This window comes from Poeciliopsis prolifica, unplaced genomic scaffold, assembly GCF_027474105.1.
Source record: "Poeciliopsis prolifica strain line A6 unplaced genomic scaffold, Auburn_PproV2 SCAFFOLD265, whole genome shotgun sequence".
NCBI classification, from domain to species: Eukaryota; Metazoa; Chordata; class Actinopteri; order Cyprinodontiformes; family Poeciliidae; genus Poeciliopsis; species Poeciliopsis prolifica.
Window position 1 is genome coordinate 18,239 of NW_026562640.1, and position 65,788 is coordinate 84,026.

General features: G+C 39.1%; 1 protein-coding gene, 1 long non-coding RNA gene and 2 pseudogenes across 2 annotated transcripts; all 4 read right to left on the minus strand.

The window, feature by feature from the left end:
* Nucleotides 1-3,696: 3,696 nt before the first annotated feature.
* LOC129357620 (NLR family CARD domain-containing protein 3-like) lies at nt 3,697-6,504 on the minus strand (annotated as a pseudogene).
* A 10,052-nt stretch (nt 6,505-16,556) lies between these two features.
* Nucleotides 16,557-17,359, minus strand: LOC129357621 (uncharacterized). Its single transcript, XR_008605533.1, has 2 exons — nt 17,319-17,359; nt 16,557-16,854 (listed from the first exon to the last, which is right to left on the minus strand). It is a non-coding gene; the product is annotated as an uncharacterized LOC129357621 (long non-coding RNA).
* A 2,532-nt stretch (nt 17,360-19,891) lies between these two features.
* LOC129357622 (NLR family CARD domain-containing protein 3-like) lies at nt 19,892-36,820 on the minus strand (annotated as a pseudogene).
* A 10,580-nt stretch (nt 36,821-47,400) lies between these two features.
* On the minus strand, nt 47,401-58,886 carry LOC129357618 (NLR family CARD domain-containing protein 3-like). Its single transcript, XM_055026712.1, has 6 exons — nt 58,740-58,886; nt 58,144-58,286; nt 53,929-55,729; nt 52,021-52,197; nt 47,919-47,941; nt 47,401-47,762 (listed from the first exon to the last, which is right to left on the minus strand). The coding sequence occupies exons 1-6, from the start codon at nt 58,865-58,867 to the stop codon at nt 47,401-47,403; spliced, it is 2,634 nt and encodes an 877-aa protein (XP_054882687.1). The 5' UTR covers nt 58,868-58,886.
* Nucleotides 58,887-65,788: the final 6,902 nt, after the last annotated feature.

Here is a 65,788-nt window from a genome sequence, read left to right on the forward strand (position 1 = left end):
GCCCAGTTCTGTCAGATGGGTCGGGTTGGACTTCAGAGCTGAGAACACAGACGTCCAGCTGGTCTCTGATAAACTGCAGAAAATCAATCTGAATAAAGAATAAAAGATGTGAACCAACAGGATGCAGTTAAAACTGAAATATGAACAAATAAATAATAAAATGTATAAATTAATTTCCCTGAATGTAAAAGAAACATGATGAAGTGATTCTAACATCTGATCCAGTCAAACTGGTTTAAAGAGTCCAAACCAGCAGAACCAGAACATTTGATCAACAAAGAAACTCAAAGTTTGTCTCAAAGTTTCTGAGGATCTTAAACTCAGTGGATGTTTTCTCTCCATGTTTCCTTCCAGGCTCTGGATTCTCCGACTGCTCTGTCCATCATTGATCTGCTGATATTTTATGGCTCCAGTTTTTCTTCATTAATCTATTAATGATGTTTTTCTTGCTGCTTGTATTTGAACTGCAGCTCATTGCTCAGTATGACAGATGGAAACGAGTTGATTTCAATCCTTTTATAATATCATCACATTCTGAAAGTTGATCATTTTGTGCTGATTCAGTTTCTGAACCATCAACTAGAAAATATTGATCCTTTTCTCTGTGAGGTCATTGTGGGTCATTTGGTTCTGGTTCTGAATCGTTCATCAGAGACGCTGCAGAAATGAGAATATTGATCACGATATCAGCATCTTTAATCTGGTCTAGTTAAAGCACTGCAACACCTGGACTCTGTGAACCTGGACTGGATCATCATCAACTAATAGCAGAAGATTTAAAGCTAATGTGGGATTTATGGATCTTCAATAAAGGGACATTTCATGTTGACCTTTGACCTGCTTGACCTGAGGGGGATTTCTACACACTGGGGTCCGAATGCTGTCCTGTTCTGACCTCAGATCAGCAGGTCCAACTCAGTTACACAGAGAAACTAAATTAACTCTGGATCCAGGAACAAACTCAGAAAATATTGATTAGATCAGAAGAAATGAACTTTGATTTATGATCAATTATATAGAATTATTCACAGAAATATTAATAATTATATAATTAAAATACCTCAATCTCTCCAGTCTGCAGCCTTCAGTCTGTAGAAAACCACAGAGATCCTTCAGTCCAGAACCTTCCAGGTTGGTTCTGCTCAGGTCCAGTTCTGTCAGATGGGTCGGGTTGGACTTCAGAGCTGAGAACAGAGACGTCCAGCTGGTCTCTGATAAACTGCATTGATCCAATCTGAATAAAGAATAAAAGATGTGAACCAACAGGATGCAGTTAAAACTGAAATATGAACAAATAAATAATAAAATGTATAAATTAATTTCCCTGAATGTAAAAGAAACATGATGAAGTGATTCTAACATCTGATCCAGTCAAACTGGTTTAAAGAGTCCAAACCAGCAGAACCAGAACATTTGTTCAACAAAGAATCTCAAAGTTTTCTATCAGTCTGGATGAGTTGAGCTATTTCTGCTGGTTCCTGATCATCAGACCCGACTTGGTAACTGGATCAGAACCAGTCAGGTTCTTCATTAATGGCCTTTGGGTTCCTATTAAAGCTGCTGAAAGCCAATGGAGGCCATTATTTCCTCAGGAGACGGTTCCTCTCTGACCCGGCCCAACAGAACCACAGCCTCAGGACAAAGCTGAGGAACCTGCTGCTGCTGCAAACCTCACTTTCATTCATTGCATCTAGATTTGCTTTTCTACAATCAGTGGTTTCTTAGACGTTCATTAATGAGGATTTGAACTCGTCAGTGTTTGTGGCTCTGGAGGATCAACATTTCATTCTGATGTAAAGAATCAGAAATAAAAGCATCTGAATCTTTACCAAACTGAAACATCTCCATCATTCATTCACAGCATTTCAATTATTTTACTCATTTTGTTCATCAAAAACATTTTAAAGTGAAAAACTGAAAAACAAAGTTCAATAATCTCAAAGTCTGAAATAAGAAAATAATTAATAATGTCAAAAGTTGTAGAGATTTTATTCTGACAATTAAACAGGTTTTTAAAATAATATATTAACATTAAATTGATTAACTATTGATTAAAGTATCAAAAAATGATTTTATTGTATAAATAGAAAAAACAAACCTCAGTTTCTTCACTCTACTGACTGAATTCTCCAGGATCTCAACCAGATGCTTCATATCAGAGTCTCCACCTTTTTCTATGTCGATCTGATTTATTACCAGTTCAGTCAGATCTGGGTTGGACTTCAGAATCGAGGCCAAAACTTCACATTCATCCTTTCGGAGCGAACAGCCACCAAGTCTGTGATTAGAGAAGAAATAAATTCAGTTCTAATGAAATCAATCTGGATCATAAACAGACTAAAATATGATAACAGTGATGTCATCATCTGATCAATATCTGATCTTCAATCTACTGAGTTTGACCCCACAGAGAATCTGTGCAGTTCCTGGTTAGAGTCCAGGTTCTGGTTCTGGTTCTGGTCCAGGCTTCATGTCCTCAGACCTTCAGCTGCAGTCAGATGTTGAAGATCTTCTATCATCAGTGAAGGAAAGTTCAGTTTCTCTGCAGCAGCTGATGAAGAGGCTGACTGAGCTGAATGAAGGAAACGACTGGAGATGATGGAGAGGAGGAGGAACTGCTCACAGCTCTGACTTGGACTAGACCGTTTAGATCTTCCACCAAGCAGGAAGTGAGTTATAAATGAAGTGAGCAGAACAGGAAGTCCAGCTGCTGTGGACCTCTGGCATCTCTGGGTTTGTTGAGCCAATATCTGCTGCATCATCATGAATAATAGTAATATATTGTATAGAAACATGTTTCCCAGCAGCAGGTTATTAAATGCTGCCACAGAGGAAACTGGGAGCAGAACAAACACATGATGCTCCAGTTCTGTCTCCGTTCATCTGCTGGATTTGATGCTTTAACAAAGTAGAAAGTGGACAGTCGTCAACCTGCTGCAGCTAAAAGCTTCACGTTGTTCTGGTCGTCCTGCAGAGCAGCAGCAGAACCGGTCCTGCTGCTCCTTCGGGTCAGAACCGTCCTCTCAGACTGTCGATCTGAGAGGAACTGGGACAAACTGGTTGGAAGAGGGACACATGTCTCTGCAGTGGTCTGTCCATTGTCTCAGAGGAACAAAGGTTTGGATGTCAGGAGAAATTGTTGCTAAACTCCTAAAGAGCTGAAGAGCAAAACCCCTGGAGGAGACGGAGCGTTTGGGTCCAGCAGCATTTCATCGTGAAGCAGTGAAAGTTCTCCAGTAACTAGAAGAGGCTGGATGTCTCCAGAGTTGAAGCTCATGTCTCTGCAGGTCTTCATGGAGGACAGCTAACAGCTTCAACAAAGGCTGCAGATGAAGAGATCCTAAAATGTGAATGATGGAGCAGCGGCTCAATGAGTGAAGAGTTTAAAGTTTAAAAGTTTCTCTGGCTGATTGGATCTTAGAGAAAATAGATTTTCTAGAGTTCAGGGTTTTCTATTCATTTCATCCTGAAAACTGATAAAAAGTTAAATATTTTTTAAATGATCAAAACGTCTAAAACCAGAAGCTGCATCTGTCCTGGATGAGCTGAATGTTTAGATGTTTGATTGGCTGAAATAATCCAGAGGATGAAGGAAGTAGATAAAGAGCAAAACCATCCAGAATCAACTTGAAGACAGAAGAAGAAACAGGAGGACAATAGAGCTGAATCAGCATCACACAATGAAAACATCTGGACTCACCGAGCCTTTCTGCAGTTCCTCACAGCTGGAAGCAGTCTCAGTCGTCCTGATTCTGATGTGTTTGTACTTCTCCAGGTCCAACTCATCCAGAACCTCTGACATCTGCAGCATGAAGGCCAGAGCTGAACAGTCAGACTCTGAGAGATACTTCCCTGAATCCAGCAGCCGTTGGATCTCCTGATAAAATGAGACGTCGTTCATCTCCACCAGACAGTAGAAGATGTTGATTTTTCTGTCAGGAGAGATTCTATCAGTGTTCTTCTCCTTCAGGTTGGTGATGATTCTCTGGATGGTTTCTGGTCTGGTCTCTGTCTGACCCAGCAGATCTTCTAAGAGTCTCTGGTTGGACTCCACAGTGAGACCATGAAGGAAGCGGACAAACAGGTCCAGGTGGCCATTTTGACTGCTGAGGGATTCCTTCATGACTTTCTTCATGAACTCATCTAGAGATGTTTCTCTGTATTCGTCTCCCAGGAACGTCTTGATCTCCTCTGACTTCCTGCTGGTGAAGCAGTGGAGCATGTAGACTGCAGCCAGAAACTCCTGGATGCTCAGATGAACAAAGCAGTAGACTGATTTCTGGAAGATCACACTCTCTCTTTTGAAGATCTCTGTACAAACTCCTGAGTACACTGAGGCCTCTGTGACATCCAGACCACACTGCTCCAGGTCTTCTTGGTAGAACATGATGTTTCCTTGCTCCAGATGTTCAAACGCCAGCCTCCCCAGCTTCAGAAGAACTTCCCTGTCAGCCTCCATCAGCTCCTGTGGACTTGTCTCATGTCCTCCATGGTACTTGTTGTTCTTCCTCTTTGTCTGGACCAGCAGGAAGTGAGAGTACATGTCAGTCATGGTCTTGGGCAGCTCTCCTCTCTGCTCTGAGGTCACCATGTTCTCCAGAACTGTAGCAGTGATCCAGCAGAAGACTGGGATTCCACACATGATGTGGAGGCTCCTGCAGGTCTTGATGTGGGAGATGATTCTGCTGGACAGCTCTTCATCACTGAACCTCCTTCTGAAGTACTCCTCCTTCTGGGCATCGGTGAAGCCTCGTACTTCTGTTGCCCTGGTAACACATGAAGGAGGGATCTGATTGGCCGCTGCAGGTCTGGAAGTTATCCAGATGAGAGCCGAGGGAAGCAGGTTCCCCTTGATGAGGTTTGTCAGCAGAACATTAACCGATGATTTCTGTGTGACGTCAGAAACCAGATGACTCTTGTTGAAGTCCAATGAAAGTCTGTTTTCATCCAGACCATCAAGGATGAAGAGGAGTTTGCATTTAGCCAGTTGCTCTGCTGGGAGCTTCTGGAGTGTTGGATGGAAAACATGGAGCACAGAGAGAAGACTGTGCTGCTGATCTCTGATCAAGTTCAGCTCCCTGAACGAAAGCAGAACCACCACACTGACATCTTGGTTCTCCAAGCCCTCAGCCCAGTCCAGAGTGAACTTCTGCACTGAGAAGGTTTTTCCAACACCAGCAACGCCGTTGGTCAGAACCACTCTGATGGGTCCATGTTGATCAGGGAAGGCTTTAAAAAGGTCGTGGACCCTGATTGCAGAATCATGGAGGTTCTGGAACTTGGAAGCTCTCTCCAGCTGCTTCACCATGCTGGGTGTTAACCTCGTCACTCTGTCCCTCTGTGATGAAGAGATTAGTGTAGATCCTATTGAGGAGGGTTCTACTTCCTGTTTCATCACTTCCTTCAGTCACACGTTCACATCTTCTCCTCAGACTGATCTTATGTTCCTCTAGAACCTCCTGCAGACCAACATCTGCTGAAACACAGAAGACAACTGTAGTAAAAAAAGATTCAGTGATAAAGTTGGAACAAAACCATCAGAGTCATTGAATGCAGGAGTTTTCAGTAACATCAACTCTTCTGCATCATGTCATCATTGAACTTATAGAAACAGAAAAATGTTTCCTCCCTTCATTTTCAGTCTTTATGAAAGAAATCTGGAGAGAAAAACTTTAATCTACCAAAGAAATGAGTCATTACATCAGTAATGTTCACATTACAAAGCAAAATAAATTCATAAATTTGAATCTTAGTTCAAATTTACTGAGATATTTGCAGTCAAAACTACACAAAATACTTGGAATGAGAATCACAAAAATAGACATTAATATAACAAACAACAACATAGACCCAGGTATCAAATTATACTCTTTGATGGCGTCTGAGGCTGCTGCTATTTTAGCACCAAATTATGGCCAAATCATATTAATTCTGATGTAAATAACATCCAGCAGGGGCACAGCTCCTGTTAGTTCAGGTTTTAGGGCGATCTGAGTTGTGATTCACCATCTTACTTCTCATTCATGGAATCAAACTCAGGAAACAGTTTGGATTTTACAGAGCTGAAGTTGGCTTCAGATTGAGCTTCCAATTCAGAATAAAAGGCCGCCTTTACCTTTGAGCATTTTCAATCTGCTTGAGTTTAAGAGCTGCAATACTTGCACTCTTAAAATATGGGCTACATTATTCTACAATAATAGCAGAATACTTTAAATTGTAGATTGTGATTAGGGAAAATATTTCCATAAATCCAGGTAAAAGCCAGGATCTGGCAGACAGGGGACAAGTCACTAGTTGTCTCTCTGAGTTTTAATCTTCACTATAGCATGTAGTTATTGTTTCTAGTAATCTTTCTCTAGTTCACCTCTTGTGATTTCTGTGCTCCATGGTTTAAGGAGCCTTGTTGGTCCCCAGATTGTCCTCCACTCCTCTGTTGTCTGCTGCAGCTCTGCTGTCCTCACATTCATCTGCCTGATTCTTCTCCAACAACGTTTGGATCACAAACTATTCACTTCCTGAAGAAGCTTTTCTGTAACATAACTCCTTATTATATTCTACATTTACCATCATCTGCCAGGCTACCTTGAACCAGGAGCTTTTCAGAGACTTCAGTGAGGTTGAGGTTGCTCAAAATCACTTTCTAATGGGCAGGAAGTGATTTAAACTCCGTGGCAGAGTTTAAATAATTTTCTCCCAAGTGTCCTTTAATCACTTCCCAAATTGAAAGCTATAATTGTAAACTCCAATTTTCCAGCAGAACCTTAACGGCCTGGTGAAATAACCAAAAATAGAACAAAAATCCTTTACAGCAGATCAGATTCACCATTTTAATTTGCTGAGCTAGAATTTTGTCACCTCTTTTTATGTTGTTTTATTTTCACTTTATTTCTGTTATTCTAAACATAACATTAATATCAACCAATACCTGATTGCTGCTCTCTTTGCCATCCTTTCTGCTATTTCATTCTCCTTAACCTCATCATAAAATTATCTGTAAGAATCATCAAAGTGATTCTATGAAGTGTTTGTTTTATTTAGAGCTAATGACATGTTATGCTGTAACATGACCCTTCAGAGAGTAAGAGTCTTCACTTATAATTTTAAAAACAAACAAAATAAAAAGTCAATTTGTACATTTATCTTGTGGCCAATTTTTTGAGCAGGGTCAAATTAAATGAGGACTTTATGAAGCCGAGTTACCGATACATAAATTTCCGCCAGATGGAAAAAGACAGATTCAGTTGAAACAACTGATCACAAAAAGACTTTTAAACCTCAAATGTCAAATCTCAACTAAAGACGTGGATCTGGAAGGAAGAAGCTCTGATTGGAGATGTTCAGTCTCACCTGGAGCACGCTGCTCTGATTGGCTGTCGGTCCAGATCCTGTTCTGGGTTGTTTCCCACACTGGGGGCAGCTGGTCCAGCCCGGATCCATCAGAACATTCTGACCCAAAGCACAGCACAACTCCTCCTCATAAAGCTGCTCCTGTGAAGACATTTCTTCATCACTGAAATATTCACTAGCAACAGGCTGGAGCTGAACATGTTCATGAAGGTCCACAAAGAACCAGGACCAGAAACGGGTCAGAACAGAACCTCAGAACATTGATGATTTCTGGTTTTAAGTACTTCATTGAATTATATTTGGTATGATGACTGATGCCAGTGTTCCCAGTCTGGAAGATGCTGGTTTCACTGCTTCAGTGGGTTTACAGACAATCTGAATTGTTGCTCCTCACATGTTTTTGTTTTCATGCAACATTTTAATCCATATTAATTCATTCAAACTGATTTACTGACCAACATCCTTCATGTATAACTTTAAATTAATAAGTAAGAAAATTAAGTTACTGTTTATTAAAACATTGAAATCAACCAGTGAATTTATATGTTATCTCTATAGATTCACATGAATCAGTTAGAAACTGGTTTCTTACTTTCTGTCTGAGGGTCCAGGTTCAGACTGAAGTCTAGAGGTTCTGGTTTGGACCAGCCACTCCTCATAGATGGACTGATGAATCCTGGAGGTTCTTTTAGATCCAGATCTTCCATCTTCTGGACCTTTTGAGAGAGAAACCAGAACCAGTCAGTCCCAGTGATCCAGTTCCAGTAACTGGAAGCAGAAAGCTGGTTCCCATCATGTGTTCAGAGGATCAGAGTGAATCAGGTGAATGAAGGAGTGAACATTTGACTCTACTGTAAATCTGTATGGAGGGAGTCAGTGTGCAGGAGGTTCTGAGGGAGCAGCAGCTCAGGTCGGGTCCACAGCTCTCCTCCAGACAGAACCGGGTCCAGCTGGGATCTCAGCAACATGTCAGCCTCTGTGTGCAACTCAGCAGGATTTCCTCTCAGCTAAAGAGTCACAAAGCAGCTTTCAGGGACCACGGCATCCAGCTGAGGTATCAGCTGGACCCGCTGCAGGAATTATGGGTAAATACCATCTGGACCGCCTGCAAGGAATCATGGGTAAATACCAGCTGGACCCACTGCAAGGAATCATGGGTAAACAGGTGCTTCTATAGGGGGATGAAGCCCCCCTCATTCAGCGAGGCCTGAAACATATTTAGTCAATTGATCCGTCTCAGAAGAGAAATTCAATATCAAGAGGCACATTAATGCAACATTTTTAGCTAGAAACTGAAATGTAAATAGTTTCTTACAACTGATACAAAATGTGTTTAAATTATTAATATTGCTCCATTTAAAGGAATTATAAAGTATTTAGGGATGCACCGATTGCAGTTTTCAGGCCGATCACTGAACTTTAAAAAGCCTGAACTCCTGATTTTGATTTTAGCCTAAACAATTTCATTGTGAGTTGGCAACTGGTTCTGGATCAGTCAGTCTGGATCTGGATACAGTTTTCCAGCAGAGCTTTGAAAGACAAAGAGTTTCTACTTGCTGTAAGAAGCAACAAGAGGAAAACCTGGAAAAAGACGAAACTCAGTGAAGAGGAAGAGAGAAAATCTGTGGACTGCATAAAGCCGGTTCTGATCCGCAGATAAGAAAAACATGTTTCTGTTGAACCTCAGACTGCTGAGGGACGGAGTGATGTGATTCACTTTCTGCTGATTTCAACAAGCAGAGAAACTAGTTCACAATGTTTTTGTTCTATTTTTTTAAGGTTAAAACACCAGAGGTTTTACAGTGAGAATTCCTGCATCAAGAACACTGATGCACTGTAAAAAGTTACTTTAAGTTCTCAATTTATTTAGGTAAATTTGAAAAGGTCATTATTGCACACTCTACACAAACCGTATATATATACATGAAGAACTGTCTGATGAGATGATGCCACCAGATCAGACTGAAGCCTCACCTGAACAGAAGTTGGACAGTTTTTCAGATGCAGCCGAACATGAAGAGGCTTCAGATTAATTATTACTGATAAAAGCCTCTGAAGACAAGAGAACATTTCAAAATCCTCCTGGATCAGAACCAGGACTGATTTGAACCCAATGGAAGTAACTTTATCTAGAATAGTTTTTCACCCCCATATCTCAGCTGGTCACAACTGGTGAAGACCTACTGGTCCCAGTTTGACTCTACAGTGTATTAAACTGAGCTTCTTGGGTAGTAATACTTAGTTACTCTGTTACTTGAGTTACTTTTTGAAAATAGCATTTCAGGAGTATTTTTACGATGCTGTACTTTGTACTTTTATTAGAAGTATCTGATGTTGAAGTAGTGCGACTCTAGAGAATCATTTCTGGCTGATCTATCCACCTGTGCCGTTCATTTCATTTCTCCAGTCTGAAAACAACCAGAAAACACTGACTGAGTTCAGAGCTACAGAACCAGGACCAACGAGTCGGTCCAGATTACTGCAACATAACAAATGTTTACCTGCTGCTCTAAAGGGGCGGGCTTAAAACAGGTTCTGAGCTGCAGTCCTGATGAGGAAGTTGGCAGACATGAATCATAATCAGAGACCCAGTGGTGTCCCAGTCTGTTTACTGGGAGAGTCTGAGATGAGGCCTCTGTGATGTCATCAGAGGCTCGTTATGAAACAACTGAACAGAAACACGGAGCAGGACGTGTTGCTCTGCAGGAGACAAACTAGAATTTATTCACAAAGCTGAGCCAGAATCTACAATTTCATCCTGGAAACCAGTTTTTGATGATTCAGCTCAATTCTTCCTCTAAAACCAGATGTGAGTCTCTGAGGTCGGCGTTTTCTGACATCAAGAGAAGAGCAGCAGAACCAGTAAAGATACTGGAACCAGTTCAGCTCAGCAACAGGAAACTTTAAAAGAGTTTGTTTGTTCTGATCAACAGGAAACGTGAAGAAGCAGCGTTCAGCTTCTATGCACCACAAATCTGGAACAAACTTCCAGAAAACATCAAAACAGCTGAAATCAAGACTAAAAGCTTTCGCCTGTTGAGAGTTGCCTTTGAAACATAATAACTAGAAATAAAGTAACTCTTTTCTGTATGACAACTTTTTTAACTTTTCTTTATTTTTCCACTATAGATGTAAAGTTACTTTTTGTTTATTAGTAAAACTTTAAACTGCCCTGTTGCTATAATGTCTAATGTGTAATGTACTAATTAACTTGATAACTTTGAGTCATGCACTCCTCCATGATGCTGTTTTCTGCTCTGAACTGGATCCTGAAACTGGATCTTGAACTGGATCCTGAACTGGATCCTGAACTGATCCTGAATTGGATCTTGAACTGGATCCTGAATTGGATCCTGAACTGGATCTGAACTGGATCCTGCTCCAGGTCTGTAGAAACCTCCAGACTGAGGTCAGAGTATGAATGAAGGAGTGAACGTTTCCTATGAAGCAGTGAAGTGTTGGTCCTGAACTCAGCGGCTTGTTGCCATGTTGGAGCGGCTCCTGTAGAGAGCAGCGGTTCTGGAACCGTTCAGGTCCAGATGGTTTTGAGGAAGGTGTTCTGCTTGGAGTCAGAGAAGCAGTAAAAAACGTTCAGGCTGAACATCAGCATCACCTGAGGAGCAGACCAGCAGCTGGTACCATGGTAACAGCAGCATGATTTCACAGCAGAACCTCAGAGTACAGAAACTGGACCAGTTAACCCAGAACCAGCAGCACTTAGGCAGGTCCATTAAAACCTGCAGTTTGTATCTGAGAGACTGGAGCTGCTGTTTCTGGAACGTTCTAACTTCTCACCTTCAGATGGACGGAGGACTTCACTCGGGTTCAGATCCAAACATCGGGTCAGAGGAGGCAGGATGAAGAACCGTCTGATCAGAGAGAAAGAACCAAAACAAGAGAATGAAGAACTGAAAAGAAAACATAAGGTTCTGCAGCTCCTGAGCTTCCATTTTTAATCCAAACATCTGGATCAGAACACAGACTTCTCCTTAATTATCAGATTATTGTTGACTTTATTATTATTTCTGCTCTGTTCTGTTCCTGATCACTGACCTCCATCGTGTGTTTCCAGAGAGTCTGGGAGGATCAGGGAGTGGTCACTGAGCTCAGAGCTGAAGAATCAGGACCATCAGGTCCATCCAGATTCCAGCGGACAGAACAAACATTTACCTTTCTGCTTTTCTGTCAGTCACTAAATATTTCTGGAAAGGTATTTGTTGTTTATCTGATCACCTTCCTCCAGAATCTGCAGCATAAAATGAACTGATTCAACATCAACGACATTCATGTTTGTTTTCCTCCTGCTTTGTTTGGTGGAATCAGAAATTTTGCTGGAAACACAATCCAACATGGCTACACATCGTTCTAGAACGGGGAAATTAAAAACCTGTTAAGTTGTTGGTTATTGTTTACTGCCACAATGTTATCTGAGGTTTTGACTAATATACGAGTCGTCTAGAAATAATTCAACATTAAAAAGAGCAACAAGAATCATCCTTGATGCTGGGCTCAGAAATCAGATAAATCCACTGTTTTTAAAAACCAAAATACTCCAAATGTAGACATTTAGTTGACTTCAAAACTCTACAAATATTAAATAAAGCAAAACAAAGTTTACAACTGGAAAACATTCAGTGAAAGAAAAAGAGGAACAATTTAAGAGGAAAATGAATCTAAGAAACAAATATCTGTAGCTGAAATGAAACAAATGTTTGTTAGAAAGTGAAGCAGATTATTTTTACATCAATTTTTTAAAAAAACTAAAACTCAACACATTTAAACAATATGCTGTCTCATAACTTGTACACCTAAATATATTGCAACAGAATAAATTCTTTTTAGAATAATTTACTGTATTTTTCACAAATTATTTGTAAGAAAGGAAAGTTTTACTACAGTCTGCTCCCTCAGAGCAACTTTTCTTCTTTATTGATTCATTGATTCATGTGCCTGTGTGTTTATATGTCTATATGTACATATACATGAAGAACTGTCTGATGAGATGATGCCACCAGCTCAGACTGACAGCCTCACTGGACAGAAGTTGGACAGTTTTCAGATGCAGCCGAACATGAAGAGGCATCAAATTAATTATTTACTGATAAAAGCCTCTGAAGAAAAGAGAAACATTTAAAAATCCTCCTGGATCAGAACCAGGACTGATTTGAATCCAATGGGAGTAACCTTATCTAGAAATAGTTTTCACCCCCGTCTTCTGACACCTCATATCTCAGCTGGTCACAACTGGTGAAGACCTACTGGTCCCAGTTTAACTCTACAGTGTATTAAACGAGCTATTGCTTGAGTTACTTTTTTGAAAATAGCATTTCAGGAGTATTTTTATGATGCTGTACTTTGTACTTTTATTTACAAGCATCTGATGTTGAAGTAGTGCGACTCTAGAGAATCATTTCTGGCTGATCTGCCCACCTGTGCCGTTCATTTTATTTCTCCAGTCTGAAAACAACCAGAAACACTGAATGAGTTCAGAGCTACAGAACCAGGACCAATGGGTCGGTCCAGATTCCTGCGACAGAACAAGTGTTTACCTTCTGCTGTAAAGGGGTGGGGCTTAAACAACTGATGAGGATTTTGCAGACATGAATGATAATCAGAGACCCACTGGTGTCCCAGTCTGTTTACTGGGAGAGTCTGAGATGAGGCCTCTTGTGATGTCATCAGAGGCTCGTTATGAAACAACTGAACAGAAACACGGAGCAGGACGTGTTGCTCTGCAGGAGACAGACTAGAATTTATTCACAGTTCAGCTCAGCAACAGGAAACTGCAGCTTTAAGAGAGTTTGTTGGTTCTGATTAACAGGAAACCAGAATCCGACCAGAACCACAGCTCCATGAAGCCAGCAACTTGGTTCTGAAGGAGAACCGGGCCGAGTTCTGGTCCTCCACAGAAAGAAAACCCAGAGAGAAAAATAAGAAAATGTGAAAACTCACCTGATCCAGACTCTGCTCTGCTGCGAAATGGAGTCTGAACCAGTTAGTCCTGATCCTGATCCTTACCTGAGGCTCCGCCCCCTTCAAGGTGACTTTAAGCATCTGGAAGCATCTTAGACTCCTCCACCTTTCAGGTGACAATTAACACTTTTACTTTCATGTTTCTCTTTGTATCACCAGTGAGTTGAGCTGTAAAACTTTAGGTCACATTTGAACTTTTTAGGTTTTTCTCAGTTTTCAGCTCTTTTCCAGCCAACATTTTATTGCAGGAAATCATTTCAAGAAGAAACTAGAAGATTCAAGATTCAGTTTTATCAAGAAAAAAAAATCAATTTACTATGTTGTTAAATCAGAGTCACTACAGGATTCATAACTGAATATATAACTAAACTTTAATAAAAATCTCTCAAAAAGATGAACTGTGGGAAATTTTGAGAATCACGGCCTGAAAATATAATTATTAATATATATATGTCAAACATTAAAACAATTTTTATAATAAAACACTCGGAAAGGTAATAAAATACCCTAATTGTTTGAAGCAGGTTAAAGAAGAAGCCTAGAGAAAAACATAACAGTATTTATCATTTAAATGGTTCTTATGTGTTTTATTTAAACATCTTCAGTCTGAATAACATAAAAACAAACTTTTGCCTTTATTAGAAGCTTAAAAATCTCAGATTAATTTAACAGGATGTTTCTGTTTTAACAAGCTGTCACACTAAAACTGAAAAAAAAAAGTTCTGTTGAACATTTTATAAAACTTTATTGAATTATCATTAAACACAGAGGAACCCAAATTATATTAGAAGAATTATAAAAAAAAACAAAACAATCATGACCCAATCAGCACATTATCCCAGTGATTCTCCGAGGTCTCAGTAAATCTCAGTAAAGAGTCTGATGAGACACATCGAGTCCTAAAACTCAAATATAAAATATGGGGTTAAAAAAGTAAAAACCACAATAAACTGAGAAAAATTAAATCTGAGAATCAATGATGATGCAAAACTTCATTATTTAGATTTTAGAATGAACATAAAAAGAAAAAAAAAACATGTAAAATCTTTTTTCTCAAATAAAATGATGGATGGTCAGAGATGGAACCGGGTCAGAGATAGATCTGGGTCAGAGATGGGGCTGCTGTTAATGTTATTTAAATACTTTTCTGAACTGAAAATAATTTCAGTTTGAAATGAGTACAATTTAATTTGCTGCTCTTGAATAACAGTTTATTGTTTCAGAGAGAAAAATTTATTATTTCAAATGAAAGCTAACAGAGGAATTCGTTTCTATGGCTTTACTGTGAAAGTACAGCGGAATGGTAACTACAGCTACTTGATTTTAAGTAGCTGTAGTTACCATCTGGGTCCACTAGAGGGCAAAATCCGCACTGCTCTAATAGTTCAGTTCGTGACTCTGTAGCTAAAACATCAACATCATTCTGATTCCAGGACAATTTAACTTTTCTTAAATATTTTCCTACCTTCAGACCGGAAGCTCAGCATCTTAGCGTATAAACCAGAGCTGTAGAGCTTTGATTCAGCTCTGTTGGAGCTGAAGCTCCAGTTTAGGAGCCACAGCTCCCCTGAAGCCGCTGCTCGTCTGTTAGCATCGTTAGCTCCGCTCAGAGTCTCTGCGGGATGTTTTCATCTGTGGAGCCGCTTCTAGTTCACACTGACAGATAAAACACAATTTCCAGAAACCAGCTGCAGCTCCACAATCTCGCCTCTATTTTCAGAAAGGGGTATTTCCTTCATCTGGTGGCCATAGTGGGAACTACAGCCCTGATCATTCTGCATTATTTACATTTAATATTCACTTAATGTGGAGTTTAGAGAAAACTAACAGTCTTCCTGAATCATATTGACAGTTTACTAACTCAAATAATATTCTGACATATTTTAATTCAATGTTTGGAGTTATATATGTAATAAAAACTGTTTTAAATCATAAAATAAAGCTGCTGTCTTAAACTATTTACAAGACATTTAATTTCTAATCAGACTGAAAAAAATCCTGCAGTGACTCTTATTTAACAACAGTAATGTAAGCTGACTTGATATGACTTTATAAGTGAAAATTAAAACAGAGATAAACATCTTGTTGAACAATTTCTATTGACGATGTAAATAATGAATAAATCCAGAACGACGGCAGGATGACCGATGGAGAATGTCCTTATATGTGATGAGAATTAACTGTTTCATCTCATGTAGATCTGAACATATAAACTTTTATCCAAGCATCATCAGAGGTGGAGTCGCTCGTCCCGTCTGTATCAGCGCTGAATTTTCCTGCGTACCTGAACACATCTTCAGTAAAACCAGCCTCACTGAAGCCAATAGACCAGAGCTACGTTGCAGGAAAACTCTGAAGCTTCTTGCTGGTTTTGGCCTCTAAACTGAGACGTGCTCTCATAAGAAGTGAAATGTTGCACTAGGTGCAGGAGATGACCTTTAACCCCTGGTCCCAGGTTTTAGGCGGTGTTGAGGTGAAGAGCGAGGCTCCTGATCTGCTGTGAGTGACGTGACGCTCGGTGGAAGTTCTGCATCCTGTTGCAGCTTCATGTTGGAGACGTGAGGTTTTGCTTCTCCTGTCAGGAATTTGATGGGAAACGAGTCACAACATTCAGATGATTTCGTCACTTTGACGATGCAAACTCTGGTTCCTCAGTGTTTGGTCTGTCAGAACGCTGGCTCAGGTTTCTCCTCTAGTTTTTCTTTAAACTTGTTCCACTTTAAATCCACACAAATAAACCACAGAAAGTTATTTTCTCATCTTCTGATGCAAATTTGCATCCATCAACAAAAGCTGGAAAATAAAACTGTTCTCCTTGAACTACAGCTGTGCAAACTGATCCCATCACATCTGTGAGCAACATGGAGTCGATCTCTGGTTCACCTTTGACCTTTTCTTCCTTCTTGTTGCATCAGAAACTTAAAGTGAATAAAGGCGGTTTGAGTGAAACCAGGTTTCAGGTGGACTGAAGTCGTCTTCACTGTGAACTTCTTCAACTTTCTGCTTCACAACAAAACCTTTCAAATCCAAACACACATCCAAGCAGCTGAGTCCAAATGATCCACGTTCAAATATTGTTTCTTTTCTCTGCAGGATCTGGTCAGGACGTCTGGATCTCAAGTGGATTTAATGCCACAGATCCAGAGGAAGTTTTACTGTTTGGCTCTGAATCTATAGAGCTGCTATCATGTCTGATTTTAGATCAACTTTTTCACCACGACAGAATAAGATTACAATTTGTCCCATTAACAAGTTTTTAATGAAATTAATGCTTCAAGTTTCTACTCAATTTAACTTTTCTAACGTACTTAGAGTATTTTTCTCTCTTTTGTTCCTGCAGATCATCAAACAGATCAGATGAAAAATAAAACTGAAAATCTTCAACATTCTGATCGACATCTGGAAAACATTTGAAATAGAAAAGGAAAATGTTCTGAGGTCAGAGGTCATCATCTTGATCCAGAGACTCTTTAGACTCAAACTGCTGCAGCTTCAACCTCTGAGGATTAGCAGGACAACAAAGGTGTCTTCCACCTGCAGAGAGAAGAAGGAAGGAGAGCAGATCAGTGAGTGTTTCCAGCCTCTCCAGCAGCAGTCAGTGACGCAGCACATCCAGTAGATGGTTTCCAGACTGCAGTCAGACTGATCTCAGAGCTGTGACCAAGATGAACCTGATCAGTTGTTTCCTGTTGAACTGAGAGAACAAGCAGGTCTGAGATCAGATCTGCTGCTGTTTGATGAATGAGGACCACTGTCTCTAGACATGTTGGACGGCTGGAGTCCAGCTGGACGTCCTGGAGACATGGACACAGCAACAACACAGCAAGCTGCTGCTCCTCTGATTGGCTGATTGCTGTGTCCAATCAGGAAGCCTGAACCATTCTCCTTCCACTGAGAAGCTGCAGCTTTACTGGGAACACTGGATCTTTGCTTTGATGCTGACTGGGTTTAATTCAATATGCTGACAGCAGCTGGACTCACTGCAAACATTTACTTACTTTACAGTTTCTACAAGATCTTCAGCTGATGAACATCTGATTCCTCAGGTTGTTTCCTCTCAGGTTGAGTTCTGTCAGACGGGTCGGGTTGGACTTCAGAGCTGAGGCCAAATAATCACAGCTGATCTTGACAACTGCAGCTCCTCAACCTGAATAAAGAATAAAAGATGTGAACCAACAGGATGCAGGTTAACCAGTCCAACATAACCAGTTAAAGATTCTCATGAATATTAATGCCAACAAGCTGCTGCTCCAATAAAGACCTGCTGACTTCAGAACCAGAACCAGAACCAGAACCTGGTACTGGGTCATGATGTGTTGGAGGATTTTAGTCAGTAAAATCATTCCAGGTTCTGATCAAAGTGTTGAAGCATCAATCATTGATTATTGATTTGTTCCTGTCAGATTCCAGGAATTCACTTTTCTGGACTGGATGACCTTTGACCTGCTTGACCTGAGGGGGATTTCTACACACTGGGGTCCGAATGCTGTCCTGTTCTGACCTCAGATCAGCAGGTCCAACTCAGTTACACAGAGAAACTAAATTAAACTCTGGATCCAGGAACAAACTCAGAAAATATTGATTAGATCAGAAGAAATGAACTTTGATTTATGATCAACTATAAGAATTATTCACAGAAATATCAATAATTGTATCATTAAATACCTCAATGTCTCCAGTCTGCAGCCTTCAGTCTGTAGAAAACCACAGAGATCCTTCAGTCCAGAACCTTCCAGGTTGGTTCTGAACAGGTCCAGTTCTGTCAGATGGGTCGGGTTGGACTTCAGAGCTGAGAACAGAGACGTCCAGCTGGTCTCTGAGAAACTGCAGATCCAATCTGAATAAAGAATAAAAGATGTGAACCAACAGGATGCAGTTAAAACTGAAATATGAAGAAATCAATAATAAAAATGTATAAATTAATTTCCCTGAATGTAAAAGAAACATGATGAACTAATTCTAACATCTGATCCAGTCAAACTGGTTTAGAGTCCAAACCAGCAGAACCAGAACATTTGATCAACAAAGAAACTCAAAGTTTGTCTCAAAGTTTCTGAGGATCTTAAACTCAGTGGATGTTTTTCTCTCCATGTTTCCTTCCAGGCTCTGGATTCTCCGACTGCTCTGTCCATCATTGATCTGCTGATATTTTATGGCTCCAGTTTTTCTTCATTAATCTATTAATGATGTTTTTTGCTGCTTGTATTTGAACTGCAGCTCATTGCTCAGTATGACAGATGGAAACGAGTTGATTTCAATCCTTTTATAATATCATCACATTCTGAAAGTTGATCATTTTGTGCTGATTCAGTTCTGAACCATCAACTAGAAAATATTGATCCTTTTCTCTGTGAGGTCATGTGGGTCATTTAGTTCTGGTTCTGAATCCTTCATCAGAGACGCTGCAGAAATGGGAATATTATCATAAAGGAACAACCTGATAGTGAAGATGAATCATTTTAAATCTATTTTCAGTAAAACACATGAGAATGATTTCAGTGAACTGCTGAAGCTTGTTGCATACAAAGCATTACAAAGGTAAGACCTCACTTCCTGTCCTACAAAATAAGCTGAATCAAGATGTTTGAACAAAATGACTTTAACAAAGTCAGTATTTCCTGCAGGACTGTTAATGAATCATCTTGATATTATTTATGTCTCCTTAATGTCCAGGATCTCTGCCAGCAGACTGTGGTCATCCTGATAGAGTTGACTGTCACAACAAACTCAGATTTTCCTCTGGAAGCTGCTCTCACTGGTTTTAGACGACTGACTTTCATTTGCTCCATTAGTGGAATTGACACTAAAATGGAAATTCATCACTTGCTTCCATTTTGTTTTGCTTCCTGCCAACATCAAACTGCTGCATGTGCTGCAGCTCCATATGAGCAGCAGTCAAGTCCCCAGAAAGCTTCCCTGTTTCTAGGAACCGTTTCATCCAGTTAGTCCACTTTCTCTGTCCGTCTCTGTCAGACTGTGAACCTTGAGCTTGTGGAGAACCTCTCCTAACAACCTGCTGCAGATCCATGTGCTGCATCTTTGCTGGTTCTGATTCTGGGAGCAGAAACTCATGACCTGAAGAATCTGCAGCCTTTTGAGCTCAGAGAAAAACTCAGTGGTCTGGATTTATTCAGATGAAGCTGAAGTTGGTTTCTGATTGAATCTTCTGATTCAGGAAGTGGATAAAGGGCCATTCCACCTAATTATTGACTATCAGCATCTTTAATCTGGTCTAGTTAAAGCACTGCAACACCTGGACTCTGTAAACCTGGACTGGATCATCATCAACTAATAGCAGAAGATTTAAAACTAATGTGGGATTTATGGATCTTCAATAAAGGGAGATTTCATGTTGACCTTTGACCTGCTTGACCTGAGGGGGATTTCTACACACTGGGGTCCGAATGCTGTCCTGTTCTGACCTCAGATCAGCAGGTCCAACTCAGTTACACAGAGAAACTAAATTAAACTCTGGATCCAGGAACAAACTCAGAAAATATTGATTAGATCAGAAGAAATGAACTTTGATTTATGATCAATTATATAGAATTATTCACAGAAATATCAATAATTATATCATTAAAATACTCAATGTCTTCAGTCTGCAGCCTTCAGTCTGTAGAAAACCACAGAGATCCTTCAGTCCAGAACCTTCCAGGTTGGTTTCGCTCAGCTCCAGTTCTGTCAGATGGGTCGGGTTGGACTTCAGAGCTGAGAACAGAGACGTCCAGCTGGTCTCTGATAAACTGCAGTTCTCCAATCTGAATAAAGAATAAAAGATGTGAACCAACAGGATGCAGTTAAAACTGAAATATGAACAAATAAATAATAAAATGTGTAAATTAATTTCCCTGAATGTAAAATAAACATGATGAACTGATTCTAACATCTGATCCAGTCAAACTGGTTTAAGAGTCCAAACCAGCAGAACCAGAACATTTGATCCACAAAGAAACTCAAAGTTTTCTATCAGCCTGGATGAGTTGAGCTATTTCTGCTGGTTCCTGATCATCAGACCCGACTTGGTAACTGGATCAGAACCAGTCAGGTTCTTCATTAATGGCCTTTGGGTTCCTATTAAAGCTGCTGAAAGCCAATGGAGGCCATTATTTCCTCAGGAGACGGTTCCTCTCTGACCCGGCCCAACAGAACCACAGCCTCAGGACAAAGCTGAGGAACCTGCTGCTGCTGCAAACCTCACTTTCATTCATTGCATCTAGATTTGCTTTTCTACAATCAGTGGTTTCTTAGACGTTCATTAATGAGGATTTGAACTCGTCAGTGTTTGTGGCTCTGGAGGATCAACATTTCATTCTGATGTAAAGAATCAGAAATAAAACCATCCGAATCTTTACCAAACTGAAACATCTCCATCATTCATTCACAGCATTTCAATTATTTTACTCATTTATTCATCAAAAACATTTTAAAGAGAAAAACTGAAAAACAAAGTTCAATAATCTCAAAGTCTGAAATAAGAAAATAATTAATAAGGTCAAAAGTTTTAGAGATTTTATTCTGATGATTAAACAGGATGTTTTAAAATAATATATTAAAATTAAATTGATTAACTATTGATTAAAGTATCAATAAATGATTTTATTGAATAAATAGAGAAAACAAACCTCAGAATCTTCACTTTACTGACTGAATTCTCCAGGATCTCAACCAGATGCTTCATATCAGATTCTCCAGCTTTATGTATGTAGATCCGATTTATTACCAGTTCAGTCAGATCTGGGTTGGACTTCAGAGCCGAGGCCAAAACTTCACATTCAGCGTTTTGGAGCAACAGTCACCAAGTCTGTGATTAGAGAAGAAATAAATTCAGTTCTAATGAAATCAATCTGGATCATAAACAGACTAAAATATAATAACAGTGATGTCATCATCTGATCATCATCTGATCATCATCTGACCAATATCTACTGAGTTTAACCCACAGAGAATCTGTGCAGTTCCTGGTTAGAGTCCAGGTTCTGGTTCTGGTTCTGGTCAGGTTCTAGTTCTGGTGCAGGTTCTGGTTCTGGTCCAGGCTTCATGTCCTCAGACCTTCAGCTGCAGTCAGATGTTGAAGATCTTCTATCATCAGTGAAGGAAAGTTCAGTTTCTCTGCAGTAGCTGATGAAGAGGCTGACTGAGCTGAATGAAGGAAACGACTGGAGATGATGGAGAGGAGGAGGAACTGCTCACAGCTCTGACTTGGACTAGACCGTCTAGATCTTCCACCAAGCAGGAAGTGAGTTCTAAATGAAGTGAGCAGAACAGGAAGTCCAGCTGCTGTGGACCTCTGGCATCTCTGGGTTTGTTGAGCCAATATCTGCTGCATCATCATGAATAATAGTAATATATTGTATAGAAACATGTTTCCCAGCAGCAGGTTATTAAATGCTGCCACAGAGGAAACTGGGAGCAGAACAAACACATGATGCTCCAGTTCTGTCTCCGTTCATCTGCTGGATTTGATGCTTTAACAAAGTAGAAAGTGGACAGTCGTCAACCTGCTGCAAATAAAAGCTTCACATTGCAGAGCAGCAGCAGAACCGGTCCTGCTGCTCCTTCGGGTCAGAACCGTCCTCTCAGACTGTCGATCTGAGAGGAACTGGGACAAACTGGTTGGAAGAGGGACACATGTCTCTGCAGTGGTCTGTCCATTGTCTCAGAGGAACAAAGGTTTGGATGTCAGGAGAAATGTTGCTAAACTCCTAAAGAGCTGAAGAGCAAAACCCCTGGAGGAGACGGAGCGTTTGTCCAGCAGCATTTCATTGTGAAGCAGTGAAAGTTCTCCAGTAACTAGAAGAGGCTGGATGTCTCCAGAGTTGAAGCTCATGTCTCTGCAGGTCTTCATGGAGGACAGCTAACAGCTTCAACAAAGGCTGCAGATGAAGAGTTGATGAGGAAAATGGTTCCAGCTCTGGAAGCAGATTCTCAGAGCTTTGGGAGGATCTGACAGAAACTAGAACTTTTTCTGGAACCAGACGACAAAAACCACATTTTGGTCTCATTTACAAACTCAGAGGAAACTAGAGGGAGGAGGAAGAGGAGAGGATGATGAAGATCAACACTGTTCACAAAGTTTATAATTATTGCATATATTTAGTTCAATGATTCAAATGTTCATTAAACCTAAAAAATCATTTTACAAAAACAGTCAAAGATCCTAAAATTTTGAATTATGGAGCAGCGGCTCAATGATCTTCGATCTTCAAGAAAATAAATTTTCTAGAGTTCAGGGTTTTCTATTCATTTCAACCTGAAAACTGATAAAAAGTTAAATATTTTTAAAATGTTCAAAATGCCTAAAACCAGAAGCTGCATCTGTCCTGGATGAGCTGAATGTTTAGATGTTTGATTGGCTGAAATAATCCAGAGGATGAAGGAAGTAGATAAAGAGCAAAAACATCCAGAATCAACTTGAAGACAGAAGAAGAAACAGGAGGACAATAGAGCTGAATCAGCATCACACAATGAAAACATCTGGACTCACCGAGCCTTTCTGCAGTTCCTCACAGCTGGAACCAGTCTCTGTCGTCCTGATTCTGATGTGTTGTACTTCTCCAGGTCCAACTCATCCAGAACCTCTGACATCTGCAGCATGAAGGCCAGAGCTGAACAGTCAGACTCTGAGAGCTTCTTCCTGAATCCAGCAGCCGTTGGATCTCCTGATAAAATGAGACGTCGTTCATCTCCACCAGACAGTAGAAGATGTTGATGCTTCTGTCAGCAGAGATTCTATCAGTGTTCATCTTCTTCAGGTTGGTGATGTTCTTCTTCTTCAGGTTGGTGATGTTCATCTTCTTCAGGTTGGTGATGTTCATCTCCTTCAGGTTGGTGATGATTCTCTGGATGGTTTCTGGACTGGTCTCTGTCTGACCCAGCAGATCTTCTAAGAGTGTCTGGTTGGACTCCACAGTGAGACCATGAAGGAAGCGGACAAACAGGTCCAGGTGGCCATTTTTACTGCGGAGGGATTTCTTCATGACTTTCTTCATGAACTCATCTAGAGATGTTTCTCTGTATTCGTCTCCCAGGAATGTCTTGATCTCCTCTGACTTCCTGCTGGTGAAGCAGTGGAGCATGTAGACTGCAGCCAGAAACTCCTGGATGCTCAGATGAACAAAGGAGTAGACGGAGACGTCGCGTGTCCCTCTCTCTCTTTTAAACATCTCAGTGAAAACTCCTGAGAACAACGCAGCATCTTGGATGTTGATGCCGCACTGTGTGAGCTCTTTGTCATAGAAGATCAGGTTTCCCTTCAGCAGCTGATCAAAAGCCAGTTTTCCTAGAGACTCAATCAGCTTCCTGTTCTCTGGACTCCAGATAGATTTGGTCTTTTTTCCTCCATCAAACTTTTCCTCCTTGATTTTGAGTTGAACCTTCAGGAACTCTATGTACATCTCAGTCAGAGTCTTGGGTAGTTTCTCTCTCTCTCTGGTCTTCATCACATCCTCCAGAACGTTAGCAGTGATCCAGCAGAAGACGGGGATGTGACACATGATGTGGAGACTTTTGGATTTCTGGATGTGGGAGATGATCCTGCTGGCCTTCTCTTCATCATCTCTGAATCTCTTCCTGAAGTATTCCTCCTTCTGGGGGTCAGTGAACCCTCTGACCTCTGTTACCATGTCAACACACTGAGCAGGGATCTGATTGGCTGCTGCAGGTCGTGTGATTATCCAGAGGAGAGCTGAGGGAAGCAGTTCCTTCCTGATGAGGTTTGTCAGCAGAACATCCACTGAGCTGTACTCTGTAGCATCTGTCAGGATTGGATTGTTGTTGAAATCCAGATTAAATCGACTTTCATCCAGACCATCAAAGATGAACAGAACCTGGAACGATTCAAAGTTTCTGATTCCTTTGGTTTTAGAAAATAATTTATGAATCAGTTCTAATAAGCTGAACTTTTCTTCTCTCAGTAAATTCAGCTCTCTGAAGGTGAATGGAAATATGAAATCAGTGTTCTGGTTGGTTTTGCCTTCAGCCCAGTCCAGAGTGAACTTCTGTGTTAACAGTGTTTTCCCAATGCCAGCCACGCCCATGGTCATCACTGTTCTGATTGGTTGATCTCTTCCAGGTGGGACTTTAAAGATGTCTTCTCTTCTGACTGTTTCTTGTTTCCTGGATGCTGTTTCAATCTGTCTGACCTCATGTTCCTGGTTGACCTCTCTAGTTAACCCCTCTGTGATGTAGAGCTCAGTGTAGATCTGGTTCAGATCGGTTTTATTTCCAAGTTCAGCGACGCCTTCAGAGAGACTTTGGAACATCATCTTCAGAGACGCTTTAAGTTCAGGCTGATACTGACCAACAATATCTGAAAAAAGAAAAGAAAACAAACAAAATAAAAACAATTTGCAATATTCTAACAAGTAACTGCACTAATACAGTGAACATTTTGATTCTTCTTCAAAAACTTCTGTGAAGGAAACATAATTCAATAATTAGAGAAAACCTATTGAAAGTTATTCCAACATCAGTCTCAGGGCCGGCCCAAGGCAATCTGTTGCTTAGGGCCCCAGGGCCACCAAGGGATCAAGAGGCCCCTTCAGTGGAGCTGATTTTTGTTCTTATTAAATAATGATTTCTATGTCATCACAATAACAAAAACACACAATTTAATCATTTCACCATTTTAATGTGGTCCAGATACATTAAAAGGGTTGAAATCAACTTGTATTGAAGCTTCACAAATCGAAGCTTTCATGGAGCTTGGTTTAGAGAAAAAAAAACAACTACAAACTTGGTTTTAGAAATTCTGGCCTGAATAATCTACACCATGATTGAAGTCTACATATTTTAGCTTTTGAAGTAGATAACATTAAAGATGTTAAAGGAGAATTTATGTGGAATTGTCTTCAGTCATTTCCCTAATTGTAAGCTACAATAGGAAACTAATTTTCCAGCAGAACCTTAATGGCCTGGTGTAATAACCAATAAAAGTAGAATAAAAATCCTTCTCAGCAAGATCAGATTAACCATATTGGCAGATGGGCAATTTGCTAACCTAGAACTATTTCCACCTTGTTTTTTTGTTTTATTATACACTATATTTCTGTTATTCTAAACACAACATTAATATAAACCAATACCTTGAGCCATCCTTTCTGCTAGTTCATTTAGAGCTGATGACATGTTATGCTGCAACATGACCCTTCAGAGTAAGAGTCTTCACTTGTAATTTTATAAACAAACAAAATAAAAAGTAAAATTTGTACATTTATCTTGTGGCCAATTTTTTGAACAGGGTCAAATTAAACGAGGACTTTATGAAGTCGAGTTACTGATACATAAGTTTCCGCCAGCTGGAAAAAGACAGATTCAGTTGAAACAACTGACCACAAAAAGACTTTTAATCATTAAATGTCCAATGAACTCCAACCCGGAGGCGGCCATGATTGTGGCGGGGGACTTTAACCACGTGGAACTGAAGGCTGTGTTTCCCAAATTCCACAAGTTCATAAACTTTCCCACCAGAGACAATAACATTTTGGATCAGGTCTACTGCAATACCCCCGGAGCCTACAAGGCTGTAGCAGGTCCACATCTGGGCATGTCTGACCACATCTCAGTGGAGCTGATTCCTGTCTACAAGCCTCTGGCCTGCAGAACTAAGCCGACCACCAGAATAGTTCAGGTCTGGACTGAGGAGGCCTCCTCTGCACTTCAGGACTGCTTTGAGCACACAGACTGGAGTGTGTTCAGGGACGGAGCAGACTTGGAGGAATACTCATCGTCCGTTCTGTCCTATATTCAGTTCTGCACTGATGCTGTCCTACCTGCTAAGACCATAAAAGTGTTTCCAAACCAGAAACCATGGCTGGACAGCACAGTACGGGCCCTGCTGAAAGCCCGGGATGCTGCCTACAGATCTGGAGACAGGTTGGCTTATAGCAGGGCCCGGTCGGAACTGAAAAAAGGAATTAAGCAGGCCAAGCTCCAGTACAAACAGCGGATTGAGGAACACTTCACCAACAACGACCCCAGTAGCATGTGGAGAGGCATCAGGACCATGACAGACTACAAACACAGCACTCAGCTGACCAGCCGCGACCCCACCCTGCCTGACACCTTAAACAGCTTCTTTGCCCGCTTTGACACAGTGGGCAGCAGAGAAGCTGTACATCTACCCCGACTGGAAGAGCAGTACCAGCCTCTCGTCCTGCAGCAGCACCAGGTGACGTCCACCCTGAGGAGGATCAACACCCGCAAAGCTACAGGACCGGACAAGGTGTCAGGCCAGACGCTGAAAACGTGCGCCGACCAGCTGGCAGGAGTGTTTCTGGACATTTTCAATCTGTCCCTGCAGTTCACCATGGTTCCTGAGTGTCTCAAGTCTTCCACCATCATCCCTGTACCGAAGAAGACGACCATCACCAGCCTGAACGATTACCGGCCCATCGCTCTGACCCCGGTGATCATGAAGTGCTTTGAGAGGATTCTTCTGAGGTACATCAGACACTTCATCCCCGCAGACCTGGACAGCCTCCAGTTCGCCTACAGAGCGAACCGGTCAACAGAGGATGCTGTCTCCATCACTCTGCACACAGCCCTGACCCATCTGCAGCATCCCAACACCTACGTCAGGATGCTATTTGTAGACTTCAGCTCAGCATTTAACACCGTCATCCCAGACAAGCTGGTGCTGAAGCTACTCAAGGTGGGGCTGCCTGCTTCACTGTGCCACTGGATCAGAGACTTCCTCACCAACAGGCCTCAGGTGGTGAGAATAGGTGGCTCAACATCGTCCCCACTGGTCCTCAACACAGGCACGCCGCAGGGCTGTGTGCTCAGCCCAGCTCTCTTCACCCTGTTTACACACGACTGCGTTGCCATCCACCCCACCAACACAGTCGTCAAGTTCGCGGACGACACAACAGTAGTGGGTCTCATTTCAGACAACAACGAGACCCACTACAGAGAGGAAATTCTGCAGCTCACTCAGTGGTGTTCAGCCAATAACTTGGTGCTGAACACAGGGAAGACCAAGGAGGTCATTGTGGACTACAGAAGGTCCAGGAGGACGGGTCACACTCCCCTTCTCATAGATGGAGAAGAGGTGGAGCGTGTGGACAACATCAAGTTCCTGGGCCTCCACATCACCTCTGACCTCTCCTGGAATACCAACACCTCCCACCTGGTGAAGAAAGCACAACAAAGGCTCTTCTTCCTCAGGAAACTGAGACGGGCTGGACTTTCCTCACGGCTGCTCGTGAACTTTTACAGGGCAACGATCGAGAGCGTCCTCTGCCTCAACGTGACTGTGTGGTACGGTAGCTGCACAGCACTGGAGAGGAAACAACTGACACGGGTGGTGAGAACAGCACAAGGCATTGTGGGATGCCCCCTCCCGGACCTGGACTCTATTTACATAGGCCGGGTCAAGAAGAGAGCTGGATCCATAGCCATGGATTCCAGCCACCCGGGCCACAGTCTGTTTGTGCCGCTGCCATCAGGCAAGCGGTACAGGAATATACGGACTACAACAAACAGACTGAGAAACAGTTTCTTCCCCACAGCCGTCAGAGCCATTACTCCCTGCCGCCCCCTCCCACACATATCATAACCTCACATACACCCCCCACCCCCACACAGCCATATTGTTCTGCACTTGCACTGTCACATCATCTGCACTTTACCATAATTGGACCTGCTGCTTCTTCTTTGGTGTGGTTGAGTGCCTTTAGTTAATTTTAGTTGTATATATTATTATTATTGTGTGTTTGTTTATTTAATATTGTATTTGACTTTTTGCACGGGAGTTGCAATAGAAATTTCGTTGAATCCTGTTCAATGACAATAAATGCTTTTCTATTCTATTCTATTCTAAATGTCAACTAAAGACGTGGATCTGGTTCCACAGAGACGATAGAAGGAAGAAGCTCTGATTGGACATGTTCAGTCTCACCTGGAGCACAGCTGCTCTGATTGGCTGTCGGTCCAGATACTGTTCTGGGTCGTTTCCCACACTGGGGGCAGCTGGTACAGCCCGGATCCATCAGAACATTCTGACCCAAACCACAGCAGGATGGAAGCTCCTCCTCATTAAAGCTGCTCCTGTGAAGACATTTCTTCATCACTGAAATATTCACTAGCAACAGGCTGGAGCTGAACATGTTCATGAAGGTCCACAAAGAACCAGGGACCAGAAACTGGGTCAGAACAGAACCTCAGAACATTGATGATTTCTGGTTTTAAGTACTTCATTGAATTATATTTGGTATGATGACTGATGCCAGTGTTCCCAGTCTGGAAGATGCTGGTTTCACTGCTTCAGTGGGTTTACAGACAATCTGAATTGTTGCTCCTCACATGTTTTTGTTTCATGCAACATTTTAATCCATATTAATTCATTCAAACTGATTTACTGACCAACATCCTTCATGTATAACTTTAAATTAATAATAAAGAAAATTAAGTTACTGTTTATTAAAACACTGAGATCAACCAGTTAATTTATATTTTATCTCTATAGATTCACATGAATCAGTTAGAAACTGGTTTCTTACTTTCTGTCTGAGGGTCCAGGTTCATTACTGAAGTCTAGAGGTTCTGGTTGGACCAGTCACTCCTCATAGATGGACTGATGGATCCTGGAGGTTCTTTTAGATCCAGATCTTCCATCTTCTGGACCTTTGAGAGAGAAACCAGAACCCCAGTCCCAGTGATCCAGTTCCAGTAACTGGAGCAGAAAGCTGGTTCCCATCATGTGTTCAGAGGATCAGAGTGAATCAGGTGAATGAAAGAGTGAACATCTCCTATGAAGTGGTGAACGTATTTAGCTCCAAAGGTGAACTTGAACCCATCATGACTCTACTGTAAATCTATATGGAGGGAGTCAGTGTGCAGGAGGTTCTGAGGGAGCAGCAACTCAGGTCGGGTCCACAGCTCTCCTCCAGACAGAACCGGGTCCAGCTGGGATCTCAGCAACATGTCAGCCTCTGTGTGCAGCTCAGCAGGATTTCCTCTCAGATAACGAATCACAAAGCAGCTTTCAGGGACCACAGCATCCAGCTGAGGTATCAGCTGGACCCGCTGCAAGGAATCATGGGTAAATACCAGCTGCTTCTATAGGGGGATGAAGCCCCCCTCACTCAGCGAGGCCTGAAACATATTTAGTCAATTGATCCGTCTCAGAATAGAACTTTAATATCAAGAGGCACATTAATGCAACATTTTTAGCTAGAAATTGAAATGTAAATAGTTTCTTACAACTGATATAAAATGTGTTTAAATTATTAATATTGCTCCATTTAAAGGAATTATAAAGTTATTTTAGGGGTGCACCGATTGCAGTTTTCAGGCCGATCACTGAACTTTAAAAAGCCTGAACTCCTGATTTTGATTTTAGCCTAAACAATTTCTTTTGTTGAGTTGGCAACTGGTTCTGGATCAGTCAGTCTGGGTCTGGATGCAGTTTTCCAGCAGAGCTTTAAGAGACAAAGAGTTTCTTCTTGCTGTAAGAAGCAACAAGAGGAAAACCTGGAAAAAGACGAAACTCAGTGAGGAGGAAGAGAGAAAATCTGTGGACTGCATAAAGCCGGTTCTGATCCACAGAAAAGAAAAACATGTTTCTGCTGAACCCCAGACTGCTGAGGGACGGAGTGATGTGATTCACTTTCTGCTGATTTCAACAAGCAGAGAAACTAGTTTACAATGTTTCTGTTCTTTTATTTTATGTTTAAACACCAGAGGTTTTACAGTGAGAGTTCCTGCAGCAAGAAACAGATGCACTGTAAAATTCATTTATTTAGGTTTAATTTTAAAAGTTAATTCTTGCACACTACACAAACAGGTCAGCCTTGGATGCTGGTGCTCGCAAAAAACAATATTGCAGTTGATCAAAGTGAACAAAAATAAAAACAAACAATTAATGTAAGAAAATAGAAATCAAAACATCACCAATTCAAGTAAGTAGGTGCGCAGCATTAAGACAGAGACCTTAGCTCACTCTGGGTTAAAAGCTAGAAAAAAAATGTTTTTAATTAGATTTAAAAAGTTGTATCATAGAGTTGACCACCCATCTCTGATTAGTGGGTCCTTTTTGACTTGGTGACGTCATCTTTTTGCAATATCTTTGTAGTGACAAGTTTTATCACTTCATATTCCAGATATTTCTCAAAAATATGTTACTGATATCATGCAAATAAATATTTTGATTTACCTTTAATACATTTTGAGAAATAGCATGTTTTATATTTCTACCCCTTAATGAGGGTCAAAAATGACCCGCATTCATGTCTTATGGAATTTAATGGGAATTTTTGTTTCTTACCAACTTAGGACTCAGTGTTTACGGTTCACTAAACAGTGTTTAGTGAACTGTAAACACTGAGTCTGTGTCACCCTTAAGTAATAATATTTTACAAAGAAAGAACTCCTACAGATAAGTATTATCTTTATTTTCACCTCACAAATGTGTCAATCATCAGTAACAGTGTTATTGTCACAAATCAACCATTAGTTAAGTGAAATTGTGAAATGCTCTCAAAATAAAGCATTTCATTTAACCCGTGACGAATTCTTTTCGAGATCAGGCATTTAAGAAAGTAATTAGAAGAGCTGAGCGACCCAGGCTTCGGTGGCGGAGAACCCAGGAAGCTGCGGTGGTTCATCAGTTAGAAAGGCTCCAGAAAGCCGAGAGAGACACGGAGAAACACGGAGGGACCCGGAGTGGCAACACTTACTGTTATTAATAAGTCAACAATTATTTGTTGACTTGTTAACAATAGTCAACAATGAAAATGTGCTTGTGATAAAATCCAACCCGCTGAGATCAGAGCACTGAGCAGAGTGAAAATATCTAAAGGAGAGAAATTTTGTATTAAAGTTTTTTTCAAGTAAAACACAATTAACTGAATTCACCTGTAAGTTCATTTTAGCTTGTTAATTATTTGATCAGAAAGCACGACTGTATAAATTTCTTAGGGTGTGATATAAATAGTATATTGGGGTTTTGAAGCAAAATGATCACAATTATTCTGTTTTCCAGAAAAATTTATTTTTCTTAAATATTCTCCTGACTCTAAACTGGAAACTCACCATGTTGAAGTTGACCAATTATATATTTCATCAGGAAATTGAAGTGTTATTTACGATATACAGACGTGTTATCTATACATAAATAACACATAAGACAGACCATAATAATATTTATAATGAGAAAATATAACGTGATGAACTTAACAGAAGTCAGAAACCAGTTGCAGCTCTACAAACTCTATTTATTCTGAGCGGGGTATTTCCGCCCTCTAGTGGCCATTATTGGGAACTACAATCTTGATAATGAATTGTTAACGTTTAATATCAACTTAATGTGGAGCTTAGAGAAAAACTAACAGTCTGTCAACCGTTTTCTGACTCAGACATTATCATGACATCTTTTTATTCACTGTTTGGTGTTACTGTTGTAATGAAGAGTTTTAAATCATAAAATAAAGCTCCTGTATTAAACTCTTTTCAGGACGTTTTTCTGATCAAAGTCAAACTGAATAAAATCCTGCAGTGACTTTTATTTAACGGCATTAACAAATGTTGATCTGACTTGATAAAAGTGAACATTAAAACAAAGGAACAATAAATCTGGCTGAAAAATGTCCTTGAAGAATGTCTGTAGTTTCGACAATTCACCACCAGAGGGCAATATGAACTCACTCAACCGTCACAAAACTGATAAACTTTCAACTTTTCATGAAAGAGTTTCTGATGACTAAAACCTACATTGACTTAATCCTGTACCTATTAATCTATATATTCGTACTTGTATGTTATCAGAGATGGAAATGTATTTTTAAAATAATTCAGACAACAAGTTAAACAACAGCTACTAAGAAATAGTAATATTTTCTTGTTACTCTTGATGGAAATGTAGTAACAGAAAACAAAAACATTTCATTTTATTCAGTAAAAATCCTAGTAGAAATATTAGCTTTGGATAATTTTGAGAATCAAAGTCTAGAAAAACTATAAACATTATGTTGATGGTATCACATCAGTGATAAAACTCAAGCAGCTGAGATCAGGACATCCAGCAGGATAAAACCATCTACAGAACAATTAATAAAATTGAAAAGTCAATGAAGCTTTTAAAAATATTTGAGCATTGTAGTTAACAGAACATTATTTACATTTTTGGGTTTGTATTAATAAGGTACTCGCTCTGTACTGCCCTCCTGTGGTGACATAATGTAACTACACACTAAAATCATTCAGACCAGCTTAATGATAAAGTTCTATGATAATAAAACTTTGATCGATTATTAGTGAACTGAAGGTCAGTCGCTGCTGTTCAGAATCAGAGTTTAGATCCGAAACTTCTGACAATCAGCTTCTCTTTAAAACAAGATGCCTCTGGAGGTTTGATGTTAGGAGAATTTTTCCAGTAGAGCGTTACATGCTGCTTTGGTGTCTTGACTGTAAAATCATATTTTAACGAATTAAACCAGCAGAGAGGATTGTGGGTAGGACAGCTCCTCTGTCTCCTCCAGATCTGTTGGAGCAGATCAACCTCAGCAGACAGACAGGATTTTAAACTGATCATGTTCTGAACTCTGAGGATGTTTTTCTGAACTCAGAGCTGAGCTGCAGAGATTTCCTCTGTCAGAATCTCTGGTTGTTATCAAGAGGTTCAAAGGTTGATAACTTTACCTTTATAAAGTAATGTTATCTATGAACACAGAGCCTGAGAGGGACAGGCCCAGAAGAACAAACTACAGATAACAAACTCCTCAATTTAGCTCCTCAATAAAGCACTGAAGCAGCTGTTTGGTTTTAAACTATTTAATGTCCATATTGATCTATGAATGTATTGATTATTTTAGTGATGATATGGAAGAGTACAACTCAAGCAACAGAACCAAACTAAAGTCAAATTTCTCCAAGAGGGACAATTAAAGAGACTTTATCAGGATCAACGGGTCGGTCCAAGATTCCCACTGACAGAAGAAAGTTTGAACTTCCTGCTTCTATGTTAGTTTGAGTCCATCTGTCAGAAAATAAAAGCTTCGTCTGTTTCCTGTGAAGATATGACGAGCTGGAGCTGAAGGAGAATCAGGCCGAGTTCTGGTTCTGGTTCCTCCACACAGAGAAAACCCAAAGAGAGGAAAACAAGAAGAAGAGAAAACTCACCTGATCCAGATTCTGCTCTGCTGCTACATGAACATTGAACTCATTTCTCCTGACCTGATACCTGACTCCACCTGAGGCTCCGCCCCTGCCCAGGTGATTTAAACACCTTTAATGTCTTTTTCCCTTTGAATCAACAGTAAGCTGAACTGTAAAACTCTGAGCTCAGATTTAAGCTTTTTAAGGGTTTTTCTCATTTTTAGGTCGTTATCAATACAGGAAGTAGTTCAGTAAGACAGGAAGTGATCAGCAGAAATCCTGGGAGGAGATCTGATCACTTTAGTTCAGCTTTAATATTTCTGTCTTTATTTCTAGTCTGGAAAACATTCTGATCCATTTATAGAAGGATCATTTTCTGATTGCTTCGACTTCTTTAAGCCTTAATCTTTCTCAACATCCAAACAGCTCCACACGTTACAAAGTGGAGCTGATGGTGTTAGTGTATGAAGCAGTTAGTGCTGATGGTGGTGAGGTGAATCTGCAGCTGATGGACGAAAACAAGGTCTGTCCTGATTGGACGACTCGGATCCATCAGAACAGCTCACTTCGGTCATTAAAGATATTTAACCATAAATCTTTACAACACTCTAAAGTCTCTTCTGATTCAAACAGTTGTGCAACAACAGGTTTAGTTTGTTAATCAATAACTATCAATATGAACTTCCAGGTTTTAGTCTAAACAATTGTGGAAATTTGAAGGAAAGTCTGCAATCACCTGTATTCTAGTGAATGAACAAGAGCCACTTTCTGCTCTCTTTTTGCTAAAAGAAGTTTTTACTAGTCTTTCTGAAACTTAAATATCCAAAAGATTGGAGGTTTTACTTTCTAAACCTCCACACTTCTAGAAATGCAGCATTTTAGCTTTATATTAAAAACAATAAACTACAAAACAGCTTCCATTAAATACATCAATTGGACATGATGAGCTTTAGCTCTTCAGAATTGTCAATATGGCTGACTCTCAGATCCAAAAATGTGTCCATGTTTACGCTATTTGACATTAATATTTTATCTGCATCACATTCTAACACAGCATCTAAACGTATGACTGTTTTTAACATATAATACATGGTTACACTGATAACCACGACATAACATGCATTGACAACCAGAGAAGAAAAGGAACATTATTTTGATTTGAAATTAAACATTGAACACTTTTCTATATAAAAACATGCTATGACAGTCTTTACTATATGTGTGACCAAAACATTCATCACATAATCTGGAATAAGAGATACCAATTGATGTTTCACACCTATTTCAAGTTCATCTCCTCTTGTTGTGTTTGCCGTAACTGATGAAATCAAATAATCCTGAGATACGTAACAAAGTTTGGAATAAATATCCTTTCTGTGGTTTGTCACAACATTTCACATTTTTTACTTTACAGAAACATATACTTCCATTTCTTTGGTTGTTGTTTTTTGTTGTTTTTTTTTACAATTGCTGTGTTCGTATTTGGAATATTTATTTTTATTTCCTTATTTTAAGGAACATCAGCTGGTCTTTGGGTTTCCCCTCCAGCTGATTTATTGTCTCACTTGAGTTCATAGTTTCTCTCTAAGGACACATTTATCAGCAACTCTGAAATTATTTCAGTTATAATGTTTCTATTGTTGAATTACTCTGATTCCTTCCTCAGAAAGCCTCACTGAAGGAAAGCAGTGACAACAGGTTTCTGCAGGGTTATCTCACAGCGTGAACCAAGGCCTCTAGAAAAACTGACCGTGAAGATGTACAACTTGCTCTGTTTAACCCTGTGTCTGGAATGAGACTATAAAGTGCAAGATACCTTGTGTTTTAGTTAGTGATTGTCTTTGTAGCCATGTGATGAAGTGTTTTCCTCTCCCTTTAGAGTTACAGTGTTCTTTGTGATTAGGGATCCTGAAAACAATAAAAAGAGAGAAGCAGGCAAATGTGGTTTCAGAGCAGCAGGAGATTGTAACTGACAGCACATCTCTGTCTGTTCTCCTCACGAGTAAGAAAGAATCTAAATCTCTTGTCTTTCCTGTGTTTGTTGAATCTGTATTTAATAGGTGTTAAACCTGACAAGAGTGAAACAAAACTAGAATAAAGATAGAAAACATTCAGTATTTCTGTTTTGCTGAAGCAGTTATGAAACAGCCGCTTTTTTCATGGATTCAACAGAAAACCAACAAAACAAACTATTTTTATTTTTGATAGTAGATTATGAGCGCTCACTGCCTCTGGTGGTGAAATATTGCAACTACAGATATTCCTATTCATGGTAATTTCTCAACCAGATCATTTGTTTAACTTAATTGTTCTCATTTTCACTTTATCAGTTCAAATAAAATCAACTTAAATTAAAGTTTCTAAAGAGCCAATGCAAGGTTAATAAATGGAAAAGAAAATTAAACTTACTTCAGAAAAATCCTCCCAAAAAGATTAACTCTTGTTAATTTTTAGAATCAAGGCCTGAAAAATATAAACAATGAAAATGTGCTTATGATAAATCTAACCTGCTGAGATCAGAGCATTGAGCAGGACGAAAATATCTAATGGAGAAAAATTAAACATAAAAAGTTACATTTTAAAACATTACCAGATATTACTTAGTAAATTGTATGACTGTGAATCTGTGAATAAATTTATAACACATACAATGATATGATGTTGCTGCTGTTAATTTATTTAAATACCTTTATCTGTTTGACATGACTATCGAGGAATAGGAAAATTAAATAGTGGTGGTTGAAAACTTCAGCAGAATTTAATTTGATGCTTTTGATTAAACATTTCGGGAGAAAAAAAGGAAAACTAAAAGCATTATTTAATATGAAACGCTAACCGAGAATATTACCTTCTTTTAGCTCTTAATCTGAAAGAAACAACCGGAAGTGATTGTGGTATGTATATTCTCTAACTTTATAGAGTAGCTGCAGTTACCATCTCGGTCCACTAGAGGGCAATAACCGCCCTGCTCTGAGAGAAGTTCAGTTTGTTTGTTGTGCATCAATCTTCTGAATGTTTCAAGGATAAATTAATCAATCATAAATATTCTCCTGGCCTCAAACCACAAGCTCAGCGTCTAAACCAGAATTGAAGAGCTTCGTTTCAACTCTTATGGAGCCAAAGCTCCTCTGAAGCTGCTGCTAGAGTCTGTTAGCATCGCTAGAGCCGCTAATAGTCTCTGCGGGCTGTTTTCAACTCTGTGCAGCTCCTTGTCCACACTGACCGATAAAACACGATGCATGTTAAAGTATGGATAACACTTATTTTTTACATTCCATTATAAATGTTAAAAGTAATATGTATCATGAGAAAGATATAAACGTGATCAACTTAAACGTCAAAGCTGCAGCTCAAAACTCACCTCTATATTGAGAGCGGGGTATTTCCGCCCTCTGGTGGCCATAGTGGGAACTGCAGCCCTGATTAGGCTGTTTTTCTTTTTTTTTTTACATTTAATATCCAATTTATAAAATAAAACTAACAATCTTCTCAACCAGAAGATAAATAATAAATTAATCAAAAATAATAGTACAGCCATTTAGAGAGTTTTAAATCATAAAAGATAGCTGGTGTGTTAAAAACTCTTTACAGTTTTTTTCAGTGACTCTATTTAACGGCATAAACATATGCTGACTTGATAAAAGTGAACATTAAAACAAATTTAAATAATTCAAAATGCAAGGTAAATAACAGCTACTTAGAAAAAATAATAATACTATAGAAATGTAGTTACAAAAATGTTTCTATTCAGTTAAAATCCTTACAAAAATATTAACTGAGGGTAATTTTGAGAATCAAAGTCTGGAAAAACTATAAACACACTTTTATTAGTCATGAACGTCAAGCAGCTAAGATTAGAGCAGAAAAAAACCATCTAATGAAAAATAATAAATAATATTAAAATTAACAACTCAAAGATGTTTTTAAAAATATTTTAGCATATAGTACATAGATTATTTACATTTTTAGGTTGTTTTTGCCAGTTAGTCACTCTGTACTGCCCTCCTGTGGTGACACAATGTAACTACACACTAAAATCATTTAGACGAGCTCAATAATAAACTTCTATAATAAAACTTTGATCGATTATTAGTGAACTGAAGGTCAGTCGCTGCTGTTCAGCATCAGAGTTTAGATCCGCAGCTGCTGATAATCAGCTTCTATGTAAAACAAGATGGTGCTAGTCTGTTAGCATCGCTAGCATCGTTAGCTCCGCTCAGAGTCTCTGCGGGATGTTTTCAACTCTGTGGAGCTGCTTCTAATTCACACTGACAGAGAAAACATTAAATGAACCCAGGAGAAGAATCTGCCTCCATTTATCACTGGGAATCAGTTATTCCGCTGGTTTGAAGCTGGAAACCAGTTAGCTTCCGCGCTAAAGACTCGCATCATTTCCAGCAGCGAATCTTTCTTTATTGGTAACCATTGCGACCAGGAACCTCAGCAGTGAGTTCAGTCCCTCTGGTGGCTGAACGTGGCAATTACAACAATAAAGTTGGAAAATTTAGAAATACGTTTCCTATGAGACCTTTCAAAATAAAATACCGGGAAGTAAAATAACTACTGTGATAGTTATTTTAGCATCACTAAGAATCAGTGATTCTCAGTGAATCAGCAGTACTAAGAAACTTGGAGGAAAAATAATATTTATTAATGAAATGATTATCATGTATTTTATTTAAACATCTTCAGTCTAAATGATGCAAAATAAGCTGCTTTAAATTATAAAGCTTAAAAATTCTCAAATCAACTGAAATGGATGTTTCTGATTTTATTAAAAGAAATTGTCGAACAAAAGATACAAACTTAAAATATATTTGGATTTATTTGTTAATCTGAATACAATAAGCTAAACAACATGGAGGATTAAAATAAAGATGTAGTTACTATATTTGTACAAAATCAAATGCATAAAACGCCCACAAAAAACATTATGAAAAACTTTATGAGCTCATCCTTAAACACAGAGGAACCCACGTTACATTAAAGTAAATATGAACAGAATAATATGAACCAGTCACCACGTTATCCCATAAATTCAGAATAAATCAGCACAATCACAGTAAAGAGCCTGATGTGACATATTGAGTCTCCATTCCCCCTAATGTTCTCTAGATTAACTGGAAACTGAAAAAGTTCACCACCAAAAACAAAACGAGAAATATTAAAGCACTGAGAATCAATGACTATGATGCAAAACTTAATTATTTAAATACTTTTAGAATGACTATAAAATATATATGTATTTATTCAGATTAAAAGATGGATGTTCCTGAAAACTGTTCCAAGATCAGAGTTTCTGTGAGACATCCAGTTCTAAACTGGTTAAACTGGTTTCTGTGGTGGAAGCTGAAGTTTCTCTGCCGTTTCCAGTAAAACATCTTTTTATCTGTGGAGCTTTGAGGAACATTTTTATGTCAACAGAAGAAGAAGCAGCAGAGAAAAGAGGTTTGAAGTGTCTTTCATGACCTTAAAGCTGAACTGGAAATGATTCCCATGTTTCCATTCTCAGACCATTTCTGGTTCCAGGATGAAAATGAACCAGAGAGAAAAAGATCAACTTTCCAGTTGAATCCAGTTCAGATCAAAACTCCATGAAGCCTCTAAATGGAGCCCAGTTTGAATTGGATCTTTAGTGATCCAAAGAGACAAACAATATCAGACACTAAATGACAGACATGAGAAAATAAATAGAAGGAAAATCTTTGAGGTCAGAGGTCATCATCATGATCCAGAGTCTCTTTAGATTCAAACTGCTGCAGCTTCTACCTGTGAGGATCAGCAGGACACAGAGACGTTCTCTACTTTACAGAGATCATCAGATCTTCCACCTGCAGAGAGAAGAAGGAAGGAGAGCAGATCAGTGAGTGTTTCCAGTAGCAGTCAGTGACGCAGCACATCCAGTAGATGGTTTCCAGTCAGACTGATCTCAGAGCTGTGACCAAGATGAACCTGATCAGTTGTTTCCTGTTGAACTGAGAGAACAAGCAGGTCTGAGATCAGATCTGCTGCTGTTTGATGAATGAGGACCACTGTCTCTAGACATGTTGGACGGCTGGAGTCCAGCTGGACGTCCTGGAGACATGGACACAGCAACAACACAGCAAGCTGCTGCTCCTCTGATTGGCTGATTGCTGTGTCCAATCAGAAAGCCTGAACCATTCTCCCCACTGAGAAGCTGCAGCTTTACTGGGAACACTGGATCTTTGCTTTGATGCTGACTGGGTTTAGTTCAATATGCTGACAGCAGCTGGACTCACTACAAACATTTACTTACTTTACAGTTTTTACAAAACGCTTCAGCTGCTGAACATCTGAATCCTCCAGGTGGTTTCCTTGCAGGTCCAGTCTTGTCAGACGGGTCGGGTTGGACTTCAGAGTCGAGGCCAAATAATCACAGCTGATCTTTGACAAACTGCATTCATTCAACCTGAATAAAGAATAAAAGATGTGAACCAACAGGATGCAGGTTAACCAGTCCAACAGAACCAGTTAAAGATTCTCATGAATATTAATGCCAACAAGCTGCTGCTCCAATAAAGACCTGCTGACTTCAAAACCAGAACCAGAACCAGAACCTGGTACTGGGTCATGATGTGTTGGAGGATTTTAGTCAATAAAATCATTCCAGGTTCTGATCAAAGTATTGAAGCGTCAATCATTGATTATTGATTTGTTCCTGTCAGATTCCAGGAATTCACTTTTCTAGACTGGATGACCTTTGACCTGCTTGACCTGAGGGGGATTTCTACACACTGGGGTCCGAATGCTGTCCTGTTCTGACCTCAGATCAGCAGGTCCAACTCAGTTACACAGAGAAACTAAATTAAACTCTGGATCCAGGAACCAACTCAGAAAATATTGATTAGATCAGAAGAAATGAACTTTGATTTATGATCAATTATATAGAATTATTCACAGAATATCAATAATTATATCATTAAAATACCCCAATTTCTCCAGTCTGCAGCCTTCAGTCTGTAGAAAACCACAGAGATCCTTCAGTCCAGAATCTTCCAGGTTGGTGAAGTTCAGGTCCAGTCCTGTCAGATGGGTCGGGTTGGACTTCAGAGCTGAGAACAGAGACGTCCAGCTGGTCTCTGATAAACTGCATTGATCCAATCTGAATAAAGAACAAAAGATGTGAACCAACAGGATGCAGTTAAAACTGAAATATGAACAAATAAAGAATAAAAATGTATAAATTAATTTCCCTGAATGTAAAAGAAACATGATGAAGTGATTCTAACATCTGATCCAGTCAAACTGGTTTAAAGAGTCCAAACCAGCAGAACCAGAACATTTGATCAACAAAGAAAGTCAAAATTTGTCTCAAAGTTTCTGAGGATCTTAAACTCAGTGGATGTTTTTCTCTCCATGTTCCTTCCAGGCTCTGGATTCTCCGACTGCTCTGTCCATCATTGATCTGCTGATATTTTATGGCTCCAGTTTTTCTTCATTAATCTATTAATGATGTTTTTCTTGCTGCTTGTATTTGAACTGCAGCTCATTGCTCAGTATGACAGATGGAAACGGGTTGATTTCAATCCTTTTATAATATCATCACATTCTGAAAGTTGATCATTTTGTGCTGATTCAGTTTCTGAACCATCAACTAGAAAATATTGATCCTTTTCTCTGTGAGGTCATTGTGGGTCATTTGGTTCTGGTTCTGAATCGTTCATCAGAGACGCTGTAGAAATGAGAATATTGATCACAATATCAGCTTCTTTAATCTGGTCTAGTTAAAGCACTGCAACACCTGGACTGGATCATCATCAACTAATAGCAGAAGATTTAAAACTAATGTGGGATTTATGGATATTCAATAAAGGGACATTTCATGTTGACCTTTGACCTGCTTGACCTGAGGGGATTTCTACACACTGGGGTCCGAATGCTGTCCTGTTGTTACCTCAGATCAGCAGGTCCAACTCAGTTACACAGAGAAACTAAATTAAACTCTGGATCCAGGAACAAAACTCAGAAAATATTGATTAGATCAGAAGAAATGAACTTTGATTGATGATCAATTATATAGAATTATTCACAGAAATATCAATAATTATATCATTAAAATACCTCAATGTATTCAGTCTGCAGCCTTCAGTCTGTAGAAAACCACAGAGATCCTTCAGTCCAGAACCTTCCAGGTTGGTTCCGTTCAGGTTCAGTTCTGTCAGATGGGTCGGGTTGGACTTCAGAGTTGAGAACAGAGACGTCCAGCTGGTCTCTGAGAAACTGCAGTCATTCAATCTGAATAAAGAATAAAAGATGTGAACCAACAGGATGCAGTTAAAACTGAATATGAACAAATAAAGAATAAAATGTATAAATTAATTTCCCTGAATGTAAAGAAACATGATGAACTGATTCTAACATCTGATCCAGTCAAACTGGTTTAAAGAGTCCAAACCAGCAGAACCAGAACATTTGATCAACAAAGAAACTCAAAGTTTGTCTCAAAGTTTCTGAGGATCTTAAAACTCAGTGGATGTTTTTCTCTCCATGTTTCCTTCCAGGCTCTGGATTCTCCGACTGCTCTGTCCATCATTGATCTGCTGATATTTTATGGCTCCAGTTTTTCTTCATTAATCTATTAATGATGTTTTTCTTGCTGCTTGTATTTGAACTGCAGCTCATTGCTCAGTATGACAGATGGAAACGGGTTGATTTCAATCCTTTTATCATATCATCACATTCTGAAAGTTGATCATTTTGTGCTGATTCAGTTTCTGAACCATCAACTAGAAAATATTGATCCTTTTCTCTGTGAGGTCATTGTGGGTCATTTTTTTTTTTTTTTTTTTTTTTTTTTTTTTTTAATCTTTTATTCGATTTTTACAACAAAATACAAAATATGCAAAAAATATATAAACAAAGTATATAAACTTTTCTATAACAAAACCGGACATATAGAACGCATACATAAACTTTCCCTCGGGGGGAGAAAAAAAAAAAAAAAAAACCAAAAACAAACAAACAACAAAAAAAAAAAAAAAAAAAAAAAAAAAAAAATTAAGTAAACGTGTACATCAATGGGTATTAATGACAAAATAAATTATTTGGTAAATAATATAATAAAATGTAAATAAAAAGGTCAGGCAAAAATAAAATTTAGTTGGGTACCATACGGGACGGCAGCGTCTGAATAAAATCAAAAACGGCTGCCAAATTTTCAAAAAATTAGCTGAGCAACCTCGAAGGGTAAATTTAATCTTATCAAGTTTACTAAAATGTAAAGCATCTTTAATCCAAAATTCAAATGATGGAGGTAGAGCTGATTTCCAGCACAGCAAAATTCTACGCCTCGCCAACAGAGTGAGGAATGAGACCAAATCAGCCTCGAGTCTTGACACAGAAACCCTCTCAGAAAGTACACCAAACAGTGCAGTTAGTGGGTCAGGCTGGATGGACATGTGTACTGCTTCAGACAAAGCTGCAAAAATATTTGTCCAATACTGCTTTAATGATGGGCATGACCAAAGCATATGAATCAATGAGGCAGGTGTCTGATGACAGCGGTCGCATTCCGGACTAATGTTTGAGTATATTTTAGAGAGCCTGGCCTTAGTCCAGTGAGTGCGATGCAGGATCTTACACTGGATTAGTCCATGTCTGGCACACAGTGACGAACCATGTACCCGATAAAGAATTTTATCCCACAGGTCATCTGGAAGCAAAAAACCCAGGTCCTCTTCCCATGCCGCTTTGATTGAAAGGATTGGGGATTCACGAAAACAGCACAGCCTCTCATACAAACATGATACAATGCCCTTTTTCGGTGAAGGGGGTAACAGAAGATTATCCAACTCATTAGCAAGAGGCTTAGATGGAAAAAAAGAAGTTTTTTTCTTAACATAACTTCGGACCTGTAGGTAACGAAAAAAGTGGCTCTTTGGGAGGTCAAACTTAATAGAAAGCTGGTCAAAAGAAACGAATGTACCCTGGTCATAGAGGTCACTAAAGCTTTTGATACCATGAGAGAACCAAACAGAGAACGCACTATCAATCATAGCGGGCCGAAATAAAGGGTTCTTAAAGATAGGAGATTGTAAAGAAAAAGAGTTTAATTTAAAATAACGGCGAAGCTGGAACCAGATTTTCAAAGTCTCTCTCACCATTTTATTGTTTGGAATTTCAGCACCAGATAGCAGTTTGGGAGCATAAACTAAAGCAGACAAAGACGATTGTATACAGGAGGAGGCTTCCAATTTCAACCAAGCCGGGGCACTATCCAAATCCTTTGCCTTTAACCAGTAAATAAGAATTCTAATATTGGATGCCCAATAATAAAACATAAAGTCCGGCAGTGCCATTCCACCCACACCTTTTGGTCTCCTCAGATATGACTTACGAATTCTAGAGGGTTTATGACCCCAAATAAATCCAGTAATAATTTGGTCCAATTTACTGAAAAAAGAAACCGGGATAAAAACAGGGATACACTGAAAGAAAAAAGAAAATTTGGGAAGCACGTTCATTTAATCGTATTAATTCTCCCAGCAACGGATAAATGAAGCAAAGACCATCTATCCAGGTCCTGTTTGACCTTGTCCACCAATGGTTCAAAGTTAAATTTAAAAAGTTCGCAGAATCTACTCTTGACCTTAACCCCTAAGTATGTAAAACCATCAAGGGCAACCCTGAAGGGGAGAGAAACAAGAGAATATTTTCGAGCCGCCAAATTTATTGGAAAAATTTCACTTTTACCAAGGTTTAGCTTATAGCCAGATATGCGGCTAAAATGATCAAGAGTTGAAAGTACAATAGGAACTGAAGTGGCTGGTTTAGAAATATAAAGAAGCAAGTCGTCGGCATATAAGGAAAGCCGCTGTTCAATGCCTGATCTTATAACCCCACTTAGATATATATTGGATCTAAGGGAGATGGCCAATGGCTCTATAGCAATTGCAAAAAGTAATGGGGACATGGGGCATCCCTGTCTAGTGCCTCTGAAAAGAGGGAAGTACTTAGAGTAAATGAAATTTGTTTTAAAGAAGCAAGAGGAGAAGTGTACAAGAGCTTTATCCATGAAACAAAATTATTACCAAATCCAAATCGTTGAAGTACATAAAAAGGTAACCCCATTCCACTCTATCAAATGCCTTCTCCGCATCCAGACTAATCACAAATTCAGCTTCACTAGAATCTGTGGGGTTTATAGAGCACATTGAATAACCGTCTAACATTGGAGAAGGCATATCTCCCCTTAATAAATCCAGTCTGGTCAGAATTGATCAAAAGTGGCAAAACAGTTTCTAAACGGAGTGCTAATAATTTGGCAAGAATTTTATAGTCTACATTTAAAAGAGAAATTGGACGATAGGAGCCACAAGACAAAGGATCTTTATCCTTCTTCAGGATCAAAGAAATAGAGGCCTGTAACAAGGATGCTGGGAGAGTTTCAGATTCAAATGAATGTCTAAACATATTCAGCAGGAGGGGAACCAATTTGAGACTGAACTTTTTATAAAATTCGACAGGAAATCCATCCTGTCCTGGGCATTTTGAACTCTGCATATTATTAAGAGCACGTACAACTTCTTCTGCAGCTAAGGGCTCTTCCAGTTGAAGACTATAAGTTCGGTCTAGTACAGGAAAAACAAGGTTGTCACAGAAAGAGTCCAAAGATAAAATATCAAATGGACATTCAGACACGTATAATGAAGAATAGAATTCATGGAACTGATTATTAATTATTTGTGGATCCGAAGAAATGCCCGTGTGAGTCCGGATCTGTGGGATAAGATGTGCTGCTGCCGCGTTACGAAGTTGGAGAAAGAAGTTTACTGGCTTGTCTCCATATTCATATTGGGCATGCTGTGACTTCAAAAGCATCTCCTCCACCTGCACTGATGCTACTCGGTCAAACTCTGCCTGTAAAGACAACCTGACATTATATGCCTCGGGTGAGGGGGAAGATGCATATAGTTCATCCAACTGCAAAATTCGAGTCGTAAGTTCTAACAATTTTGCCTTTCTCTGTTTAGTTTCGAAACTAGTATAGGATATATCTGTCCTCGTATAAAAGCCTTAAAAGTGTCCCACAAGAGAGAGGGTGATATACCTGGAGTATCATTTGTGGCAATAAATAAATCTATTTTTGAAGTAATAAAGGCTACAAACTTATCGTCAGACAAGAGACGTATGTTCAAACGCCAAGGAACGACAGAGGGAGAGCCTCCTCCCATCATCAGGTCCAGTGTCACAGGAGCATGATCTGAAATCACAATAGCATTGTGAGAGCAGGATCGAATATGGGGTATTAATCGGCTGTCTAAAAGAATATAATCAATACGAGTATATGTATGGTGCACTGGGGAGAAGAATGTATATTCTTTACGAGTAGGATTGAGAAAACGCCAGGCATCAATGACTGAAAATTCTTTAAGAAAATTATTAATAACTTTGGACGAATGCGATTGTCTGTTAACTTTAGTTGATGACCGATCCAAAGGACCCAACCAGCAATTCAAATCGCCAGCTAAGATAAGAAAATGTGAAGATAAATCTGGGATTTTAGTAAAAAAGGAACTAAAAAAATTATGATCATCCCAATTAGGTGCGTACACATTAGCCAGAACTAGTTTTGTATTAAAAATGCTCCCACAGACAATAATGTATCTACCATTAGGATCATAATAATATTAGAAGACACAAATGGTACTAATTTGTGAATTAAAATAGCAACACCTCGGGATTTACCTTGAAAAGTTGAATGATACATTTGGCCAATCCAGCCCTTCCGAAGTCTAATATGATCTGAGATTTTCAAATGGGTTTCTTGTAAAAACACAATATGAGCCCCCAGATGCTGTAAATGATGGAGGACTTTACTTCTTTTAATGGGTTGGTTTAAACCCTTGCAATTCCAGCTACAAAACTTGAAAACCTGACCCTTTATTACATTATCACTTAGATTGTAACATCCATCAATCTGTGTAAGAAAAAAACCCATTGCGAACACTTAAAAACCAAATAAATGTGAAAAACAAAAAAACAGAACAAAAACGTTAACACTTACCCCTGATTGCTGAAGCATCTTCCCGAACAAGATGCGCGCATATCCCCCTTTTCTAACTACTAGGTACCTCTTCCCAAGCATCCGCTAACCCAGTAGAACTCAAGCTCCCACCAATGCAAAGCAGGAACTAATTAAGTGTATAGATAGATATGCATTTGCACACCCATATACACACCCAAATGTAAATAAATAAACAAACAAACAAAAAAAACAACAACAACAAAAAACAAAAAAAAAACAAAAGGAATTATATAACAAAATCTGGTACTAGAAGCACACCCTACATATTGTAACATCATAAAAAACTTTCAATTAGGTTACCCTTTCACGAATCTAAATCAAAAATTCTAAACATAATGAACATCAGCCTCAAAACAAATCAAAGATATTAGTCGAGAGGGGCTCCACCTCCCAGTGTCTTAATAAAGTCTGTAGCAGCTTCGGGGTCGGAAAACCTGCGCACACCTCCATCTGGCAGTGTGATTCTTAACTCAGCAGGATAGAACAAGCCAAACTTAATGCCAGGACACAAATGTAAGAGACGCTTGGCATTCCCAAATTGTGAGCGTTTTTGGCCACTGACGACGTAAAGTCTGGAAAGATAAAAATTTTCCTGCCTTGATACAGAAGAGGTGCAGCAGCTCCTGCTCGGCGCAGAATCAACTCTTTCACATGAAAGTAGTGCACTCTGATGATAACTGGTCGAGGTGGGGCTCCTTCTTTAGGTTTTTCCCTGCTAGATCTGTGAGCCCGGTCCAGAAGCGGTACATCCTCCAATCCCAGAAGATCACGCAGAAGCTGTGAGATAAATTCTCTAGAACTAGGCAGTTCCAGTCCTTCAGCCAGCCCAATGAGACGAATATTATTACGTCTTGACCTTCCCTCCAGATCTTCACATTTTGCCTGTAGATGTTTAACTTCCTCTGCTAAGGCAGATACAGAGGTCTGCAGGGCGGTCAAATCGTCACTGCAAGTGGTGGCAGAGATCTCGAGCTCTTTGATGGTGGCTCCTTGAGTTTCAACAGGGTCTGGATGGAGTTTATATTAGCTTTGAGCTCAGCCTTCACGGACGCAACTTCCGACCTCAGTGTGAGAGTTAGAGCGTCCATCCTCGAGTCAAGAGTATCACAGATATCTTGTTTCAGACCTTGCAGCGCTTTGGTGAATGTTGCCTCACTGAGCGGTGTATCTGATCCACTCTCGCTGCTCCCCAGCGGCATCCCCTCCATCCGGGGCTCACCCGAACCAGAATTCGTTTCAGCGGCAATGCGTCTTTGACGGGATCCCTTAGTCTCCCTCTTGTCCATTTTACAGGAATCTGTGTGCTTTAAGACATAAAATGATCCCAAACAGCACCGAAGAAAGTTGACGTAAACGTTGACGTCACAGTTCGGCGACACGAGCGAGTGCAACCAATAGTTAGCTTTAGCTCAAAAGGATCATCCAAGGATAGGAACCACTCTTTAATGTTCACCCGTGCTCGCTGTGATATCAGTCCTAGTGCCACAATAGCATCAGTCCAAAAGCCACCGTTCAGGGTGCAAGGGATCCACCCAAAAGCGACAGCCGGTCAGTTTTCGGCCCAGGTCGGTGCTAGTGTCGCTAGTGCACGCTGGCTAGGTTCGGGTTAACGACCGCAGCTTAAAAGAAAAAGCGACTTAGCAACCAACAAAGGTGCCAAATGAACCAAAAAGTAGAAGCGCACCATTATACACATATAAGAGGCTGATTTATAAATAAGGGTGTGCTTTCAAATAAATGTCTTGTCCCTGCTTTTGCGGAGCCTCGACCAGCACGTCCTTACTCCATGGTCAATATAAATTTAAGTCTGTGGGTCATTTAGTTCTGGTTCTGAATCGTTCATCAGAGACGCTGCAGAAATGGGAATATTGATCACAATATCAGCATCTTTAATCTGGTCTAGTTAAAGCACTGCAACACCTGGACTCTGTAAACCTGGACTGGATCATCATCAACTAATAGCAGAAGATTTAAAACTAATGTGGGATTTATGGATCTTCAATAAAGGGACATTTCATGTTGACCTTTGACCTGCTTGACCTGAGGGGGATTTCTACACACTGGGGTCCGAATGCTGTCCTGTTCTGACCTCAGATCAGCAGGTCCAACTCAGTTACACAGAGAAACTAAATTAAACTCTGGATCCAGGAACAAACTCAGAAATATTGATTAGATCAGAAGTAATGAACTTTGATTTATGATCAATTATATAGAATTATTCACAGAAATATCAATAATTATATCATTAAAATACCTCAATGTCTCCAGTCTGCAGCCTTCAGTCTGTAGAAAACCACAGAGATCCTTCAGTCCAGAATCTCCCAGGTTGGTCCAGCTCAGGTTCAGTTCTGTCAGACGGGTCGGGTTGGACTTCAGAGCTGAGAACAGAGACGTCCAGCTGGTCTCTGATAAATTGCAGCTCAACCTGAATAAAAAATAAAAGATGTGAACCAACAGGATGCAGTTAAAACTGAAATATGAACAAATAAATAATAAAAATGTATAAATTAATTTCTCTGAATGTAAAAGAAACATGATGAACTGATTCTAACATCTGATCCAGTCAAACTGGTTTAAAGAGTCCAAACCAGCAGAACCAGAACATTTGATCAACAAAGAAACTCAAAGTTTGTCTCAAAGTTTCTGAGGATCTTAAACTCAGTGGATGTTTTTCTCTCCATGTTTCCTTCCAGGCTCTGGATTCTCCGACTGCTCTGTCCATCATTGATCTGCTGATATTTTATGGCTCCAGTTTTTCTTCATTAATCTATTAATGATGTTTTCTTGCTGCTTGTATTTGAACTGCAGCTCATTGCTCAGTATGACAGATGGAAACGGTTGATTTCAATCCTTTATCATATCATCACATTCTGAAAGTTGATCATTTTGTGCTGATTCAGTTTCTAAACCATCAACTACAAAATATGATCCTTTTCTCAGTGATGTCATTGTGGGTCATTTGGTTCTGGTTCTGAATCGTTCATCAGAGACGCTGCAGAAATGGGAATATTGATCACGATATCAGCATCTTTAATCTGGTCTAGTTAAAGCACTGCAACACCTGAACTCTGTAAACCTGGACTGGATCATCATCAACTAATAGCAGAAGATTTAAAGCTAATGTGGGATTTATGGATCTTCAATAAAGGAACATTCATGTTGACCTTTGACCTGCTTGACCTGAGGGGGATTTCTACACACTGGGTCCGAATGCTGTCCTGTTGTGACCTCAGATCAGCAGGTCCAACTCAGTTACACAGAGAAACTAAATTAAACTCTGGATCCAGTAACAAACTCAGAAAATATTGATTAGATCAGAAGAAATGAACTTTGATTTATGATCAATTATATAGAATTATTCACAGAATATCAATAATTATATCATTAAAATACTTCAATCTCTCCAGTCTGCAGCCTTCAGTCTGTAGAAAACCACAGAGATCCTTCAGTCCAGAATCTTCCAGGTTGGTTCCGTTCAGGTCCAGTTCTGTCAGACGGGTCGGGTTGGACTTCAGAGCTGAGAACAGAGACGTCCAGCTGGTCTCTGATAAACTGCAGTGATTCAATCTGAATAAAGAATAAAAGATGTGAACCAACAGGATGCAGTTAAAACTGAAATATGAACAAAAATAATAAAAATGTATAATTAATTTCCCTGAATGTAAAAGAAACATGATGAACTGATTCTAACATCTGATCCAGTCAAACTGGTTTAAAGAGTCCAAACCAGAACCAGAACATTTGATCAACAAAGAAACTCAAAGTTTGTCTCAAAGTTTCTGAGGATCTTAAACTCAGTGGATGTTTTTCTCTCCATGTTTCCTTCCAGGCTCTGGATTCTCCGACTGCTCTGTCCATCATTGATCTGCTGATATTTTATGGCTCCAGTTTTTCTTCATTAATCTATTAATGATGTTTTTTTGCTGCTTGTATTTGAACTGCAGCTCATTGCTCAGTATGACAGATGGAAACGGGTTGATTTCAATCCTTTATCATATCATATCATCACATTCTGAAAGTTGATCATTTTGTGCTGATTCAGTTCTGAACCATCAACTACAAAATATTGATCCTTTTCTCTGTGAGGTCATTGTGGGTCATTTAGTTCTGGTTCTGAATCGTTCATCAGAGACGCTGCAGAAATGAGAATATTGATCAGGATATCAGCATCTTTAATCTGGTCTAGTTAAAGCACTGCAACACCTGGACTCTGTAAACCTGGACTGGATCATCATCAACTAATAGCAGAAGATTTAAAACTAATGTGGGATTTATGGATCTTCAATAAAGGGACATTTCATGGTGACCTTTGACCTGCTTGACCTGAGGGGGATTTCTACACACTGGGGTCCGAATGCTGTCCTGTTCTGACCTCAGATCAGCAGGTCCAACTCAGTTACACAGAGAAACTAAATTAAACTCTGGATCCAGGAACAAACTCAGAAAATATTGATTAGATCAGAAGAAATGAACTTTGATTGATGATCAATTATATAGAATTATTCACAGAAATATCAATAATTATATCATTAAAATACCTCAATGTCTCCAGTCTGCAGCCTTCAGTCTGTAGAAAACCACAGAGATCCTTCAGTCCAGAATCTTCCAGGTTGTTGTAGCTCAGGTCCAGTTTTGTCAGATGGGTCGGGTTGGACTCAGAGCTGAGAACAGAGACGTCAAGCTGGTCTCTGATAAACTGCAGAAAATCAATCTGAATAAAGAATAAAAGATGTGAACCAACAGGATGCAGTTAAAACTGAAATATGAACAAATAAATAATAAAAATGTATAAATTAATTTCCCTGAATGTAAAAGAAACATGATGAACTGATTCTAACATCTGATCCAGTCAAACTGGTTTAAAGAGTCCAAACCAGCAGAACCAGAACATTTGATCAACAAAGAAACTCAAAGTTTTCTATCAGTCTGGATGAGTTGAGCTATTTCTGCTGGTTCCTGATCATCAGACCCGACTTGGTAACTGGATCAGAACCAGTCAGGTTCTTCATTAATGGCCTTTGGGTTCCTATTAAAGCTGCTGAAAGCCAATGGAGGCCATTATTTCCTCAGGAGACGGTTCCTCTCTGACCCGGCCCAACAGAACCACAGCCTCAGGACAAAGCTGAGGAACCTGCTGCTGCTGCAAACCTCACTTTCATTCATTGCATCTAGATTTGCTTTTCTACAATCAGTGGTTTCTTAGACGTTCATTAATGAGGATTTGAACTCGTCAGTGTTTGTGGCTCTGGAGGATCAACATTTCATTCTGATGTAAAGAATCAGAAATAAAAGCATCTGAATCTTTACCAAACTGAAACATCTCCATCATTCATTCACAGCATTTCAATTATTTTACTCATTTTGTTTATCAAAAACATTTTAAAGAGAAAACTGAAAAACAAAGTTCAATAATCTCAAAGTCTGAAATAAGAAAATAATTAATAATGTCAAAAGTTGTAGAGATTTTATTCTGATGATTAAACAAGTTGTTTTAAAATAATATATATCAGAATAAAATTATTATTATTATTGAATAAATAGAGAAAACAAACCTCAGAATCTTCACTTTACTGACTGAATTCTCCAGGATCTCAACCAGATGCTTCATATCAGATTCTCCACCTTCATATATGTTGATCTGATTTATTTCCAGTTCAGTCAGATCTGGGTTGGACTTCAGAGCCGAGGCCAAAACTTCACATTCATCCTTTTGGATCAAACAGTCACCAAGTCTGTGATTAGAGAAGAAATAAATTCAGTTCTAATGAAATCAATCTGGATCATAAACAGACTAAAATATGATAACAGTGATGTCATCATCTGATCAATATCTGATCTTCAATCTACTGATTTGACCCCACAGAGAATCTGTGCAGTTCCTGGTTAGAGTCCAGGTTCTGGTTCTGGTTCTGGTTCTGGTTCTTGTTCTGGTTCTGGTCCAGGTTCTGGTTCTGGTTCTGGTCCAGGCTTCATGTCCTCAGACCTTCAGCTGCAGTCAGATGTTGAAGATCTTCTATCATCAGTGAAGGAAAGTTCAGTTTCTCTGCAGCAGCTGATGAAGAGGCTGACTGAGCTGAATGAAGGAATGGAGATGATGGAGAGGAGGAGGAACTGCTCACAGCTCTGACTTGGACTAGACCGTTTAGATCTTCCACCAAGCAGGAAGTGAGTTATAAATGAAGTGAGCAGAACAGGAAGTCCAGCTGCTGTGGACCTCTGGCATCTCTGGGTTTTTGTTGAGCCAATATCTGCTGCATCATCATTAATAATAGTAATATATTGTATAGAAACATGTTTCCCAGCAGCAGGTTATTAAATGCTGCCACAGAGGAAACTGGGAGCAGAACAAACACATGATGCTCCAGTTCTGTCTCCGTTCATCTGCTGGATTTGATGCGTTAACAAAGTAGAAAGTGGACAGTCGTCAACCTGCTGCAGCTAAAAGCTTCACGTTGTTCTGGTCGTCCTGCAGAGCAGCAGCAGAACCGGTCCTGCTGCTCCTTCGGGTCAGAACCGTCCTCTCAGACTGTGGATCTGAGAGGAACTGGGACAAACTGGTTGGAAGACGGACACATGTCTCTGCAGTGGTATGTCCATTGTCTCAGAGGAACAAAGGTTTGGATGTCAGGAGAAATTGTTGCTAAACTCCTAAAGAGCTGAAGAGCAAAACCCCTGGAGGAGACGGAGCGTTTGGGTCCAGCAGCATTTCATGGTGAAGCAGTGAAAGTTCTCCAGTAACTAGAAGAGGCTGGATGTCTCCAGAGTTGAAGCTCATGTCTCTGCAGGTCTTCATGGAGGACAGCTGACAGCTTCAACAAAGGCTGCAGATGAAGAGTTGATGAGGAAAATGGTTCCAGCTCTGGAAGCAGATTCTCAGAGCTTTGGGAGGATCTGACAGAAACTAGAACTTTTTCTGGAACCAGACGACAAAAACCACATTTTGGTCTCATTTACAAACTCAGAGGAAACTAGAGGGAGGAGGAAGAGGAGAGGATGATGAAGATCAACACTGTTCACATAGTTTATAATTAATGCAATGATTTATTTGAATGGTCAACATTTTTATTAAACTAAACAATAATTTTCTGAAAACAGTCAAAGATCCTAAAATATGAATGATGGAGCAGCGGCTCAATGAGTGAAGAGTTTAAAGTTTAAAAGTTTCTCTGGCTGATTGGATCTTAGAGAAAATAGATTTTCTAGAGTTCAGGGTTTTCTATTCATTTCAACCTAAAATTGATAAAAATTACATATTTTTAAAAAAATCAAAATGTCTAAAAACCAAAAGCTGCATCTGTCCTGGATGAGCTGAATGTTTAGATGTTTGATTGGCTGAAATAATCCAGAGGATGAAGGAAGTAGATAAAGAGCAAAAACATCCAGAATCAACTTGAAGATAGAAGAAGAAACAGGAGGACAATAGAGCTGAATCAACATCACACAATGAAAACATCTGGACTCACCGAGCCTTTCTGCAGTTCCTCACAGCTGGAACCAGTCTCAGTCGTCCTTTATCTGAGGTTTTGTACTTCTCCAGGTCCAACTCATCCAGAACCTCTGACATCTGCAGCATGAAGGCCAGAGCTGAACATTTAGTCTCTGAGAGCTCCTTCCCTGAATCCAGCAGCCGTTGGATCTCCTGATAAAATGAGACGTCGTTCATCTCCACCAGACAGTGGAAGATGTTGATGCTTCTGGCAGCAGAGATTCTATCAGTGTTCTTCTTCTTCAGGTTGGTGATGTTCATCTTCTTCAGGTTGGTGATGATTCTCTGGATGGTTTCTGGACTGGTCTTAGTCTGACCCAGCAGATCTTCTAAGAGTCTCTGGTTGGACTCCACAGTGAGACCATGAAGGAAGCGGACAAACAGGTCCAGGTGGCCATTTTCACTGCTGAGGGATTTCTCCATGACTTTCTTCATGAACTCATCTAGAGATGTTTCTCTGTATTCGTCTCCCAGGAACGTCTTGATCTCCTCTGACTTCCTGCTGGTGAAGCAGTGGAGCATGTAGACTGCAGCCAGAAACTCCTGGATGCTCAGATGAACAAAGCAGTAGACTGATTTCTGGAAGATCACACTCTCTCTCTTGAAGATCTCTGTACAAACTCCTGAGTACACTGAGGCCTCTGTGACATCCAGACCACACTGCTCCAGGTCTTCTTGGTAGAACATGATGTTTCCTTTCTCCAGATGTTCAAACGCCAGCCTCCCCAGCTTCAGAAGAACTTCCCTGTCAGCCTCCATCAGCTCCTGTGGACTTGTCTCATGTCCTCCATGGTACTTGTTCTTCTTCCTCTTTGTCTGGACCAGCAGGACGTGAGAGTACATGTCAGTCATGGTCTTGGGCAGCTCTCCTCTCTGCTCTGAGGTCACCATGTTCTCCAGAACTGTAGCAGTGATCCAGCAGAAGACTGGGATTCCACACATGATGTGGAGGCTCCTGCAGGTCTTGATGTGGGAGATGATTCTGCTGGACAGCTCTTCATCACTGAACCTCCTCCTGAAGTACTCCTCCTTCTGGGCATCGGTGAAGCCTCGTACTTCTGTTGTCCTGGTAACACATGAAGGAGGGATCTGATTGGCCGCTGCAGGTCTGGAAGTTATCCAGATGAGAGCCGAGGGAAGCAGGTTCCCCTTGATGAGGTTTGTCAGCAGAACATTAACCGATGATTTCTGTGTGACGTCAGAAACCAGATGACTGTTGTTGAAGTCCAGTGAAAGTCTGTTTTCATCCAGACCATCAAGGATGAAGAGGAGTTTGCATTTAGCCAGTTGCTCTGCTGGGAGCTTCTGGAGTGTTGGATGGAAAACATGGAGCAGTGAGAGAAGACTGTGCCGCTGATCTCTGATCAAGTTCAGCTCCCTGAACGAAAGCAGAACCACCACACTGACATCTTGGTTCTCCAAGCCCTCAGCCCAGTCCAGAGTGAACTTCTGCACTGAGAAGGTTTTTCCAACACCAGCAACGCCGTTGGTCAGAACCACTCTGATGGGTCCATGTTGATCAGGGAAGGCTTTAAAAAGGTCGTGGATCCTGATTGCAGAAACATGGAGGTTCTGGAACTTGGAAGCTCTCTCCAGCTGCTTCACCTCATGCTGGGTGTTAACCTCGTCACTCTGTCCCTCTGTGATGAAGAGATCAGTGTAGATCCTATTGAGGAGGGTTCTACTTCCTGTTTCATCACTTCCTTCAGTCACACATTCACATCTTCTCCTCAGACTGATCTTATGTTCCTCTAGAACCTCCTGCAGACCAACATCTGCTGAAACACAGAAGACAACTGTAGTAAAAAACATGATTCAGTGATAAAGTTGGAACCAAACCATCAGAGTCATTGAATGCAGGAGTTTTCAGTAACATCAACTCTTCTGCATCATGTCATCATTGTCCTTATTGAGACAGAAAAATGTTTCCTTGCTTTATTTTCAGCCTTTATGAAAGAAATCTGGAGAAAAAACTTTAATCTGCCAAAGAAATGAGTCATTACATCATTAATGTTCACATTTAAAATGACTTTCCTCAGTCAGAGTCTGAATTGGATTTTTTAAAGAATAATTACAGACTGGAAATTGTTGAGCCAATCTGATTTGACCCAACAGATTGTTAGTGTCATTACATTTTGCATTTATACTGTAAATATATATAATGCAGTCTGTGTTATATGTCAGAGTTAAAGGTTTCTGTCTCTCCGACATCACTTCCCTCTTTCTGTTAAAACAGTTTTAAAGCAGGTTGTTTTTCACCTTTTGTCTTCATGCATCAAAATCATGACTAGCTTTAAGAAAATGTTGAGTTTTATTGTATTTATCACAAAAGGATGAAAACAGAGCCACTTCCAAGCAAACCCACAGGTTGTTGGGGTCAACATGTAACATTTACTAGAATATATTGGAGAACACAGTGGGACCAGCACTAGATTCAGGTAATGACAGCAGTGATAGGCTGGGTGTGTTAATAACTGCAGACCAGAGAATATATTTAGACTGCTGGTTTATCATTTGGTAAAGAACAAAGCAAAATAATCACTTAACAAAGTCACATTGTCTGTATATTTTCATTTAATTCAAATTTACTGAGATATTTACAGTCAAAACTACACAAAATACTTGGAATGAGAGTAACAAAAAATAGACATTAATTTAACAATCAACCACATAGACCCATGTATCAAATTATACTCTTGGATGGCGTCTGAGGCTGCTGCTATTTTAGCACCAAATTATGGCCAAAACATATTAATTCTGATGTAAACAACATCCAGCAGGGGGCCCAGCTCCTGTTAGTTCAGGGTTTAGGGTGATCTGAGTTGTGGTTCATCATCTTACTTCTCATTCATGGAATCAAACTCAGGAAACAGTTTGGATTTTACAGAGCTGAAGTTGGCTTCAGATTGAGCTTCCAATTCAGGATAAAAGGCCGCCTTTACCTTTGAGCGTTTTCAATCTGCTTGAGTTTAAAAGCTGAAATACTTGCACTCTTAAAATATGGGCTACATTATTCTACAATTATAGCAGAATACTTTAAACTATAGATTGTGATTAGGGAAAATATTTCCATAAATCCAGGTAAAAGCCTGGATCTGGCAGACAGGGGACAAGTCACTAGTTGTCTCTCTGAGTTTTTAACTCTTCACTATAGCATGTAGTTATTGTTTCTAGTAATCTTTCTCTAGTTCACCTCTTGTGATTTCTGTGCTCCGTGGTTTAAGGAGCCTTGTTGGTCCCCAGATTGTCCTCCACTCCTCTGTTGCTGCTGCAGCTCTGCTGTCCTCACATTCATCTGCCTGATTCTTCTCCAACAACGTTTGGATCACAAACTATTCACTTCCTGAAGAAGCTTTTCTGTAACATAACTCCTTATTATATTCTACATTTACCATCATCTGCCAGACTGAACCTCAACCACACCTTGAACCAGGAGCTTTTCAGAGACTTCAGAGACCTCTGAAGTTGCTCAAAATCACTTTTTAATGATTTTGACAGAGTTTAAATAATTTTCTCCCAAGTGTCCTTTAATCACTTCCCAAATTGAAAGCTATAATTGTAAGCTCCAATTTTCCAGCAGAACCTTAAAGATCTGGTGAAATAACCAATAAAAGTAGAATAAAAATCCTTTTCAGCAAAATTAGATTCACCATTTTGGCAGCTGGACAATTTGGTGAGCTAGAACTTTTGCCACCTCTTTTTAAGTTGTTTTGTTTTCACTTTATTTCTGTTATTCTAAACATAACATTAATATCAATCAATACCTGATTGCTGCTCTCTTTTGCCATCCTTTCTGCTATTTAATTCTCCTAAACCTCATCATAAAATTATCTGTAAGAATCATCAAAGTGATGGTTGTTTTATTTTGTTTTATTTAGAGCTAATGACATGTTATGCTGCAACATGACCCTTCAGAGTAAGAGTCTTCACTTATAATTTTAAAAACAAACAAAATAAAAAGTCAAATTTGTACATTTATCTTGTGGCCATTTTTTGAACTGTCTAAAATTAAATGAGGACTTTATTAAGCCGAGTTACCGAGACTTAAGTTCCAGTTACACCAGCTGAAAAAAGTCAGATTCAGTTGAAACAACTGATCACAAAAAAGACTTTTAATCATTAAATGTCCAAATCTCAACTAAAGACGTGGATCTGGAAGGAAGAAGCTCTGATTGGACATGTTCAGTCTCACCTGGAGCACGGCTGCTCTGATTGGCTGTCGGTCTAGATCCTGTTTTGGGTTGTTTCCCACACTGGGGGCAGCTGGTCCAGCCCGGATCCATCAGAACATTCTGACCCAAAGCACAGCACAACTCCTCATCACTAAAGCTGCTCCTGTGAAGACATTTCTTCATCACTGAAATATTCACTAGCAACAGTCTGGAGCTGAACATGTTCATGAAGGTCCACAAAGAACCAGGGACCAGAAACTGGGTCAGAACAGAACCTCAGAACATTGATGATTTCTGGTTTTAAGTACTTCATTGAATTATATTTGGTATGATGACTGATGCCAGTGTTCCCAGTCTGGAAGATGCTGGTTTCACTGCTTCAGTGGGTTTACAGACAATCTGAATTGTTGCTCCTCACATGTTTTTGTTTTCATGCAACATTTTAATCCATATTAATTCATTCAAACTGATTTACTGACCAACATCCTTCAGGTCTAACTTTAAATTAATAAGTGAGAAAATTAAGTTACTGTTTATTAAGACACTGAGATCAACCAGTTAATTTATATTTTATCTCTATAGATTCACATGAATCAGTTAGAAACTGGTTTCTTACTTTCTGTCTGAGGGTCCAGGTTCATTACTGAAGTCTGGAGGATCATGTTTGGACCGGTCACTCCTCATAGATGGACTGATGGATCCTGGAGGTTCTGCTCTGTCCTTCTTTAGATCCAGATCTTCCATCTTTTTGACTTTTTGAGAGAGAAACCAGAACCAGTCAGTCCCAGTGATCCAGTTCCAGTAACTGTCCTTTAAAGCAGAATTTCCTTTCTAGATCAGGCATTTATTAAAGTAAACAGGAGAGCAGAGCAACCCAAGCCATGGTGGCAGAGGCCCCCAGGAAGCTGCGGTGCTTCCCGAGGCCCACAGAGGTTCATCGTTAGAAATGGTTCCAAAGAGCCGAGAGAGACATGGAGGGACCCGGAGCGGCAGCACTTACTTCTACTAACAAGACAACAAGTTATTTCAATCCTGCGTCTCAAAATGGACGATGTTCTGAAGAAAACCAAGGTTGGTTTCAATTCCGAGAAGAACCTCGCTGCAGCAAACAGGAAGTGGCGGGGACAGATCACTGTCAATCTCAGACCTTATATGGAAATGGGACTATTGCGTTCCGGAAATGAAGGGGGCGCTAGTGACACCATTTCCTGTACCAGCCATGTTTTAATAATTATAATAATAATAATAACGCATTTTATTTCACAACGCCTTTAAAAACTCCCAATAACACTTTTAAAATTTAAAATTAATTACAAATTAACTACAAATTAAACATTAAGGAAATGACATACCACGTGTTACGTCACGTGGTATGTCTGTCACGTGGTATGTCCCTTTTTATTCACATTGTGAATATAATTTACAAACAAATTAAATTACTTTTGAACTTCTAACAAGCTCAGCTGTTATCATCGTTTACCATAATGTCTTAATCAGTAAACTGATCCGTGTCCCACTATTCCGTTTAGAAATTCAATATCAATTCTACCAATTGCAATTGATTCATAAACTGTGCCCCAAAGACCTTAAAATGCAAAAAAAAAAAATTTAAAAAAATTTAAATGTAGCTTCGACCTGGAAAGACTCACACAGAAAGCAGGTTTTAGAAACTTTACTTGATAAGAAATAATCTTCGGACCCCGGCAGTAGACACTGCGCTGGTAACTGCCAGAGAGAATGATTCGCTGTTGTTTTTTTTTTCTCTATGAAAACTTTTTTGAATAAATTCACTGGATACATAAATTAAATCTATGTGTAAATTGTAACCGTCTTCATCTCCTCTGATCACGGCGCCGGTCTCATCTCCTCCACCCTTCAGAAACTCCGGCTTGATGTGCAACTGCTCCTCACCTGAGCTTCCATCACCTCCACCTGGTCTCCACCTTCACTCAGCTCACCTTTAATCTCATGTTTGTATTATGACTCTGTAACTAAACAATGTTTCTGTATGTTCTTGCTTTATTATAAAACAACAGTTGATTCTGACTATTAAAACAAATAACTTAGCCGTATGTCAGGTGATCCAATTGCTAAACAACACTGTTACAATATATTTACAACTACTTTATTGGTTCTACTCTCTCCAACAAAATGCAGCCACAATGTAACACCATTTCTGTACAAACTAAATAATGTAAATCAACTGAGCTACAACAAAAGGAACATTTAAAAATGTACATAATATTGAAATAACACATTATGAAAACAAATGACTGAACAAGTCAAAGGCAAATGTGCTTCAGCATAAATGATTTAAAATGACATTTCACAAAAACACAATGTGTGACAACTGAAATGTGTGAAAGACTACAGAAAACAACTAATATTGTCCTAGCATTCAGTACTGGCATTCAGGGCAGTGTCCAGATGTGCCATCAGAGTAGTAACGAGGGAACTCTCCTCATCTTCCATGTCCAGTGAAGCCCACACAGTCTTTATGTTGCCGGTTGCAGGAAGAACATCTTACAACCGCAAAAGGAATCCTGTTTTCTGCCTCGAATGATTCTGAAAATGTCGCCCAGCTGATCTCACCTGTTAATGAAAAACTGATTTTATGTAGTTGAAATCTAATTTCACATGTTTTAGGTGAAAAAAGTCAAAGGTCTTTACCATAGCCAAGCAAAGCGAGTCTTCTTCCTGAAAACTGGGTCAGACACAATGGCTTCCAAGCACTTGCAGGTCAATGCCAAGGTGAGGGAAGATGTGCCTCCCTGTGCCAGAATCACCTCCTGCTTCCAGTGCAATCAAAGGCATCTGAAAATAATAATAATAAAAAAAACATGTGCAATGCAAGACTCATACTGGAAGAATGGCTATGACATGATTATAAATGAATCTTAATAAAAGAAATAAATAAAATAAAATAAAAATCTATATACATTGCAGATATGTTTAAACAAGATGTGATTCATTCTCCCTCAGAACAGAGCGAGGGCTCAGCCTAATAGCTACTAAGATAAAAGAAAAAGGTTATTACACACCAGGAAATATACAAATGATTGGTAGAACAAAAGGCATGTTTGAATTAATCACTGTACATTCTTTAACATTGTTGTAACTGTTTTGTAGGATTTAACAATTAATGGCTTCCAGATAACAAATATATGTTCTGCACAAAATGAACAGCCAATGGCAGAGATTAATTAATCAGATTTACTCAATTACTCTGTAACTATGATAAAAAAAATAATAATAATTAGGACCATTTTTCCAAATGTTATACTCTTGAGTTAATTTTGTTGATATGCAACATAATGCGAGTAACTTAACTGAATGAAGATCACATTTTAATCCATAAAAGAATAAAAACACGATACACAGATAAATGTTGCTTATGTCAGGTTTCCTCTAACCTTAATTTGTTGTCTTGTATTAAAATACCTAACAGTGCACATAACTTCATTTTTATTAATGTCTGTTGAAATAAATGGGTAATATTACATTGCACATTATAATCAGTAAAACAGTACTTAAAAATAGCCATTTCACAAAATACTTTGTTACTTTTAAATGTGTAGTTTGCTGCACAGTTACTACAAATACATTGTAGTGCTGCTCATCATTACAGTATCATCTCTGGGTTCCACTTATGATGGCAGCTCGAAAATAAAAAGGCAGCCAAGACCCTCTTGAAGGAGGTGCGCCTCTCAATGAAGTGTTTACTCAGTCAGTGTTTGATTGAAGTGTGAAAAAATTGTGGTAGGTGCCCTGTGAGGTCCCTTCCACATCCAAAAAAATAAACTACAAATAATTAATAGAACCAAATAACTTTCTATTCCACAGCAGATTTGACATTAATTTCATAATTATCTATTAAGTTTTCTCTGTAATGAGTTTCTGTAAAAGAAAATCTAAAATAAATATCAATTCCTATTTTGTGTTTTTGAGACAAAATTTACAATTGCAACTTCATGAATGTTTTTAGAAATATTTTCAAAACTGAATTTTGTACAATAAATCTTTTCCACAAGTTTTAATCTTATAAAATTTGATAAAAAGTTAAATTATGATATTAACAATTTCATCCTCTGTCAAAGTTTTATTTATTCTGAAAATCACTTCCATTTTTAAAGTGAAATGATTTTATTTAATAAAGTGCTTAAACATTGCAACATCACAAAATCCTAATATTTATACCAATATATTAACTTAATTTAAGATTTAAATTCATCTCTCATTTGTTACATTTTCTGTTTTTCTTTTTTTCATCACAGTTAGTTTGTGACGATTGTATTTTATTTCTTTTTTCTGCTCATTTTATGAGAACTATGTAGTAAGAAAAGAACTTTGAACATGAACAGTTCTGAACTGAACTGGTTCTGTTTCAGATGAATTAATTAGTGTTTTCTCCTCAGTTCAGAATATCAGGATGAGAACTGAAGACGATCTGCCACCGTTTCCCGGTCCCTCCTGGTCTTGATCCTGATTCTGGTTCTGGTCCTGGTTCTGATCCTGGTTCTAATCCTGATCTTGGTTCTGATCCTGGTTCTGGTCGTTCGTCGCTCCTGGTGGTTCTGTTCGGCCCGTTTGCGCTCCGCGTCCTCGTCATGGTGGGCTTTGTTTAGTCCAGCCGTCTGCAGCCTTTCCAATCCAGAGACATTTTTTTGCTTTTCCAGGTAAATAAAACGGGTCCAGAGCCACAAAATGACATTTTAAAATATTTACTTCATTTATTTAGCTGTTAGAGGAAATATTTTAAAAAGAAAAACAAACTTCCTGAAAAAAATGTTTTTATATAGGATGTTTATATTTACACATGGCTTTTATTTTAATATCAAGAAAAATACATCTAAATAAAATAATGATGAATCAATTATTAAAATAAGAGTCAGCTAATTTGGTAATTGATAAATCAGTAACTTAAGTATTGACTCTTAAATGTTAATTTGCTGGAAAAATAAAACATTCAGATGTAATTAAACCAAAACTGAACAAAAAATCTATAATTTTACATTTAAAATAGAATAAAATCTTGTTTGTAAATTTTTTACTCAGAAGTCATTAAACTGCAGTTTTAGCTTCACCAGGTTCAAATTCTGCAAAAAATAAAAACATCTTATTCACTATTAATTAATTTTTCATCAAATTAAAAAATTGAATAAAATTATTATCTCAGTCCTGCACTCTGTGAAGTTTAACGAGTTTTTAGAAATACAAATTCTTTGCTACAATTTATCAAGCGTTTATTAAAGAAATGCTATTGCATTTTAGGCAACAAATTGTTTATTGTTTAAAAATAAATTAATTAGTTTGTAATTTACTCCTAATATTACAGAAAAAAGGCTCAAATAGTTTGGTGATTGATAACTAAAAATATAAGTTCAATAAATACCATTTGCCTAATATTTACATTTTAAATTTAATACTTAAAAAATCCTGTGTGTAAATATTTTCTATCCAAAACTCCTGAAGTGTCACTTTAGCTTCACCAGGTAAAAAGAAAATATCTTAACCAATTATTAATTGATTATTAATAAAATAATCAACAGATCAGTTCTCCTCTCTATTGACAAGCAGCTTGAAATGATCAAGTGTTCAAGAAAGAAATTCTGTTATTAAATTTTAGGCAATAAAATGTTTATTTCCTTATTTAAAATAGTAACTGAATTATTTGATTATTTGCATCTTTTATTTCTAATATTGTAGAAAAAGTTTAAAGTAAAAAATACTCAAAATGTGATTTTGATTTTTATCACATTTTGTTACTTAAACACTTTTAAAGTCATTTTGTTGTGAAAATGAAAAAGTAATTTTCACTAAAAAGTGTAAAATGGTTAAATTTGTATTTTTTCTTTGTTAAACTTGAGTTTGTGATCTTTAGTCCTAATGAGCTGCAGGCTGCAGAGCTCTGCTTTAATTAGTCTAACTTACCTTCATCACTGCTGAAGACTCTGAAAACTCTCCTGTTTGTATCAATGTGACTCTGCTCGGCTTGTCGGGCTTTAATTGTTCCCTCTGAGGTGGAGGCCCAGAGAAAGTATTTCTGTGTAAAGATGAAGAAATAAAGCTGGAGTCTGTGAGAAGCCGAGTCCTGCTGGTGGATTTACTGCTGAACAGACGAAGGTCTGCAGGAGCCCAACGAGTCGCTGCAGAGAATCTGGAAAGTCTTGGTCTGAAGATGAAGAGAATCTGAAGACCTGAAGCTCCAAGCTGTCATCAATCCTCTGATCAACACGTTTCCTCGCCTCTTTTCTTCCCTCGCCAGGTTTTTCCACAAAATTTGACAAAGTGTGAAAAATGTGGTGGTTTTTTTGTGACAAATTTACGCGGAAATAATTTATTTTTGTAATGAGCAGTAGCTCAGAGGAATAAGAAGTGGACTGGGAGTCCAAAGGTTGCAGGTTCGAGTCCTGAACTCTACCGATTTTACTTTAATTTTTCCTTTATTTGAGTCAAAACACAACAAGATCCTTGCTGGACTCAAACCAACAACCTTTAGATAAGCAGCCTGTATTCCTCCTCTCTCTGCCACTCGCTCATCTACACTAAAATGCTTTTTTTTTTTTTTTTATACTTGTCTTCTGTTTTGGAGGATTTGGGTGAAAAAGGGGCGTTTACTGTGACAACTGGAGGCGTGGCTTCAGAATCGTCTCTGATCCAGGAGAAAAACTCAAAGTTCAGGATCCAGAAGGTCCAAACTGAGCTGATGCATCTGGGCAGGAAAAGCAGAACCAACATTTACTGCTCAACATGTTCAGAACAACAACGGAGGAGATCTGGAACAATTTCACTTCAACTGCAGCTCCACTTTTACTTCTTCACTTGGAGGCTTTAGGCTTTTATTTCTCCTCACGTGTTGGGAACTTTTAAGATCATTGAAACCAGAAGGAAAATATTGATTTTCCATCCAATGTTCAGTTTGAACTTTGTAAAAAATACAAAATGTTACCCAGTGTTTCAGTTTCTGTTGCAAAGGGAGAAAAGTAAAACTTTTCTCTGCAAATTCATAAAATACATAAATAAAGAACTTTTTAAATTTAGCCTCCTGGTTGGAAATAGAGGGAAAAATAAAATAAGGTTTAGTTAAAACACAGCCTAATGACCCTAAATACATTTTAAATTTTTATTCAAAAAATAAGTGAAATTTTAAAAAAAAATAAAAAGTCTGGAAAATCGGAAATGTTTAGAAGCAGTTGTTTTATTTCCTGAATGTCAGATGAAATTAATACTAATTAAATGACAGGAATTCAGTTTTTTATATATTTAGTTTTTATTTGGATGTGAAATAAATATCTGCTGGTGGCTCAGCAGCATAAATACACAAGAAGAAGAACCAGAACAAAACGTTACATTCAGAAAGCTGCACCGACAAACATGTCACATGATCCAAAGAGCTGCAGCTCAGACCGCGCCGCCATCGCAGCTTTGTGTTTCCTCTGTGATCTTTGACCCACTACCGGCCAGTTCTGACCCGACTTCTGGAATGATCCTCCTTTTTCTAAAGTTTGGATTTGGGAGAAAACAAACAACAAAAGCAATGATTGTTTTCAGCACAAAACGTTTCCAGTGTAGGCTGCAAGTTGATCACTGACTTCACCTGCAGAGGAGAGAGGATGGAGACCTTCATCGTCTGCGGCCTGCCAGCAGCAGGCACTGCAGAGGAAA

Excerpts from the sequence above, each read along its gene's own strand:
- LOC129357618 (XM_055026712.1), bottom strand. The coding sequence starts at position 58,867 with ATGGAAGATCTGGATCTAAAGAAGGACAGAGCAGAACCTCCAGGATCC. Across the intron at positions 58,287-58,739 it reads CCTGGACCCTCAGACAGAAA|GAGCAGCTTTAGTGATGAGG; the intron begins GTAAGAAACCAG and ends ATGTCTTCACAG. Across the intron at positions 47,942-52,020 it reads GTCAGTAAAGTGAAGATTCT|GACTGATATCACAGCGAGCA; the intron begins GAGGTTTGTTTT and ends TTGTGGCACTAG.